We start from the raw sequence: 71,201 nt of genomic DNA, 5'->3' as shown, positions 1-71,201 counted from the left end.
TCTGAACAGTGTCTGGGAGGCTGTGGTTGCTGCTGCACGCAATGTTGATGGTGAACAGATCAAAACACTGACAGGATCCATGGATGGCAGGCTTTTGAGTGTCCTTGCAAAGAAAGGTGGCTATATTGGTCGCTGATTTGTTTTTGTTTTGTTTTTGAATGTCAGAAATGTATATTTGTGAATGTGGAGATGTTATATTGGTTTCACTGGTAAAAATAAATCATTGAAATGGGTATATATTTGTTTTTTGTTAAGTTGCCTAATAATTATGCACAGTAATAGTCACCTGCACACACAGATATCCCCCTAAAATAGATAAAACTAAAAACAAACTAAAAACTACTTCCAACAACATTCAGCTTTGATATTAATGAGTTTTTCTGGGTTCATTGAGAACATGGTTGTTGTTCAATAATAAAATTATTCCTCAAAAATACAACTTGCCTAATAATTCTGCACTCCCTGTATGGCAGTCAAGCCATCCTGACCAGGAGCTTTGTCCATTTTCAGTTTGTTTAAGGCTTGATCTAAGTCATCCAATGATATATCAGAATCACAAATTTCTCTGAATACAGAATCGATTTTTGGAATATAAGGTTCAATCTGATAAAAAAAAGTAAACGAATCAGTAATATTTATAAATAAATATTTAGATGAGTATAAATTTGAATAAAATTTATGTATTTCTTCTGCTATAGTTTTATGATTTGTTCATTCTTCCCCATTTAAAATTAATGTATTAATAGATTTCTTCTCTTGCCTCCATTTCTCCAGATTGTAGAAATATGAAGTACTTTTTTCACCTTCTTCTATCCATTTTGTACGAGCTCTAATGTATGCTCCACGAGCCTTTTTCTTGTATAAATCATCTAATTGAGCCTGTAAAGACAAAAAGGATTTCTTATCAGCCTCTGACATAAACTGTCTATTACAATAGTTATTTATATTGTAAAGTAATTTACTTTCAAATTCCTTTTGTTGTCTACTTTTCATTTTACTAAACGTAATTGAAAATTCTCTAACTTTAAATTTAAAAAATTCCCATCTGTGTGTGTAAGTACCAATTGGGCCATCATTGCAAATGTTATGGAGGAGCTCTTTAACTATCTTACAGTTTTTTTTTAATTGGTTTGGCGCAGTTTTCACAAGTAATTGGTACATTTTCAAAACTCTCAGTACTTATATCACAACATATCATCAAAAGTGCACCTTTTTCTTCACACCTCCTCCACTCACCCTGCTCACTCCTCCCCACCCCCAACAACAGCATCCAATACACACTCAACACAATGCTCCAGTCTGTGTCTCTCAACCACCCAGGTTAGGAGGGAACTGAGGAGGATTAAAGCCAAGAAGCCAGCGGGTCCAGACGCCATCAGCTCAAGGGTCATCAGGTCCTGCGCGGACCAACTGTGTGGGGTGATGGAGCACCTCTTCAACCTGAGCCTGAGGCTGGGAAGAGTCCCACAGCTCTGGAAAACCTCCTGTGTTGTACCAGTGCCAAAGACTTCACGCCCCAAGGACCTCAACAGCTACAGGCCGGTGGCTCTGGCATCCCCCCTGATGAAGACCCTGGAGCAGTTGGTCCTGGCTCAGCTTCGGCGCCTGGTGAGCTCATCATTGGACCCACTTCAGTTTGCCTACCAACCTGGCATTGGAGCGATGATGCCGTCATCCACCTCCTACATCGTTCCCTCTCTGTGAGAATTATGTTCTTTGATTTCTCCAGTGCCTTCAACACCATTCTTCCCATGGTCCTGAAGGACAAGCTGGAGAACTCTGGAGTGGACCATCACCTCACGACCTGGATTCTGGACTACCTCACCGACCGACCACAGTATGCGAGGGCTCAGGGCTGTATGTCGGACAGGGTCGTCTGCAGTACGGGGGCCCCACAGGGAACGGTCTGGCGCCGTTCCTCTTCACCATCAACACTGCAGACTTCTCCCACAACTCCACCCAGTGCTTCCTGCAGAAGTTCTATGATGACTCTGCAATAGTCGGCCTCATCACTGATGGGGACGACAAGGAGTACAGAGGACTGACCCAAGACTTTGTGGACTGGTGCCAGCTGAACTACCTCCAGATCAATGCCAGTAAAACCAAGGAGCTGGTGGTAGACTTCCGCAGGCACAAACATCCTCCACTGCAAACACTGAACATCCAAGGTATGGACATTGAGGCTGTAGACAGCTACAGGTACCTTGGTGTTCATCTGAACAACAAACTGGACTGGACTCATAACTCAGACGCCCTCTACAGGAAAGGGCAGAGCAGGCTGGACCTGCTGCGGAGACTCAGGTCATTTGGAGTGGAGGGCCCACTCCTGAAGACCTTCTATGACTCTGTTGTGGCTTCTGCTATCTTTTACGGTGTGGTCTGCTGGGGCGGCAGCATCTCTGCTGGGGACAGGAAGAGACTGAACAGGCTGATCTGAAGGGCCAGCTCTGTTCTAGGATGCCCTCTGGACCCAGCGGAGGTGGTGAGTGACAGGAGAACGGCGGCTAAGCTGTCATCCCTGATGGACAACATCTCCCACCCCATGCAGCAGACTCTGACAGCACTGAGCAGCTCCTTCAGTGGGACGGAGAGATTTCGCAGGTCTTTCCTCCCCACTGCTGTCAGACTCCACAACAAAGACTTTTGCGGCTGATCAAACCCTCATACGTGCAATAAGACTGCTATATGTGCAATTCTTTCTCTGACAAAGTTGTATTTTTGTATTTTCTTACTCAGTTGTATATAGTATTGGTATTCTATTTTATTCTATTGTATATATTATTCTATTTTTATTCTATTATATATAGTATTTTATTTTTACTTTATTTTATTGCATTCCAGTGTTTTCTAATTTCTGCTGCATAACTTTGCACTTTTGCTGTAACAAAACAAATTTCCCACCTGTGGTACTAATAAAGGTCATCTTTATCTTTTATCTTTTCAAACATTTCAGCATGTTTTCAATTGTGTTAGTACAATTCACATAATGACAAAATATCCTTTTCACTATACAAAATAAGTGTTTCATCTAAATAAATGTTTCGTTCACAGTTATTGCCTTTCATAATGTTATAAATTTTTTGATTTGCATCTCTTATTAGTCAGTTTACAGTTGTCTGTCATTTAATGCAACTGATCTTAATGTTTAATCAATGAATCATTCATTATGTCCATGGATTTTCAACTTGACTGATTGTTGTCTGGTCATTTGTAAGTTACACATTGCTGCAAGAGCTTTCAATCTAGAAATACTAATTGCTAATTGTTTCCCCCTGATCATCACAATTAGTTACCATATAAGTAGAACTGTGTTTGAGACTTTGCACTGTTCAAATATGGAGCAGGATAGACTTGTAGGGAGAGGAAACCTTCATCGAAGAGGTGGTGGTGCTCCTCGACAGAGAGGTGGTCTTCAGAGAAATGTAGGCAGAAGACAACCCACCATCATCTCTAATGAACTCTGGCCCATCATTGTTGACCATGTGGTTAACAGAGGCTTTACCATAGCTGAGGCTGCCAGGTTACAGCCTAATTTACAAAGGTCAACTGTCAGCTCTATCATCAGAACTTTTCGCCAAGAAAACCGGTATGTCTGCTATAGCAACTTCACTTCTAAAATATAGTACTCTATTGTATAGATGAACAACATGTAATTGTCAGTTTACAGTAATGTAATTTGTAATACTTCAATATTGACAGTATATGATTGTCCTCAGAATTAACAGGAAACAACCTGGTGGTGGTCGCCCACGTGTTTTGACTGACCAGCAGGAGTTGGCTGTGGTGGAAATGGTCAGGGCAAGGAAGGACATACGGCTGTCTGAAATCAAACAGGCTATTGAGAACAGCAATGACACCTTTGCCAATGTGCCATCAATTAGCCTTCCAACCATTGCCCGGCTTTTGAAGAAGCCCCTAACCCTCAAGAAACTGACAATTATTAGTTGTAAAAAAAAAAACAAAACTAACTAAACTAGAAAGTGCATTTTCTGAAGAAACTGCAGTGTGAATGCTTGAATCTGACTGTATGCACTGAAATGAATTAATTGCTGAATTTTAAGTTAAAAATGTTTAATGAGATGAAAAATACAGAAATTTGCACTTGAAAACAAAAAAGCTGAAGTGCTAAAAGCTGAAGTTTACACAGAAGAAGTTGGAAAATAGCCGAAAATGTTTTAAATGTAAATTAGAAAACCCTAAGAAATGAGAAAACACAATTTACAGTCAGAAAACATCTGAATGGATATTAAAAGTTCATACTCTTTAAATCACTGAATGACTAAAATGACTCAAATGTGATCCCTCCACTTGGATCCACACAGTGTAAAAGTTTACATTTCTGAGCTTTGAAAGACACTTTGTTGGAAAGAGAACAACGATGGTGACATTTTGAGGGTAAAATGATGGCTGTAGAGCAAACACTGTGGACACAGCAGCAGTTGAAAGAGCAGTGTTTAAATTGTGTTTTATTTTCAGGGTGAAGTTTAAGAGTAATAATACTGTGATCTGTCAACAAAATTTGGTTCTAAGTGTTTTTTAACACTCTGGGTTTAGTAAAAAAAAAAAAAAAAATCACCATCCCTTCAGCTTGTTCGTGGCCAAAAGTGTCCATGTGTTATGTATTTGTTTCTTTACATTTACTGCATAAAGGTTTTTTCATAAATATAAACTAGTCATTACTAGTACAATGCACTTGTTTGAAGACAACCTCAAAACTCACCACCACTACTGGAAATTATTGTACAGTGGTCCCTCACAATGACGCGGTTCACCTTTCGCGGACTGTTTCAATTATTTATTTATTTATTTATTTTTACAGTACATTGTGTTGTGCGTTGATTGCTGTGGACCATTGTCAATCAACCTAGTACAGTGTCTCCTGTACAGCAGCGGTCCCCAACAGGGCCACGGACAGTACCGGTCCGTTGAGTTGGTTTCCCTGGGTCTTTTCCTGTGTTGTGGTCGTGTGTTTTATTTTGAAAGAACTATTTACGCGTTACCATAGCGACCAGAGAGTATCAAGAAGCTGAGAGGAGGATGTTACTCTCAATGTTGTTGGCGCGTTTCAGGAGGACGCTGCTCATACAGTTACACAAGTACACAGCCGAATTCGTGTTTATTATTGTATTTACAAAATACCACCGTTTTTGTTTGTATCATTTTATTTTGTTGTATTTATCTGCAACACCTTAAAGGCCGGTCCGTGAAAATATTGTCTGACATTAAACTGGTCCGTGTTGCAAAAAAGGTTGGGGACCACTGCTGTACACTCAGGGCTGGACTGGGACAAAAAATCGGCCTGGGCATTTCGACTAGAGACCGGCCCACCAGGTATTATAGGAAAAACCATAAAGCCTTTGAATGAAAGCAAACGCTGTTGTCACAGTGATGTACACTGTCTTGTTGGTATATATGTATCAATCTAATAAACTTAAACCTACACCATCCTCCCTATTCTGGTATTCTAAACAGTACCCGAAAGTAGTCTGCTTGAGTCTGCTTGAGTTAACCTCCTGAACTATCTAGAACACATGGTGAAAACCTGAAATTAAGACAGAGAAGACTAGAGGTGAGACATGATAATTACTAACTACTGATGACAGATTTAGATATGTTTTCATAAACCATTCATTTGCCACATCTATAAACAGCATGGCAGGGCAAAATATTTTTTCTAACATGGCAACCTTTAAAAAGTGAAAGGAGACAGAAAGACAGGTGAGAAAGAAAAACTTAATTGACTTTTTGATGGCATTTTACACACAGTACTGGTACAGTATCTAGAAAATGTGGGGAAATGCTGGCATCATAAACAGTACTTAGCTACTTCTGAAGAAATTATGATGGGACCCTAAAAAAATTACTATGTACAATAATGGATTTCTATACATTTTACATCAGGTGAAAACGTTTGTTGTAAGATTCAGAGCGATAAACAAACAAGAGAGAAAAGCCGATCAGCTGATCACTGATCAGTTTCATGATTGAAGTAGAAACAGGAGAGGGAGGGCGAGAGACTGAGAGAAGAAGAGGCAGCTGTGCAGCAAAGACACAGAATAACTCCAGCTTTGTGTCTTTTTCATTGTAGCTGAATTACGGGACAAACTGTTCCTTTTCACCTCAATACTAAACGTGCAATATTTTCTCTGAATACGAAACGATTCCGTTTTTTACGGGACGGTTGGAAACTCTAATAACTAACCTTATAAATAAGATAAAACAAGTTCAACATCAGTAATATCATAGCACCCGCCCAGCAGTATAGAAACTCCGTCGTGCTAGCTAGTACGCAGTACGAGTTATTGTAACTGACTGTAAAAAGTCAGCACAACGAAAATAAACTCCACCTAAACTTGGTTTATATCTGACCCAGACAGACTGCAGGTCGTAACTTCTTACCTGAAGTTCAGTTCACCGCCTTGGGTCTCTGCTCCTCCTGCCTTTCTGTCATCCACCTGCCAGTGTGTTGCATCTGCTGGCCTCCACCACTTGCTAATGTTACTGAATCTGTAGAAACTCCGCAATAGCCACCACCAAACAATTGAGTTATTTTTACACATCTCCCTTCATCTGGCCAATCCACCACCTTTCAGTGTTTATACCGTTACGGAAAAAAACGAAGAAAAAAACCCCATCGGCCCATAAAAACAAAAAATCACCATCGGCCCACCGGGCAAATGCCCGGTATGCCCAATGGCCAGTCCAGCTATGCAGGAGGGTCAGATGAGTGGAGACTATTATTGAGTTTCCTGTTTCTGATGTGTGGGGGAGGTCTTATCATGGCACACATCTGGTTGCATGGGGGAAAACAAAAAACTCATCATCTAATAGAATATTGCTGATGTGTGAGGTGTGTGACTGGTGGATGAAAGTTTTGGAGATTTACTGATGCATTTTCCTTTGGTACCACGTTGAACCTGCGAATTAGTTGTGTTTTGATCTATCATTCTAAGAGAGTATGCTTAGACAACTTCTAAAAAGAGGCCTTCATATTTTTTGATTTTTAACAGTGCACTGAGATTTTTTGTTTGGCAATTTTCTCTTTTTCAAGCAGGCCTGCAAGATCGGAATCGAAAGCGCTACACAACCTGTTGAAGAATCGCAAGTGAGTTTCTCCAAAATTAAAATGGGCTCGGGAGAAAGCCACTTTTTTGGGACAATCAGAAAACAAGTCCCTGTCAAAAAGGATTCAGCGAGGTAATCCAGTCTAAATTTTTTTTAATTTGAAATGGCGTCACTGCTGGCAGTAGAAACTTATTGCGTCACGAGAGGTTCTACTGTCAGCAAAAAAAAAAAAAAAAAAAAAAGGGGACTGACTGGACTGACAAAAGCTTGACTGACTTGACACCAGTATGCAAGATTGCACCTCCACCCAGAGTGACAAAAGGGTGGATGTATGTATGTATGTTTCTTTTTACAGGAGCGGAAAGGTGATAGCAACAGGTTGCATGGGCTTTTGGGCCGTGCTGACTGAAGCTTTTAATTGCCACTTTCTGTGTCTGTGAATTTACCAGCAGTGTGTTATTCATGAACTTGTATTGTTTACAATGCAAATGTCACTGTGAGAAAGTGTGCATACAGATGCGCTGCGCTAACATCTACATCACTTTTTCCACAGCAAAGGGTTAATCGTGGGATCTAATCACATGATCTACAGCAGGACACACCACTGGCTAATGTTTTTTTCTTACGACGGGGCCTGGAGTGAAGCTACCCCAGGGGAGAGGTCCTGGAATTTTTAAGAGACAATGCGCAACTTTATTGTGCATATCTAATTGTGTTAAGTTAACATATGGTAAAAGAGGGTTTTCCGGGGAGCTTTCATTTTTAAATTGCAGAGACTGTGACATGAGGAATATGGAAGAAGAGACTGGGGTGCAAATGCAGACCATGACTGGGAGAGAAGGCTTCAAGAGGACCAGTGAGAAGCAGGGACCATCTCCAGGACAACTGACAAACGACAGTGGGCTGCACCACTGGGCTTCCAAAAGATTGTCACGAGGAGATTTTGAACAGCAAAATCTTAAAATAAAATGAAAGAGTTTCTACATTGACGTTGAGGAAGACTACAGGAGTGTACGACTTGCTCTGCTCCTAATCTACAGCCGCGTTGGAACAGAAATCGAGGGATGGAGAGAGCATGCCAAGCTCCAAAGGTGACAGCACAGAGGGAGATCAGTGTTGGAATTATGACTCTGTAAATGGCACAGACACCAGGAGCCATGACCATGACTGGGAATGACCACCTAATGCTGTCTCACTTTGCCATGCAAAGTACTTTGACACTCTGGAGAAGACCTTTCCTCTGTGTCATTGTTGTTTCCATTTGCATGTGAGAGCTTAGATTGTGGGGATGATTAAAGATGAACAAAGGGTGGTGGGAGAAAAGTGAAGTGAGGATACACAGTGTGAAACTCCTTTAAGTGAACAATAATGTTGATGTGATATACAGAATGTCAGGAAAGAAATTCTGGTATTAATGTGATTCTTTGATTTAAGAATCAAAGGGTGGGATTGTATAGGAATTTATTTTACTTATGTATTAATCACATTATTTTATTGTATGATGCCTTGGTGCCACTGGATTTTAACATGTCTCACACTCATACAGTAAGACAAATGGTGGGGGTCTAGTAAGGAAGTTGGGGGAAGCAGACAACTCCACAGGAAGAATCTTTTGTGTCTTTAAGGACTCTGGTAGGTAGCAAGAGAGCGTGAACCTTAAGGTGTGAAACAGCTGTGTACTGTCTTTTGTTCCTGGAGAAGGTATTTAACTGAGAGCCATGCTAGGCTCAGGGAGACTGCTGACCGTCTGCCCCACGGTCATGCAGGCTCTCCACCAACTTGGTTGTCTGTTTCTTTGTGTTTTGATCAGAGGCGGAGCCAGACATTTGAAACACCCGGGGCTTAGCCCAAAGAGTAGTATGCATGTGGGATTTTTTTTTTTTTTTTTTTTTTGGGGGGGGGGGTGTAGAAATGACTGAAAGATTAATAGGCTCTGTTCAAAAAAGAATGACTTCATATAGGGAAAAATATATATCACATGTGCAGGACACCTTAAACTAGTTTTTTAATTAAGCAGCAAGGCAGAACAAGGTCAGGGCTGTATCAAGACACGAGGACTAAACCCCAATTCAACCAGACCCAGAACTGATCCAGAATTAAAACAGGACTACAACAGTTCAAAATCAGGACTACTGAGGACTTAACCAAGACAGAACCAGAATCAGAACTAGATGATAGCACTAAAAATCATCATAGACCTGCACTACACTTATTTTTTTAATTCTACCAAAGTCCACTATTTAGATTGAGAAAAGTTTATATAATTATTTAGCCTTGTTGTGCAAACAAGCCTGCAGAACTTAATAAATACAGAATTTGAAAAATAACAAACCTAAAAAGAAACACTAGGTACGAGATACATGAGGACCTGTCTGTCCTCGTTCTCCTCTCTCTCCCTCTTTGTGCTGACAATCATCAAATATACAGTTGAAACCAGATATTTACTCTTCAGATAAAAACACTTTTTTAATTGTAACATCAAATCAGACTAAATGTTTATTTCTTTAGATTGATAAATATAAAAACATATTTGTTAACTTTAAGAGTAAAGAGAGAAACTATCTGTATTTCTTAATTGCAAATGGCACCAAATTGTATTCAAACTGAGCCACACTTATGGAGCTCCACAGTTCTTTTCCTGGTGTTTTGGTTGATATCTCTTGATTTTCCCATGTCAAAGAAACAGGCTCTGTGTTTTGCCTTATATGCATCCACAGCTGTGCCACCAATTTACTCACATGGACTCTACTAACCTATCAGAAGCTTCTTCAGCTCAGAATGGAATCGTCTGGAGTTTTCTTATTAATTAACAATAAATTTAGTGTACATGTACTCCTAAATTTGATGAAAGTGATAAAAATAGCTCTGTCTCTCTTTATTCTGAAATTTAACTAATTCAAAATATATTTCAATATTTATCTAAAACAAAAGTTTACTCTAAATTGATGTTGTACAGTAAAAATGTTTTATGTTTTCTCCCTAAAGTGTATGTAAATATCTGGTTACAAATGTGAATATCCTGCTGTGTACTGAAATCCCTCTTGTTTTGCATAGAAATATACTGAACAACATACAAAGCATAATATATAAAATAACATTTACCTGAGTTTTTCTTTGAAAGAACCCTCTAATGTCCATTCTTATGTTTCAGTACATAACTGAAACCGATTTAGTCGGGAGGGTAAGAACTGAGAATATGAAATAAACACACGTAAGCTAAGACTCTAAAAAAAAATAGCATTTGTTCGGCTTTTCATTTCGCCATTTGTTGATTCACTTGAAGAGCGAGTAATGTAATATTGGTCAAGTGATCAGTTTGATATCAATCTTTCGTGATGCACCGTCATATTTACATTATTTGTACGGTACGAATGATTTGCTTTGGTACCTGGTCAAACTTAAGCTCTCCTTAGTATGGCTGGCTCCGTCTCTCCAACAGCGCACTCACGGGCAGCAGCTGCCCCGCCCCCTCGCTCAGTCGCTTAGTGCCTGAGCTTGGATCATACCAATATCAGGGGGGGATTCACGCACAGTCGTAAATTCCCACAGTGTGCACTATGTGCTTCGAATATTGTGTGTACTTTTTGTTTTATACAGTTGTCAGCCAGGCATCTAACTATGAAAAAATTACACTCCAAAATACCCCGGGCTTCTGACAAAACAACCCGGGCTTAAGCCCCGTAAGCCACCCCCCCGCTCCGCCCCTGTTGAAGAGTTAGATAAAGCCTTAAGTGCTTTACCCAAAGATAAAGGCCCAGGTTGTGATGGTTTGACCAGTAACTTTTACAAACATTTTTGGGTTCATATTAGAACCCTTGTGTTTGGAATGCTTACAGAAATATTAGAAAATGGTTCTCTCACACACACTATGAAACAATGTGTAATTACACTCATACCAAAACCTGGGAAAGATCCGACTCTTCTTGATAATTTAAGACCAATTACTCTATTAAATAATGATTATAAACTTCTAACACATATTTTTGCAAACAGGTTAAAATCAGGCATAACTCAAATTATTTCTGACACTCAGTCTGGATTTATAAAAGGCCGCTCAATCCATAATAATATCCGCCTTATTTTGGACTTGATTGACTACAACTACCTAATTGAAACCAAGGTTTTGTCCTATTTTTAGATTTTTACAAAGCCTTCGACATGATAGAGCATGAATTTATGTTTCAAGCCCTTGATTTGTTCGGTTTTGGAAGTAACTTCATTAATGTAATCAAATTGCTGTATAGAGATACTAACAGTTCAGTGTGTCTTCCACGTGGCACCTCACAAAGATTTAGGATCTGCAAAGGAATAAAACAAGCATGTCCAATCTCGCCATTGCTGTTTATTGCAGCAACTGAAATGCTTTCCATACTGATTAAAAATGCTGAGTTTGGTAAGATATCTATCCTGGGTAAAGAGCTCTCCATCAGCCAGTTAGCTGATGATACAACCATTTTTCTAAATAACCTGAATGAAATCCCCAAAATTCTGCAGATTATTGAAACTTTCTCAAAAGCTTCAGGGTTAAATCTGAATTTAAACAAATGTGAGATCTTACCCTTAACACTAGATTTACCATTGTTGTGAGTGCGCGCTAGTGATGTGCGGATCGATCCTGAAATATCGATTCCTCCGATACCAATCATTTATGTTCTAGAATCAATTCTCACATTAAAATATTGATATTTTAGTAATTTACAGTAAATTTGTAGTTTATCATTAACAGGAACACAGTGGAAAGAAACTATAACATTCGGATTGTCTACACTCAAAGGAACTACTTCCTCTTCCGCCTTTCATAGTCATGTGCGAAATACGGCTGTATAAATGTGGAGGAATCGCTATTTCAGGATCGATCCGCACATCACTACTTAAGATCCTGTCGCTACCCGCCGGTCCGTAGCCTCACAGTGTTCACTTTTCTAGCAACCATGGCCGGAGCCGAAGAGATGAATAAGTATCGCTCACCTCTGGTGTCCAGATACGCCAGCAAAGAAATGAGCTACAACTTCAGCGAGAAAAAGAAGTTCATCACCTGGAGGAAGCTGTGGATTTTCCTCGCCAAAGCTGAGAAGGTTTGATATAATGATCTGCTGCTACAAGCTTATGAAAGAAGTCCGCGACCTTTACAGAGCCCTATCAAGTTTCCTGCTCTAAACATAGTTATAAGGAGGTCTTACGAGTCGTGCGCATGCTACCCGGTGCTGACTGAGCAGACTGCTACCGTACAGTAATCAGTGTCTTTGTCTGGAAGTCATAGGTCATATTTTAAATGAACATTTGGCTGTGTCCACACGTACTCGGGTGTTTTTGAAAACGGAGATTTTTCTATGCGTTTGCACCTTTTGTCCACACGAAAACGGCGTTTTCGGTCATTGAAAACTGAGATTTTATTTGCGTGTGGACGAGGAAAACCGACAGAACACAGCGTCAAAGGTGTGCGCCACGTTATTGTTTCGGGAAAATGAATTTCAACAATCCTGTTACTGTTAATTGTACTCTCTGCAGTGTCTAAATGCTTAAATATACACAGTTACTGCCCCTCTACACATAGGACTCGGTTCTGCTTCTATGCCCCATCTTTGTTTACTTCTAGACTTCTGATTGGCCAACATTTCTACACGGTAGGAATATATCGCCAACTGTTGCTTTGGCATGTTCCTAGCAGCGTTTTCCTTCATTTTTGCGTTTACGTGTGGACGGGATTACTTTTTAAAACGGAAAATCTCGTTTTCAAAAATACCCGTCAACATTATTATGAGATTCTAAAATTGAAAATCTGCAGTTCGTATTTTCTATCGCAGAGCCACGTGAGCTTCGACACGCATGCGTACATGTTCTGAATCATTTGAACAGCTGCTGCTCTCTCGACAGCGAATGTTCCTGTGAACGAAAAGCTCTTCAAGTGGGAAAATTGGTAACAGTTACTCTGGCTAAATGCTGTTGTGTTTGTGCTCTCTTTTCTACTGAGGTTTTATTTGACCAGTCTGACCTATGACCCCTTTGACTGGACAGAGGTACTTGATTATCTGGAACCTTTCTGTACTGCTGTAGGAATCACGTGACTACGGTGTCCCAACAGAATACAGTCCAGTCTAATCAGCATATTGAGCGCCTGTGCCTCCTCATGAGGACAGCACATGATGATCAAAACTGGAGAAAAGAGATGCTAATAGACAGACTACTGACTAATGAACAGCAGGCTGTTTGCTATCAGCTTAGCAATGCAAGTCACTGACTTTTACCCAAACATCCTTTCCATCAACAGAAGAGCCAATACTGCAAATATGTGTATTTATAATAAAACATGTATTTACATAAAAACGTATTTGCATTTGTAACTGTTGATAAATATCTTAAAAGTAAAGAACTGTATTATCAAGAGTCAAAAAGCTCCACATAAAAAGTTGTAAGCAGCTTATAAGTAAACTCTGAAAATGAATGAAACCCTGCAGGAAATGGTTCAGAATTCATTCTGTAACTACAAGCACTTTTGTTTTGCCAGCTCTAAACTTTACGAGTTGCTTGTAGGAACTCTTCCTGTTTGTCATGTCTCTGTGTTCAATGTTCTCCTCCTCAGGCTCTGGGTCTGCCCATCACTGATGCTCAGATTGCAGAGATGGAGAGCCATGCAGAGGACATTGACTTTGCCGTGGCGGCTGAAGAAGAGCGAAAGCTGAGGCACGATGTCATGGCGCACGTCCACACCTTTGCACACTGCTGCCCCACAGCTGCTCCCATCATCCACCTCGGAGCTATGTCATGCTATGTGGGAGACAATACTGTAAGTATGACTATTGCATAAATAAACCCAGCAGTGATGAGTTTTGACTCTTTAAAGCTTCTCATGTTTGTCGTTTCTCTTCTTCAGGATCTCATTGCATTGCGTGATGGCTTCAACATCCTCTTGTCTAAGGTGAGACTCACCTGTTTGTCCAGAAATTCTATGAAAACAGTGCAAATGAATATATTAATATCAAACAAGCTTGTCAGCTAGTTTTTTGTTTTTACAGTGAGTCCATTAAAAAAAACAGGACATTTTCATTGAATTGAATTCATGAAAAAATATATTTAAAGATGACAGGATAGGCTATCCAACATGTTGGTTACATTTATTATGCATCTTCACTGCTTCTGGGAGCTAAAAATCAAAGCTGGCTGTTTGTAGTCCACGATGTAAAATAAGTTTGACACCCTGATTTGCATCATTAAAGGCTTGTTTTTCCTGCAGCTGGCCAGAGTCATCGACCGGCTGGCAAACTTTGCAGAGGAATACGCCGACCTCCCCACGCTCGGCTATACACACTTCCAGTGAGTCCGACTGCAGCTGCAGTGTTTTCATAGGCCTTCATCAGACTGATGGAGCTGTCTAACTTTGATGTCAAACACACCCACTGTGCCCCTCTCCTCCTCTCTGTACAGGCCTGCCCAGTTGACCACAGTGGGGAAGCGAGCGTGTCTGTGGCTGCAGGATTTGGTGATGGATGTGAGGAACCTGGAGCGAGCCCGCGATGATCTTTGTTTCCGTGGAGTCAAGGGGACCACAGGCACCCAGGCCAGCTTCCTGCAGCTCTTTCAAGGGGACCATGACAAGGTATAAACAACCATAAGAACCATGTGGGTGATTTGTGAAGTCTCACAGCACCGTATTGTGATGACTTTTAATATCAGTTTTCCTTTTGTGCCACCAGGTGGAAGAGCTTGACAAGATGGTGACAGAGATGGCTGGCTTTAAGAAGTGAGTATCAAACTCCTGTCTCCAATGTTGACTGACATGTTTTTATAACATGGTCCAAGTAGGAACAGTTTGAAACACAGGCTATAACAGAAAAGGATATCCTTTTCTGTTTCATACCTTGAAGAGATTTGGTTTCGGTCCCTTTTTTAGGCAGTGGATTCAGGTGGTATACACAGATCCAATGGCTACAGTTATTACCAATGGGATAATGTCACCCTCATTTTCGTTAAGTCGGGGTACTAGACAAGGTTCACCCTTATCACCTCTCATTTTTGCTCTGTTTTTGGAGCCTTTAGCCATAGCTTTACGTGAATGTAAGAAAATTAGAGGGGTGGATTTGGGTCAAGAAGAACATAAAACTTTTTTGTATGCAGATGATATTTTATTGATTTCAACTAACCCAGAACAGGCCGTTCCTGCAATTTCCTCAATTATTGATTCTTTCTCTGTAATCTCTGGATACACTATAAATTGGTCTAAGTCTGAAGCTATGCCTATTTCTAAATTGTGTCCGCCCGTTATGAGGAGTTCATGGCATTTCAAGTGGAAGCCCGTGGGTCTGACTTATTTGGGGATTAAATTGACCCCTGGTTTAGACAACATAATGAAAGTAAATATTTCCCCAGTGATTCAAAACATCCGTTCGCTGTTGCAGAATTGGGTTAAAATAAATCTGTCCCTTTTGGGCAGAATTAATTTGGTGAAGATGATTATTGCCCCTAAACTTCAGTACTTTCTTCACATGTTACCGATAGCAGTCCCACATAATTTGCTAAAGCTTTATAATACATGTGTAGAGGGTTTTGTGTGGGCAGGTAAAAAGCCATTGTTCAATCGGTCTAAATTATATGCTGCTAAAGAGAGTGGTGGGTTGGCATTGTCTAAGATGGTCTGGTATCATTACGCTTTCTCCCTCTCTCAGTTAGTTAAGATACATAATTCCTCTACTGATAAGCCATCATGGGTTGGGATTGAGGAAAGTCTTGTGGCCCCTTCGTCTTTAGAGGCCTTCCTTACTCAGAAGGGTAGGCCAGTACCGTTTAAAGATCCAGTACTGTCTTTCATGCAAGAGACCTGGCTTAGAGCTCACCAATATACCAACAGCAGCCCTTATCTCACCGCTAGAGCCTCTATTTGGTATAATAAGAAAGTATTAATAGGGAAGAAACCGGTCTGGTGGGAGGCCTGGGCTAGGACAGGTATTAATCAGATGGGGGACCTATTTGGGCAGACTGGCATGAAATCGTTTGCAGAAATCAGACGAGAATTCAATTTGGATCCAAGGGAAATTTGGAGGTTTTTTCAAATAAGACATTGTATTAAAGCCATTTTGAAAAATAATCTAGACCCTCCATCTAGTGTTCAGAAGATGTTTGCAACCCCTGACAATAACAGAATCAGGGCATCTAAATTTTATGGGAGCTTCAGAGAGGCACATGCTCCCAGTTTGGGGGGACTGAGGCGGTGTTGGGAGAAAGATCTGGGTATCCAGATCTCAGAGGACAGTTGGAAGATGCTGATCTCATCATGGTATGTTTGCTCACCTGAAACACAGTCTCAACTTATCCAGTACAAGTTGCTTCACAGAAACTATTGGACACCCAGTAAATTAGTCAGGTTGAAGCTCGTAGATAAGGACATTTGTTGGAAATGTCAGCAGGAAGTCGGGACTCTAGTTCATATGTTGTATACATGTCGGAAAAATGATTATTTGTGGGATGGGATCATCAACTTGGTCAATGATATTTTTAAACTTAATCTTTCTAAATCTCCAGCTATATGCGTCCTGGGCCTACTACCTGACGATAACATTCTCTCAAAAAAACAGAGATTGTGGATGCGTCTGGCTTTTATAACTGGTTGCAGGGTAATTCTTAGGCATTGGAAGTCATCCAGCCCCTGTTCTTTCAAGGAATGGACCGAACAAATGTCTAGGATGGCATCATATGAACGGGTTATGTATAGAATGAAGGGAAGAGAAGATATTTTTGAGCAGGTCTGGGGTCCCTTTTTGCGGTACATTGACAATGTCTCTTAGACATTATGATAAATGGTCTCTTAGAGGGATATTTCATGTGTCATTGGTATTTTGGTTGCCTTTTTTTTTTGCACCAGGGGGTTTTACCCTTATTCGTTTTTGTTTTTGCTGATGTTTTCCAGGAGGCGGTGTATTATTTTGTTTCTCCTGGGTTTTATTTATTTTATTTATTTATTTATTTATGTAATTTTTTTTTTTTTTTTTTGTTTGTTAGTGTGTTGTTTGTTTGCTTGTCTTAGTTTGTTTGTTTGTTTAGAAATGGACAGAGAACTGACAGTATGATTATTGCAGTTGTATATTTATTTATTAATGTTTCTGTCCATCCAAAAATATTAATAAAAAAAAAAAAAAAAAAAAAAAAAAAAAAGAAACACAGGCTATAACTCATTTGTTCCATTCTTATCCAGAGCCTACCTGGTGACTGGACAGACGTACAGTCATGAAGTGGACATAGACTGCCTGTCCAGGCTCGCTAGTTTGGGAGCTTCTGTGCACAAGGTGAGGAAATGTCTACATTTAGTGGTGGTTAAAGAAACTTGGGTCTTGAGCTCAGGATTTTCAAAAAGCTGATGTAACTGAGTCTAAACTTTATACTGTCGTCTGCTATAGATCTGCACAGACATCCGCCTGCTGGCCAACCTAAAAGAGATCGAGGAACCTTTTGAGAAGGAGCAGATTGGTACGTTCGCTCATTCAAAAGCACTTTTTGCCTGTTAAACTGTGCCTCAGCCTAAAGCTTTGCCCGCTCCTCTTCCAGGTTCCAGTGCTATGCCCTACAAGAGGAACCCCATGCGTGCAGAACGCTGCTGTAGCTTGGCCCGACATCTGATTGCGTTGATGGCCGACCCCCTGCAGACTGACTCAGTCCAGTGGCTGGAGAGCACACTGGATGACAGCGCCAACAGGTCAGCCCACACAGACACTTACACTGCTGTGAATTTGGTATGATGCAGTTCTCCTCTGTAAGGTATTACAGTAGTTAGTTATGGCATTGTGATTTATGAAATATGCTGTAAACTTAGCTAACATTACTTGGCAGTAGCAGTAATGTGAGTTACTTCACTCAAGTGAAAGCTTTAAACATTAGCCTGATACTTAACTAGCCATCTTAAGGAAATAATGGTAATAAGAGGCACTGATCCATATGGGCACAAAGAATGGCCACTTTTTTGTGCTACTGAAGTTCCCTGGCTTTCATTTAATCTGTTTATTGTGAACACCTACACATTAAACAACTTAAAAATGATAAATGGCTTCAAGCTCAGACTGAGGTCTGTGGGGCACTATCAGCCACTGAGACAACAGACAAATATGTTTTAATATATGAATATTTCATACTTTATGGCTGCCTGTTTATTAAAGCAGTGGTTCCCAGACTTTTTTTGCTAGGCCCCCCCTTTGTTTTACAAGAAAAATGTGCGTGCCCCTCCCCCGCACGCACTCATCCTCCAACCACACACACCCTTATTTTGCTCCATTGCAGTTTATTTCACACCTCAAACATTTAGTAAACAGTTAAGCAAATAAAAGTAAAAAATTAGAGGTAGTAAGGAAATAAACTACTAACTCTTTTATGCTACGTGCACTCATACAGTTATTTTTGAAAACGCAGCTGTTTCGTCCACAAGTAAACGGCGTTTGGAATCATCGAAAACAGATTTATTTTTTTTAACACCCATTTTTTGGGTTTACGTGTGGACGAGGAATACAGAGTTTGTCACGCAACGTCAAAGGTATGTGCCTTTTGTCACATCACGCGGTGTGCTACGTTATTGTTTTTTGTTTATTTTTTTTTGTGAGGAGACTGTTTTTAAAAGGGAATTTCTCCTTCATTTTTCCCACTGACACTTCAGGAAATCCATGAGAGTTTGAGGCCTTGAACAAAGCCAAACAGCTAAGAGAGGAATTGTGGCCATAAAGGGAAAAAAGAAAAGAAAGCAAGAGTAAAAGACGATGTACATAATTGCGTTAATGGTTAAAGAACTACACATCCTACAATGCATTGCACATTGTTACCCAGGATTCAGTGGTTGAGTAAAAAGCTGTTACTTGTGATTACTGATGGTTTCTTTCCTCTCTTCTCTGCCTTGCTCCTGTGCAGGAGGATCTCCCTGCCCGAGTCCTTCCTGACAGCAGACATCATCCTCAGCACGCTGCAGAACATCACAGAGGGTCTTGTGGTCTACCCCAAAGTCATTGAGAGACACATCTGCCACGAGCTGCCCTTCATGGCCACAGAGAACATTATTATGGCGATAGTGAAGGCAGGAGGCAACAGACAGGTAGGAGAAAATACCCTGTGAGGAATTCTCCTCTGAGTCAGAATGGACACATTAATAGTTTTGAACATAACTGGATGAATGCATTTTTGCTTGATCAGGAGAGATGGTTTACTGGGCAGAAGATGCCAGTGGTAACCAGAAAAACAGATGACTGAAGTGAGCTCATCTTACTGACTAGTAACCAGTGTTTTGACCATTTAAATGAAGAAGCTGATTACCAATAACCAGACCTGACATGGAGACCCAACAACATGGCTGTTAAAGTCAGCTCCACCTTAATGTTTCTGTTTTTTCCTGTGTCTCCTTCAGGAGTGCCACGAGAAAATCCGTGTTCTCTCCCAAGAGGCAGCAGCTGTGGTCAAACAGGAAGGTGGAGACAATGACCTGCTGGCCAGAATCCAGCGAGACCCCTACTTTGCACCCATTCTAGGGCAGCTGGAGGCTTTGCTGGACCCCAAGACCTTTATTGGGCGTGCTCCACAGCAGGTACAGCATGAACAGCCTTATTTTTGTTCAGTCTGACAACAGATGAATGTTTACAGCCAAGCTGCAGCTCCCCTATTACTGCAGCTCCCCTATTACTGCAGCTGTGTCTGTTGACCCCCTTGATGATAGTTTGTTTTCTTGTTCCTGCTCCTCTTCTTCAGGTGAAAACGTTCCTGGCTGAAGAAGTACGCCCCCTACTGGAGCCGTATAAGGCCAATATGGACGTCAAGGTTGAGCTTGTGCTTTAAAACATCAGTGATGTCTTAAGCTGGTTTTATGGTCGAGCAGAGTTTGCTGTCCACTCCACTCTAGGGACTGACCGTCTGTCTGCCTGGAGCGAGCTCTGTTGTCAGATGGAGGCAGTGCACAAAGTGTGTGGTACAACCAGCGTGTGGGCCGCTCTTGCTTGTACTGTTGTTGGTCAACCAGCCGCGGTGGAGAGTGAAGTTATAACAGATGAGATGAAGCGAGAGCATTAAAAACAGTAAAATGTCCACTGCAGCCACTGTGTGTTTTTGTTTTTATCTTTGAAGTTTACACAGACGGGCCATGAGACCAGCATTACTCACACTTAGGGCTGGGTATCGTCACTGATTTCTAGAATCGATTCGGATTCACAAGGTCCTGCTTCAATTCTATTTAAATCTGGGAAATTTTGCCTCAGACAGTCAGAAATGTTATAGTTCAGATCAGTACATTTACATATTTTTGTATCTATAAAAATGATGCTGACACTCGCAAGACTTTATCAAAGGTGTAAGCATCACAGCAGATGCATTTGTGTCAAAGTAGCTGAAGATAAAACACGAAGGTGATTTTTCTGGCCTGGGATTTCATAAAAATATTCTGCAGTACATCAAAAATGAAAGAAAACAATTAATCAACATGAACATTACCTCTGAAGTTACGGCGGTTTTATTAGAGACACGGCTGAGCGTTTTGCATTTTGCATAATTTTAAAAAGTTTACATTTGTTCAGAAGCCTATTGAACAGCACAAATTACTTTTTCTTTTCGGAAGTAAGTAAAAGGGAAAGAAAAGCGCCCGACAGCGCTGTAAACAACGGTAGACTTGTGCGTAACAAGCAAGGGAATAATGCAGAAAACCGATTATTAGACGGGAAACTGTTCAAGTATACTGAGAGAGCTGTGCATGAAGTGTGGTGGAAGGAAAAACAGCAAAAGTAAGAGGGAGTCCATGACGATGTTTATGTGAAGCTTAGTTTGGATCTTCTTTTGCTGCTGGTTCGGTCAATATTGTTTGGAGAGAGATAAAACTAACAGCTTTAGAATCAGCGCAAAAAGGGCGTAAACACAAAGCGCGGACCCGCCGAAACAGCAGAATCGGCGAGCTGTCGGCTTTCAGCCCCGACCGTGTCGTGCCGTCAGGTAAGAAAGGCAGGCATCATCATCAGAATCATCTCACTGATTCTGATGTTTCGGCAGGTCCGCGCTTTGTGTTTACGCCCTTTTTGCCTTTCTGCTCTCATTTACTATTTTAGCTGTTTGGTGGTTCTTGAAATTTTGTGAGGCTTAACCTGAGATTCTGGCGTTTCGGGCAAAATAAATTTATATTTAAAAAATCGATTCAGGATTTTAATGAATCGATATCACATTATCCAAGCCAGAATCTATTTTAATCCATAAATCTATTATCAAAACCCACCCCTACTCACACTGACATGGGGAACACTTTGAGTGGCACATTTTGCAAATATTCTGAAGTAAATTCTGCGACCTTTAAATAGCCCTATCAAGTCTCCTGGTCTTAATAGACTGTTAGCGCACAGTAAAAAGAAATGTATAAGTCATGAAACACTCGGCAGTTCCAGAGTTGCATTTTATTAAAATAATATCAAGAAAAAAATCATAAAGAACCCCGTGTATATACCTATACAGCAATACACTGAAAATCTGAAGAAAAAAAAATGGGTGAAATTTCTTTTTTTCTTTTTTTTTTTTTTTTTTTTTTTTGTGTGAGTGGTAAGAGATGTATTCTTAAACACTTCTTCAGTTGAGAATCAGAGAGGAGAGAAACACAGGTTTTCTTGCTAGCAAGGGCAGCACAGAGCACTCACACTGAGAGTGAGAGCTCTGAGACTCGCAGCTCTGAGACTGCCCTGGTCTTTATTTATACATCAGTAGCACTGTTGCCGCACAGCAAGAAGGTCCTGAGTTCAATTCCACCATCAGGCCGGGGTCTTTCTGTGTGGAGTTTGCATGTTCTCCCCGTGTTTGCGTGGGTTCTCTCCGGGTACTCCGGCTTCCTCCCACCGTCCAAAGACATGCAGCTTGTGGGGATAGGTTAATTGGATAATTCAAATTGCCACTAGGTGTGAATGTGCGAGTGAATCTGAGTGTGAATGGTTGTCTGTCCCTATGTGTTAGCCCTGCGACAGACTGGCGACCTGTCCAGGGTGTACCCCGCCTTTCGCCCTATGACAGCTGGGATAGGCTCCAGCGCCCCCCGCGACCCTGAAGAGGATAAGCGGAAGCGAATGGATGGATGGGTGTTTGTTCCTTACATCGAAGTGTGTGTGTGGGGTCAGAATGTGACCCCACAACGACTTCACTAAACCTGCTTCCCTGAAAGTCCAGTACCGTTTCAGATAAAAAGGTGATAAAGTCCTAATGGTTTCATAAATCTTCCTAATTATTATTATTTTTTTCATATAAGCATCAGGGACAAGGCTGTCTTGCAATTGTTGAGGTCCCTAGTGTGCGCCCTATTTCTTCCAGGATCACTCTTCATTTGTAGGTTTTAGTGGACTCTTAGTCCTGTGAAGTGGTTTTCATGGGCCAAAAGCATTGTATTCCAAGATCTGGGAGATTGTAGAAATGAGCAGTAACCCCCTTCTTGCCATCTTTCCAGAAATATCAGTGATCTGGAAGCTGTTACGCTTACTTACAACAGCAGCAGTACTTTCTGCACCTGCATAAAGTCTAGGACACATTTAGTAACGTGTTGCAGCTTTGAATCTTTTAATATATATTTTGTTAATATTTTGGCTATGGTGTCTTGTTATGAAATATATAGAAGAGTAACAGTGTTAGCATGTGGTCAAAGTTAAGTTTGACTGGGAAAGTCAAAGCTCAATAGTCTGTATCAACAAAAACTCACTGCAGCCTGTGTAATATTTGATACGTCATATTATATTCCAGTCTATCTTGCAAATACATATTTGCATTGCAAATGTCATGCACAAACACACACAACTATTAGATCCTTAAGATCAAACCTGTGTCATTCTTTTGGTCCACTGCAGTGTAGTAGTCAAAAAGAAAGTGAAGTGGCCACAAATGGCCAGGATAGAGCCCAGAGGGTTAATTTGTAAAATGTCTAAAAATATTGATTACAGGATAATACATTAATGTTAATAGCAACTGTAAGCTTTTTATTTTGAAGTTACAAGTATAAACAATGCTGTTACATTTACACTAAAAATATTTTACTATAAGTATGGACATAAAACAAGTGAACAACATCTTATAATAAGCTTAATTTGGAATTCTGTACACTGCAATAAAAAAAACCCACAACAACAAATAAAAAACAAACAAACAGCCAGTGCCTTCATCTGTCCATTAAGTGTCAAACATCGCATTGACCCGTAGTCTCTGCTCGTCAGCACATTTAAAAAGAGCTCCATGTCCTCTGCAAACTGAAAAACAAAGAGGAAAAAGTCCCTCTACACAAAAACACTGCAGATGACAGGCCAGGCAAACATCTATTGACTTGTTTGAATGCCTCCTCATCATGTGAGCCTTGAAGTTTTTTGTAAGAAGACTAAGACCACAGTGAGAGCATTTCATTTTCATGGACTTTCCACAAGCCGCAGTTTCATTTAGCACAGACGGTAGAGCACATGAATGTTCTGCTGGAGAGAAGACATCGAGAGGGAGATGGGGCTCCACAGAGAGTTCAGTGGGGAGCAGTCCTGAATGCTGACATGACAATAATTGCCTTGCCATATCCCCACGCTGTATGACTGTCATGTTACAGACAGGGCAGTGAAAGTGCACCAGCACATCATTTTGTCTGTAAGAGAGAAAAAAGAAAAAAAACAACAACATGTAATTTAAATGTAGTTGTATAGAATGCTGTCAGTTTATCTAACAATCAGATTGTACATATTAACAAAAATATCCAAGCCATTCTCAATAATGAAAGCAAAATGCTATGGATCACAAGAGCTGTCAAGAAAAAAATATTCAATGAAAACACTTTTTTCTCTTGCTGATGAATCCACTGAACTGTACAATGTGAAAAGCAACTTTTAAGTCAACAAAGAGACTGCAAAGGTGCTGAAAAGAAGTGCATATTTATAACTTTAACTATGAGTTATATTTAATACCAACATACCTTTAAAGGCAAAGCATTTTTAATGTGTCCATTTATATGCTCCTCGATCTTTGCCCTGACAGGGCTGAAAGCGGGGCACAGATGGCAGTGAAAGAGTCTTCTGCAACACGTGGTGCATTCCTGCAATTCTGGCTTGGTGGCAGAATTCCAAATTGATATGTGCATCTAAAACAGAGAAAAACAGATGAACACCATATACACATTTAAATTCAGGTTTTAGCAAAAATAACACGTTACAGTTAGCATGTAAGAGATTGAAAATTCTTTACAAAAACATAATTTACAAGACACTTTTATTTGTGACATACGTATCTATTGACATATAACAGACAATTTAACAAAGGCTAACTAAAATCTGGGCAATAAAAAAGCAGAACAGAATGGAATAGAGAATATTAGTATTTATAAATGTATAAATCTCTTTGTGACAAACTTTACAATGTTGATGCAGGTGGAATGAGAGACATGAGTAAAGCGCAATATGCAGTAAATGGAACAATGTGCATTGATGTCAGATAGTGAAAAGCAGTGAAGTGAATTTGTTCAGTAACAAGCAAAAATCAAATACGTTTGAAAGGGACCACTAAATGCTAACCAGAGGTGTCAAAAGTACACGCATTCCTTACTAAAGTTTAGATACCTCGGGGGTATGACGGTTGTTGTAACGCTAACAAAGTGCCAACGTAATCAGTGTAAGCAAAGTAGATGATTCCTAGAATTATATAATTATTAACGGCGAATTTATACATGGAAGACTCTGCACCAACCTTTACGATCGATTTGCAAGGTTAATGATCCTTGCAGTAGTGATGGGTCGTTCGCGAACGAAATGGCTCTTAGAGCCGCCTCTTTGAAGTGAACGACGGGAGCCGGCTCCTTATTGGGAGCCGTGGGGGTTTGTATTCTTTCTCTTGCCCTCTCACTAACCTTTTTCGCTTCACGCCACACGTGAGCCTTGTGTTTGCGCTGAGCAGAGGGGGGAGGGGCGGTAGTTACACTCACAGCAGCAGTAGAACACGAACAGACAGGAGGGAGAGAGAGAAAGAGAGCAACAACAAGAGACAACGTCGTCAATTTGGAAAGGTACAGTAAAGAAAATGAGTGAAGCAACCAAGAAAACAAGCAAAATCTGGAACCACTTCAATTTTATTGACAGTACAAAGGCAGAGTGTAGAGTCTGCAAGAAAATAATTTCATATAGAGCTGGCTCCACAAACAATATGCATAGGCACCTGAGAACTGTCCACCCATCAGTGCAATGGGAAAAAAAACCCACAGTCAGTTGAGGGCGATATAAATGAAGGTGCTAGTGTGTCTACTGCAACTGTTGCTGCTCCTTCTTCTGCTGCAGTAACTGAAGCGTCATGCAGTATACCACCTAAACCAAGCCAGAGTTCAATGAGACAGTTTTTGCAGAAGTCAGAGACCCCAGCAAGACAGAACACAATTGATGAAGAACTGGCAAAAATTATAGCACTTGATTTCCAACCATTTTCTGTTGTGGATGATAAGGGATTCAGGACTTTTATACATGCACTGAATCCGACGTATGTAATTCCAAGCAGGAAGGCTCTCTCCCAAAAAAAAAAAAATAAATCATCCCAGGCATATATGAAAGAGAACGTGCATCACTTCCAGAGAGGGTTAAAAAAGCCACAGCAGTGTGTCTAACAACTGACAGCTGGACATCCCAAACCACCACATCCTTCTTGTTAGTTACATGTCACTTTATTGAAAATTATAAAATGGTATCCTGTCTTCTGGATTGTTTTGAGTTCAGTGACAGACACACTTCTGAGAACTTAGCAGAAGAGCTGCTCAAAGTGGCAAAAGAGTGGGATGTGGAAAAGAAAGTGGTTTGCTGTGTTACTGACAATGCAGCTAACATAACAAAAGCAATTAAAATCCTGAAATGGACCCACCACCCATGTCTTGCGCACACAATTAACCTTGTTGTGAGAGATGCTTTGAAGGTGATGAAGCCAGCTGTGGACAAAGTGAAGGCAATAGTGGAATTTTTCCACAGGAGCACAACAGCCACACACAAGCTCAAATCTACCCAACAACAGATGGGCATGCCTGAGCTAAAGCTCTAACAAGAATGTATCACAAGGTGGAACTCAACCTTTCATATGCTAAAACGGATTCTGGAGTCCAAGGATTCAGTCATCTCTACCCTGGCAGTTATCAATGGACCGGTCGACCCTCTGAGCCATGAGGAATGGGAGGTACTACAGGAGGCATGCAGTGTTTTGGAGCCATTTGAGCAGGTCACCATGGAGATCAGTGCAGACAGGTGAGTGTGCAAATGTTATTGTATTATTATTATTATTATTAGTAGTAGTAGTAGTAGTAGTAGTTAGTTGCATTGCTGGTTGCATTGCTGGTATGAAAAGTAGATTAGACATGATCATAAATAATAATAATATACTGCTGAATTTTAAATACAGCATAATTTTGAAACTTGTTATGTACTCTTTTTTTCAGCCATGTCACAGCCTCCAAAATGTTAATCCTGTGCAAGGGTCTGCAGAGAGTGACAGCTGAACACCAAACCAGAGTAACTACTGGAAAAGTGAAAGAGTTGGTGGATGCTCTCTGTGCATCCATGGACAGAAAATTCCACAGAATGGAATATAATGCTGTTCTCTCTGAAACCACCATTCTTGATCCAAGAAGCTGGTCTTTAATGACAACAGAGCGGTGGATGAAGCTCTTCAGAGAATAACTGCAGCAGCAAGATCCAGCCAACCAACTCCACTGCCAGGGAACCAAGAGGGAGAAGAGGATGAACAAGCTGTTTGGAGGTTCTTTGAAGAATGAGCAAGTAGAGACACTACCAGAAGGAATCCCTCAGCAGATGTAATACTGGAAGTGAGATCCTACATTGATGAGCCCCTTTGCCAGAGAAGTGCAGATCCACTGAGCTGGTGGGAGACAAAGGCTTATACTTATCCACGTCTTACCCAGGTGATGACACAGAGACTTTGCATTGTAGCAACATCAGTCCCCTCAGAGAGAATCTTCTCCAAAACAGGACAGATAATGAATGACAGAAGAAACCGGATCAGCTCCTCAAAGCTAAGGCACTTGATATTCCTGAATGCCAACCTTTCCGTCAATTAAAGATCTGGTTGTTCATTTTTTCTTTTTGTTTTGCATATTTTAATTGATATTTTATTGTGTTGTGTAGTGTTTTGAATTGGTTTAAAAGGGAAAAAGCTGAAAATTTAAAAGGAAAAAAGTTGAATTGTAAATAGTTGGTTTTTGTACTTATAATTTATTTATTTTTTTACATTTTGTGTGCTGTGAATAAATACAAGAATACTTATATGATAAACATTTATAAATAAAAAAGACATTTTTTATATTAGTAGTTCATTGTGTGCATGATTTTATATTGTTGTTAATACCGTATTTTCACGACCATAAGGCGCACTGTGCTAAAAGGCGCAGTCTCAGTTATGTGTGCCATTACTGTATTTAACACACACATAAGGCGCACTGGACCATAGGGCGCATACAAGTACCGTATGCGTATTTAAAAATAAAGCGGGAGCAAACCTGAATTCGGTACCTTACTCACATTTCTATTGCCGGTAATCGTCATCATCAACAACACACAAGCATACAAGTGTGCATATTTAAAAATAAAGCAGGAGCAAAACTGAGTTTGGTACTCACATTTTTATTACCAATAATCGTCATCATCAACAACACACAAGCATACAAGTGTGCGTATTTAAAAATAAAGCAGGAGCAAAACAAAGTTTGGTACTCACATTTTTATCATCAATCAAACCCATCGAAGTCCTCATCCTCTGTGTCTGAATTGAACAGCTGCGCTAAATCTCCATCAAACATGCCAGGTTCACTGTCTTCACTGTCAGAGTCACTTTCCGTGCCGTGCGGCTCCTCGGAAACGATGCCGGCTTTTGCGAAAGCTCGAACAACAGTGCCAGCAGACATGTTAGCCCAAGCATCTACAATCCATTGGCAAATTGTGGCGTAACTCGCCCGGCGCTGCCTTCCACTCTTAGTGAAACTGCGTGGAAAAAACCACCTGGTCTCCTTACATACACCTCCCTCAGCCAGTCTTTCATCATTTCCTCATCCATCCAGTCCTTTTCATTTGCCTTAATGATGATTTCTGCTGGAAACTTCTCTTTAGGCAAAGTCTTTCGCTTAAAAATCACCATAGGCGGCAGTTTCTGTCCATTAGCATGGCAGCCAAGCACAACAGTAAAAGAAGACTTTTCATACCCCGTTGTGCGTATCGCTACCGTGCTGGTCCCCTTCTTCTCCACAGTGTGACTCACCGGGATGTCAAAAGTGAGCGGGACCTCATCCATGTTTGTGATGTGGCTGGGCTGGATGTTTTTGTCGCCGATGTGTTTGCTGCAGTAGGAGCGGAAGATGGCCAGCTTTTCCTTATAATCCGCTGGAAGTTGCTGCGCTACCGTAGTCCTGGTCCGGATGGAAAAATGGCACCGTTTCATAAAACGAAAGCACCAAGACGGACCTCCTTGGAAATGTTCAATGTTCATCTCTTCAGCTAGTGAAACTGCTTTTAGCCGAATGGTGACCGTCGAAACGCTTCTCCCGCTCGCTCTTTGCTCGATGATTCACCGCTCGAGTCTTTCCTCCAACTCGGGCCACCTCGCCTTATGTCCGCGGAAACTCAGCTGCGTTTTCTTGACCTGCCGGAGCTTGTTTTCCAGCTTCCTCCATTTGCGAACCATCGATTCGTTAATCTTAAATTCTCTCGCCGCTGCTCGATTTCCATGTTCCTCCGCGTAGCTGATGGCCTTCAGTTTAAACTGTGCTTCGTAAGCGTGTCTCTTTGCCATTTTCAGGGTTGTTAAAACAACGATGTCCTGCATAATACACATACCTGTTCTTTTATACAGGTATGTGCGATTGTCCCGGTATATACGATCAACGCCCACACTTCACCCTTTAACGTTCTCATGGTGTTCTCTACTACGTCCTCCTTACAACACATAGGGCGCACCGCGCTATAGGGCGCGCCGCACTTTTTGAAGAAAATCTAAGACTTTTAAGTGCGCCTTATGGTCGTGAAAATACGGTAATAAATTACTTAAAGCAACAAAACAACCTGAATCAGAATCAGAATCAGAATCGTGTTTATTGACCAAGTATATGTGCAGACACATACAGGGAATTTGGTTCCGGTAAATGGTGGCTCTCAAGCACAGTAATGTAAATCACACACACACACACACACACACACTCCTGAAGAGCCGGTTCTCTAAAAAGAGCCGGAAATCCCATCACTAGTCGCTACCCGGCCTGTAGCCGCACAGTGTTCACTTTTCTAGCAACCATGGCTGGAGCCGAAGAGATGAATAGGTATCGCTCACCTCTGGTGTCCAGATACGCCAGCAAAGAAATGAGCTACAACTTCAGCGAGAAAAAGTTCACCACCTGGAGGAAGCTGGATTTTTCTCGCAAAAGCTGAGAAAGTTTGATATAATGATCTGCTGATACAAGCTTATAAAAGAAGTCCGCGACCTTTATCAAGTTTCCTGCTCTAAACATAGTTATAAGGAGGTCTTACGAGTCGTGTGGATGCTACCCGGTGCTGACTGAGCAGACTGCTACCGTACAGTAATCAGTGTCTTTGTCTGGAAGTCATAGGTCATATTTTAAATGAACATTTGGCTACGTCCACACTGTTACGTTCCCCTGAGGGGTCTAGGCAGTGAGGGGGAAGTAACAAAATGTAAGTCAAAAAGAGAGCAGCTCACTAGCTGCAAACAGCACACACGCACACAGTTCACTAGCTGCAAACACCACGCACACAGCTCACTAGCTGTAACCACTCACATGGCACTCTGGGCAGAGCTCACCTTTCCCTGGGCTTAAATCTCTTTAATTACTGACGAGAGTCAGCTGCACAAAAGGGAAAAGGTGGCACCTCAGGCAGAAGAGGTAGTGGGACACGCCCACACAGGTATTTTTGAAAACGGAGATTTTTCTATGCGTTTGCACCTTTTGTCCACACGTAAACAGCGTTTTCAGTCACTGAAAACGGAGATTTTTAAAAACGCCTGCCAGGGTGGATATTTTCGAAAACTCAGTTTTTGTATTTATGTGTGGATGAGGAAAACTGAGAAAAAGGTGTGCGCCATTTTTGACGTCACACTGTGCGCCACGTTATTTTCGGTGAAATGAATTTCTACAATACTGTTAATTGTACTCTCTGCAGTGTTTAAATGCTTACATATATACACACACAGTTACTGTCCCTCCACACACAGGACTCGGTTCTGCTTCTATGCCCCATCTTTGTTTACTATTTCCCGCCGAGGCTTCTAGACTTCTGATTGGCCAACATTTCTATCGCCAACTGTTGCTTTGGCATGTTCCTAGCAGCGTTTCCCTTCATTTTTGGGTTTACGTGTGGACGGGATTATTTTTTAAAACGGAAAATCTCGTTTTCAAAAATACCCGTCAACATTATTACGAGATTCTAAAATTGAAACTCTGCAGTTTGTATTTTCCATCGCAGAGCCACGTGAGCTTCGACACGCATGCGTACATGTTCTGAATCATTTGAACAGCTGCTGCTCTCTCGACAGCGAATGTTACTGTGAACGAAAAGCTCTTCAAGTGGGAAAATTATTAACAGTAACTGTGGCTAAATGCTGTTGTGTTTGTGCTCTCTTCTCTACTGAGGTTTTATTTGACCAGTCTGACCTATGACTCCTTTGACTGGAGAGAGGTACTTGATTATCTGGAACCTTTCTGTACTGCTGTAGGAATCACGTGCCTCCTCACGAGGACAGCACATGATGATCAAAACTGGAGAAAAGACACGCTGACAGGCTGACTAATGACTAATAAACAGCAGGCTGTTTTTTATCAGCTTAGCAATGCAAGTCACTGTGACTTTTACCCAAACATCCTTTCCATCAACAGAAGAGCCAATACTGCAAATACATGTATTTATAATAAAACATGTATTTACATAAAAACGTATTTGCATTTGTAACTGTTGATAAATATCTTAAAAGTAAAGAACTGTATTATCAAGAGTCAAAAAGCTCCACATAAAAAGCTTATAAGTAAACTCTGAAAATGAATGAAACCCTGCAGGAAATGGTTCAGAATTCATTCTGTAACTACAAGCACTTTTGTTTTGCCAGCTCTAAACTTTACGAGTTGCTTGTAGGAACTCTTCCTGTTTGTCATCATGTCTCTGTGTTCAATGTTCTCCTCCTCAGGCTCTGGGTCTGCCCATCACTGATGCTCAGATTGCAGAGATGGAGAGCCATGCAGAGGACATTGACTTTGCCGTGGCGGCTGAAGAAGAGCGAAAGCTGAGGCACGATGTCATGGCGCACGTCCACACCTTTGCACACTGCTGCCCCACAGCTGCTCCCATCATCCACCTCGGAGCTACGTCATGCTATGTGGGAGACAATACTGTAAGTATGACTATTGCATAAATAAACCCAGCAGTGATGAGTTTTGACTCTTTAAAGCTTCTCATGTTTGTCGTTTCTGTTCTTCAGGATCTCATTGCATTGCGTGATGGCTTCAACATCCTCTTGCCTAAGGTGAGACTCACCTGTTTGTCCAGAAATTCTATGAAAACAGTGCAAATGAATATATTAATATCAAACAAGCTTGTCAGCTAGTTTTTTGGTTTTTACAGTGAGTCCATTTAAAAAAAACTAACAGGACATTTTCATTGAATTCATGAAAAAATATATTGAAAGATTACAGGACAGGCTATCCAACATGTTGGTTACATTTATTATGCATCTTCACTGCTTCTGGGAGCTAAAAATCAAAGCTGGCTGTTTGTAGTCCACGATGTAAAATGAGTTTGACACCCTGATTTGATCATTAAAGGCTTGTTTTTCCTGCAGCTGGCCAGAGTCATCGACCGGCTGGCAAACTTTGCAGAGGAATACGCCGACCTCCCCACGCTCGGCTTTACACACTTCCAGTGAGTCCGACTGCAGCTGCAGTGTTTTCATAGGCCTTCATCAGACTGATGGAGCGGTCTAACTTTGATGTCAAACACACCCACTGTGCCCCTCTCCTCCTCTCTGTACAGGCCTGCCCAGTTGACCACAGTGGGGAAGCGAGCGTGTCTGTGGCTGCAGGATTTGGTGATGGATGTGAGGAACCTGGAGCGAGCCCGCGATGATCTTCGTTCCCGTGGAGTCAAGGGGACCACAGGCACCCAGGCCAGCTTCCTGCAGCTCTTTAAAGGGGACCATGACAAGGTATAAACAACCATAAGAACCATGTGGGTGCTTTCTGAAGTCCCACAGCACTGTATTGTGATGACTTTTTAATGTCAGTTTTCCTTTTGTGCCACCAGGTGGTAGAGCTTGACAAGATGGTGACAGAGATGGCTGGCTTTAAGAAGTGAGTATCAAACTCCTGTCTCCAATGTTGACTGACATGTTTTTATAACATGGTCCAAGCAGGAACAGTTTGAAACACTGGCTATAACTAATTTGTTCCATTCTTATCCAGGGCCTACCTGGTGACTGGGCACGCTCGCTGGTTTGGGAGTTTCTGTGCACAAGGTGAGGAAATATCTCTATGTAGTGGTGGTTAAAGAAACCTGGGTCTTGAGCTTCAAAAAGCTGATCTAACAGAGTGTACACTTTATGCTGTTATCTGCTGTAGATCTGCACAGACATCCGCCTGCTGGCCAACCTAAAAGAGATCGAGGAACCTTTTGAGAAGGAGCAGATTGGTACGTTCGCTCATTCAAAAGCACTTTTTACCTGTTAAACTGTGCCTCAGCCTAAAGCTTTGCCCGCTCCTCGTCCAGGTTCCAGTGCTATGCCCTACAAGAGGAACCCCATGCATGCAGAACGCTGCTGTAGCTTGGCCCGACATCTGATTGCGTTGATGGCCGACCCCCTGCAGACTGCCTCAGTCCAGTGGCTGGAGAGGACACTGGATGACAGCGCCAACAGGTCAGCCAACACAGACACACTTACACTGCTGTGAATTTGGTATGATGCAGTTCTCCTCTGTGAAGTAGATATCACATCAGTGTGGAAGCGTACAATAAATAGTAGTGAACAATGATTCCCAATTACAGGGTTTGTACGGGTGCTTGAAATCCTTAAAAATGCTTGAATTTTAATATTGTCTTTTCAAGGTTTGAAAAGTGCTTGAACTTCAGATGTGGAGCTTAAACGTTCTTGAAACTGTATTTCACTCACCACAAATAACTCTGAATAGTTTTCTTATCAGATAGAGAAATTAAATGAGTTGCAAAGTGTAAAAGCAACATTTCTCCGCCCGGGCTGCCGTGCACCTCTGCATGTCAGTCCGTTTCTAATGTCTGACTCCGCCCCGCACAGTCAGGGATGAGTGCACTAACATGTTGGTGTTTTAATGATCGTTTGATGGAAAACGACAATGGCGGAGTTTGCGCTCTTGAGACACATGACAGGAGAGTCCTAGTAAATAATTTTCGAGAATGTATACATGACGCATGCTAATTTTTAAAACTATTATTATTTTGCTGGCTATCAAATTTTCTGGAGAAATAATTGAAATGCACTGAGTGTAATGCAGTATGGCAGCGCTATTACAGTAGGTAGTTATGGCACTATCAGCCACTGAGACAACAAACAAATATGTGTTAATATATGAATATTTCATACTTTAAGGCTGCCTGTTTATTAAAGCAGTGGTTCCCAGACTTTTTTTTTTGCTAGGCCCCCCTTTGTTTTACAAGAAAAATGTTCGTGCCCCTCCCCCGCACGCACTCATCCTCCAACCACACACACCCATATTTTGCTCCAGTGCAGTTTATTTCACACCTCAAACATTTAGTAAACAGTTAAGCAAATACAAGTAATCTGCAATAAATTACAGGTAGTAAGGAAATAAACTACTAACTCTTTTGCGCTACGTGCACACATACACGGGTATTTTTGAAAACGCAGCTGTTTTGTCCACAAGTAAACGGCGTTTGGAATCACCGAGAACGGAGATTTTTTTAAAACTTCTTTTTTGCGTTTAAGTGTGGACGAGGAATACAGAGTTCGTCACGCAATGTCAATGGTATGTGCCTTTTTTCACGTCACACGGTGCGCCACGTTATTGTTTACATGAGATGAATAGCAGAATGGCAGATAGATTTACAGTATTTTGTCTCTGACTATCTTCAGGTTTTACACGCTTACATATACACACACAGTTACTGTCGATCCATTTAGAAAGGCAGAGGCGTCACGGTGTGATTATTTTACGTGTAGCTGGTTTGTTTTTTTGTTTGTTTGTTTTTCCTGTGTAATAATATTACACAGTGTAATAATATTACACAGGAAATATTATTTTCTTGTGTAATAATATTCAACATTTCACAAGCGCATGGCACAACACAGAAGAGCCACCTCCACAGGACAAGACTCAGCTGTCCATCTGCATCTTAAGGATAAAGGACACTCTTTCGAGGATGCCAATGTTCACATTTTGGACAGAGAGGACAGATGATTTGAAAGAGGAGTGAAAGAAGCCCTCTATGTCCACTGTGAGTGACCATCTTTGAACAGAGGTGGTGGTTTACGACACCAACTCTCTGCCATCTATAATCCAGTTTTGAGATCCCTTCCCAGACACCTTAACGCCCACTCACATCCTGGGCCATCTGATCTCAGGAATTCGCATGAGAAGGTGGAGCCAGGTTTCACCCGAACTCACCCGAAACTCTGGCTGATTGGGACCCACACCCAGTTTCACACCTTGGCTCAGGCGATTAGAGGATCATCAGGGGGTCCTTTTGTCCCTCTGTGGGGGGTTACTCCCACTAGGTTTATATCTGGGACTCTCCACCATTTGACCCTAGAACTGAAGAAGCTTCTCGGATGAGAGGTGAAACGTCTTCAAGTAACTTAAAGAAGTCCAGACGCTTTTCTTTGCAAGCTCCTTTGACTACGATGACCTGGATGACTGAGAATCTTCACAGAAATATTCAACATTGCTATCAATACATTTTTCAAAAAATGCCTCTCTGTGCAAAATGGGTTTAAACACATAAACAGCTGTGGGATCCTGTTTGTCTGTGATTTGAACCGGGGGAACAAATTGTGGCAGGATCAGCCTGATATTATTTGTATCCCACACTAACTTTACTGTATAAAGAGATAACATCTCCAAAATATCAGGAGTAGTTAGTCATTACAACAAGTGTTTGTGAATTAAAAATCAAGAATGTGGGATACTGTTTGTCCGTGATTTGAACAGCCCAGCGCTGCTCCCGACAAAGGGAAAGCCAATTCTGCAGGGGAGACCTACCTCGGCACTTGTGCAGGTGAAGCCAAAGGGAAGATATGCTTCACCATATTTTCTAGTCTTTGGCTTAGAATGAAGTTGGTTTGGAAACATATTCAGCTATGCTTCATCTCCTGCTTTGTATTTCTGTAGGCGCCCCGTGCTAGCAGTGTCCTAGCGGTTTTTTTTTTTTTGTTTGTTTGGTTCCCCCCCCTTTTCATACCGCGCCCCACACTTTAGGATGGTCTGTATTAAAGGGAGATGAACAATTCATTATGTTCAAAGCGTCTCCCAGTCAGTGCTGTTCTCCATGACTGTCTTACTGTGCATGATGTTATTAGCACAAACACTTTAAAGATAATCATTTAGGACTTTAACAATTATACAGACAACAATGTAGTTAAACAATTTACAGTTAGTTTTATTGGGAATTCACTTTAACCTGTTAGGCCTCCAGGGGTTTTCTGAGCTTTCTGCTTGAAAATTTAATGACTAAAATAAATGGAGTATTTCTCTACAGTTACAAACTGTGTATGCAATCTTGCTATCAAAATAAAGCTAACACTTGTGAGATGTCATCAGAGGTGTAAATATTACTGCAGATGATACTATGTTATAAGTTACTGTGACTCAAACATAGAAAAAAAATGATTTTTTTTTTTTATATCTCACACCTAATTAAAGTATTTTAAAGCATTTAACACCTTTGAAAATATGCTTTGGTTCACATCAACTCCAGAAAATCATATATCAATATATGGATATTACCTGTCCACAGATTCATGGTGAGGTAACTGCTCTTTTAACTGTTTGGTGTCTTCACTTTGTTTGGTGGTTTTAGAAAATGGTCTGAAATTCAGGTTTCTGTGGACACTACTCATGTCAGCATTTATATTGTCTTATCCCTCCTCGTGTTAACCGATTAAACGCGATCTCCTCCCTTTTGCCCTCGTTTTTGGGGGCGTGAGTGCTTAACTAGTTAAAATAGGAGACAGATGTTGTTTTTTTTTTTTGTGTAGCGTAGGACAAATGTCAATATCTGATGAGAAGACTTATTAATTTGGCCTTGCTGTGTATTATTGTGATGTTTGGTGCAGTTTTTTTGTTTGGTGGGGTTGTTGTTGTTGTTGTTGTTGTTTTTTTTTCTTCTTAAAGTGGAAATGAATATCTCTAACAAGTTGATTTGTTCACATTTGCACATCTTAATTTCTAAGAGAAATGTGTTTTTGTTTTTTTTGAGTTTGTACACTGTATGCATTTAAGACGACCATTTCCTTTTTCAGTATTTTTGTGTGGTGCATTTTTCTGTTTTTAACAAAAGGGGAACAAAAGACATTTAAGTTGACCTAAGATGATTTGTTTTCATTTTTACATGATCTTCCTAAGGTGATGTTAAGTGAAACATGCGTCATTGAATTTTATTTTGGTAATGTACTGGAAATGCTTGAAAATGGACCTAGAAAGTGCTTAAAAAATGCTTGAATTTGACCCTGAAAAATGCATATGAACCCTGCAATTAGGAGTGAGTAGCCCAAGTGGAGTGCCACAGTGACTGCCCACTTTTTTTTAAGTGGATTTCTCCTTCATTTTTCCCACTGACACTTCAGGAAATCCATGAGAGTTTGAGGCCTTGAACAAAGCCAAACAGCTAAGAGAGGAATTGTGGCCATAAAGGGAAAATGGAAGAAAACCTAAAGGGGGGAAAAAAGAAAAGAAAGCAAGAGTAAAAGGCGATGTACATAATTGCGTTAATGGTTAAAGAACTACACATCCTACAATGCATTGCACATTGTTACCCAGGATTCAGTGGTTGAGTAAAAAGCTGTTACTTGTGATTACTGATGGTTTCTTTCCTCTCTTCTCTGCCTTGCTCCTGTGCAGGAGGATCTCCCTGCCCGAGTCCTTCCTGACAGCAGACATCATCCTCAGCACACTGCAGAACATCACAGAGGGTCTTGTGGTCTACCCCAAAGTCATCAAGAGACACATCCACCACGAGCTGCTCTTCATGGCCACAGAGAACATTATTATGGCGATAGTGAAGGCAGGAGGCAACAGACAGGTAGGAGAAAATGCCCTGTGAGGAATTCTCCTCTGTGAGTCAGAATGGACACATTAATAATAGTTTTGAACATAACTGGATGAATGCATTTTTGCTTAATCAGGAGAGATGGTTTACTGGGCAGAAAATGCCAGTGGTAACCAGAAAAACAGATGACTGAAGTGAGCTCATCTTACTGACTAGTAACCAGTGTTTTGACCATTTAAATGAAGAAGCTGATTACCAATAACCAGACCTGACATGGAGACCCAACAACATGGCTGTTAAAGTCAGCTCCACCTTAATGTTTCTGTTTTTTCCTGTGTCTCCTTCAGGAGTGTCACGAGAAAATCCGTGTTCTCTCCCAAGAGGCAGCAGCTGTGGTTAAACTGGAAGGTGGAGACAATGACCTGCTGGCCAGAATCCAGCGAGACCCCTACTTTGCACCCATTCTAGGGCAGCTGGATGCTTTGCTGGACCCCAAGACCTTTACTGGGCGTGCTCCACAGCAGGTACAGCATGAACAGCCTTATTTTTGTTCAGTCTGACAACAGATGAATGTTTTCATCTAAGCCACAGCTCCCCTATTACTGCAGCTGTGTCTGCTGCTGCCCCCCTTGATGATAGGTTTTTTTCCTTGTTCCTGCTCCTCTTCTTCAGGTGTCAAAGTTCCTGGCTGAAGAAGTACGCCCCCTACTGGAGCCATACAAGTCTAATATGAACGTCAAGGTTGACCTTGTGGTTTCAACAGTGACGGGCAAATGAAGCTATCTGAAGTATTGAAGGTTATATTGAAAAACTGTTCATTACTCAAAGCTTTTCACACACTGTTGTTTGGTGACATCTGGTGGCCAAAAATATGAAGAGCGGCTTGAATCTACAACTTATAATGAACTGATTCATTATGATTGGCCACTTTACAGCGCTGAATTGACAGCCTCTGTGTAACATGAGGCTGATATGGTGCTTTGAACATATATAATGCTTTTGGCTGGGTGAAAATAAAATGCTATGCTAACCTTGATGCAACTTGAACACGGAAGTCAAGAAGTGGCATATACTTCTCCTGCTTCTGGGTGAGATGACGGCGATAGAGGAGCCAGCCATTGACCAATGATAGGTCAATCAAGTAGTACAAGATGCGCAGGTACCAACAACTTGGGCGGATGTCAATGTGATAGAGAGCTGCAAACATGTCTGCTAAGCCTACTCCTCCCATATTGTGGTTGTACACCTTGACAATGTGGGGTCTGTCCACTTCCACATATTCCTTCTTCTCTTTCGACCACCTTCTGCATCTCTCAACAGGTTCAGGGCCAATGAAGGATGATGCCAGTAAAACTGCCTTGTTATCATACCACTTCACGATGGACTTCCCACTTGTCTTTTCATATTTCACTTCATACGCACCACACCCATCCTTTGAGAGTTCCTTGTCACTTTTGAGGGTACATCCACGGAGACGGTTACGATTGATGGTAGAAGCTGTTAGAATTCCCATTTTCTTCAGTTCCACAACGAGTTCAGGGGAAGTGAACCAGTTGTCGAAGAAGCACTTGTAGTTTAGACCTTTTGGAACTTCTGACACGAGACGAAGCACAACTTCTCCGGCAACACCAAGTCCACGCTCATTGGTCACAGTCCCTTTTCCAGTGTATACTTCAAAGTCATAGACTAGTCCAGTGACACCTGCACAAGTAAAGACCTTGATTCCCCATTTTTGCGGCTTTTTCTTGATATACTGTTTCATTCCAATCTTTCCTTTGAAGGGGATCATCAGCTCATCAATGGAGTGGTTCTCTTCTCTTCAGTTCTGGGCCATTCTTCATAGCTGCATACAGGTTAGATTGGTGAGAAATATGTTCAAACACGGATTTGTCCATGAACTGATCACTTTGGACTTGGTATTTCGTCTGGTGGAGGTGAGAATGCAGGTCCTCGGAATGAAGAGTCTATGTCAGCTGCTGCGGGTTTCCTCTGCCTGGTTCCGCTCCTTGTTGACAGGAGCTGGGCCTTGCTGAGGTGCATTGTCATCTGGGACCTCAGTGTCACTGTCTGCATGTATGAATTTCAACATCAAGGTGGTTGGGATTAGCTTTTGCTATTGCTGCCAGTGGCTCATCATCATCAAGGCTGGAGTCAGACTCGTATGCTTCAGGAGTATCCTCAAAATCTGGATCAGCAATTTTATCATCTGAAATGGATTCTGTGTCAGATAAAGCCCCATCAGGAAGGCAAATCAACTCAATGGCTTCCCTCACTGAGTAAAATTTTCGTCTGCCTGCCATAACACACTGCAAATCCTGCAAATAGAGTATTCTGTAAGATAGTTTGCCAAAAAATGCCTTAACACATTGATCTGTAGTAATATATGTGCCATGGAATTAGGCTACATCAGTTTTCATTACTGCACAGTAAAATGAACATCGTATTGTGCCATTGTTTTTGATCAAATCTGCCTCAGATTGTTTGTAACTTCACTCTAAATTATTTAATTTTCCAAAGGATATACCCTCAGTGACACCTCAAAGTAATATGTAAACATTGGTGATATGAAAATAACCCTAGTATGAACTGTTGCTCAAAATATAGGCAAACTATTAGATAAAGCATGTGGCATCCAGTGGTACCTATCTGGCCACACATTGCAAATCTGCTACGTTGAAATAAAGCTGCCCCAGGGGAAAAATCCAGAAGAGATAAAATCCACTAATTGGCATTTACTGTATCTATATACACTCATGATTCTTCTGATGCAGTTTTGGTTTCAAATTAATGGAGGTTGATAGTGATACTTACATGAAATTGACGCCAAGAAAATCAGTGTCAGTGAACCCAAGGAAGCAGACGTGTTGGAAGTGGGATAACACTACCATCTGGTGAGCAAGTGGGAAACTTTTTGTTGCTAATGCACAACCAAGTCCTGCAGTGGTACTTCTGAGTAAAAAAATCTCATAAAATATGTATGTGGGGTAATCAGGTTGTTAGTTTTTAACTGTTGCAAATCGGCAACGCCTGCCTCGAGAGGGTTAATCTTTTTCTCTTCCACAGCATGTCTTCATCCTGTCTTCCTTCTCTCACCCCAACCGGTCGCAGAGGATGGCCGCCCCTCCCTGAGCCTGGTTCTGCTGCACGTTTCTTCCTGTTAAAAGGGAGTTTTTCCTTCCCACTGTCGCCAAAGTGCTTGCTCATAGGGGGGTCATATGATTGTTGGGTTTTTCTCTGTATGTATTATTGTAGGCTCTACCTTACATTATAAAGCACCTTGAGGTGACTGCTGTTGTGATTTGGCCGTATATAAATAAAATTGAATTGAATTGAAAATTGAATATAAATAGTTTTTCAAACAACAAACAACAAATTTTATTTTCCAAAATAACAACAACAGAAGGTAGTTGTTTCAAATTTTTCTTGAATATTATACGTATTAAAAAAAGCTCAAGACACTACAATAGGCCAGCAGGAAGAAATTCACACATTGAAGGAAGCTGTAGATCCACATATGATAAAGCTGAAATTTTTGTTGAAATAGTCCTGATTTATCTGTTTCTTTTGGGGACACTCGGCAGTTCCAGAGTTGCATTTTATTAAAATAATAATAAGAAAAAAAAATAAGGAACCCCGTGTATACCCTATACAACAATACACTGAAAATTTGACAAATAAAATAGATGAAATTGCATTTTTTGTGAGTTATTTAATATTAGATAAATGCAACTGATAAGCACAGATTTTTCATCATTCTTATATGCTTGGGTCAGCGGTAATGGTAGCAAAGCTGTCTTTGCCTGCAGGGGTGCGGAAAGGATTTTCCAGGGTGCGGAGCTGGGTCTCCAATTTAGTGAGCCTGACCTCCAGAGCTGCAAATATGCAATATGCCTTAAAAGTATCATTATTACCTAACGAGGCAGAGAAGTAGCGAAAGATCTGACACACTGAGCATTGAGGAAAATACAGGAGCAACAAGTGAAGGAGCCACTGGCTCAACTACAATCTATAATAAGCTAGAAAATTCAAAAGGACAAAGTGAATAAATAATGTGAATATAATTGCCAAGTGATTCAACGAGTTTGACTTTTTGCTGGCAATGTGGACCAAGCTCTCATAATGTGCCAGAATATCTTTCTGGAGCTGTGGCATCACCCTCAGATGCCACAGCATCTTGTGGCATCATTTCATGGACTCACCATAAACAGCTGTGAGAGTGCCACTAGGGATGCCACAGCTTGGTGCTGAGGGCACAAAGAAGAAGCAGAGCCGTTTCACATAGAAAAGTCTACGAGATCAAAGGCTGACTTCTTGGCACAAAATGCATTCAAATTACACGAAATAAGGTAGGTGTTACTTTCGCAGTCCACTAGGGGCCAGTAATGCAACTGTAAGTTTGTTCAACTGCTATAAAGACCCCAGAGGAAGAAGAAAAAGAGCGGGGCGGGGGAAAGAAGCTGAAGACCCTGTCGCTACCCTGCAGTGTTCACTTTTCTAGCAACCATGGCTGGAGCAGAAGAGATGAATAAGTATCGCTCACCTCTGGTGTCCAGATACGCCAGCAAAGAAATGAGCTACAACTTCAGCGACAAAAAGAAGTTCACCACCTGGAGGAAGCTGTGGATTTTCCTCGCCAAAGCTGAGAAGGTTTGATATAGTCCGCGACCTTTACAGAGCCCTATCAAGTTTCCTGCTCTAAACATAGTTATAAGGAGGTCTTAAGAGTCGTGCGCATGCTACCCGGTGCTGACTGAGCAGACTGCTACCATACAGTAATCAGTGTCTTTGTCTGGAAGTCATAGGTCATATTTTAAATGAACATCTGTCAACATTATTATGAGATTCTATAATTGAAAATCTGCAGTTTGTATTTTCCCATCGCAGAGCCATCGTGAGCTTCGACACGCATGCGTACATGTTCTGAATTATTTGAACAGCTGCTGCTCTCTCGACAGCGAATGTTCCTGTGAACGAAAAGCTCTTCAAGTGGGAAAATTAGTAACAGTTACTCTGGCTAAATGCTGTTGTGTTTGTGGTGTCTTCTCTACTGAGGTTTTTTTTTTGACCTGTCTGACCTATGACCTATGATATTTGCAACTTTTCATATTTAAAACACAATGTTAAATCTAAATGTTAAATATTAAATCTAAATGTGTAGGCTAACATGCAAATTTATTGTATGGATCAACGGAAATACCAAAATAAAAGCTTTCCGAAAACCTCCGGTGCAAAAGTGTGCCGGTAGTGGTCAGACACGTTCTCACTCCCTAAGCCTAATATTTTACGCTAGGTGACAAATCGTCAACATTATATGCTTTCTGGTACCCAACACATTCCTACATGACGGCATCGGAAAAAGGAGAGCACATGAGAACCGTTTGGACTCAATCTACACATGTTCGTTCATTTTCTGAAAATCGCTTTGGAAAACACTATTTTACATCATTTAACAGCTAGTTATGGTTAGGGATAAGTTTGGTTTAGGGCTGGAACACATAGCTGGAACGTCTATTACGACGGGACCGTCATTCCACTGGAATTCAGCCATAACCCGGCGGGAAAATTAGTAACAGTTACTCTGGCTAAATGCTGTTGTGTTTGTGCTCTCTTCTCTACTGAGGTTTTATTTGACCAGTCTGACCTATGACCCCTTTGACTGGAGCGAGGTACTCTATTATCTGGAACCAATCTGTAGTGCTGTAGGAATCACGTGACTACGGTGTCCCAACAGAATACAGTCCAGTCTAATCAGCATATTGAGCGCCTGTGCCTCCTCACGAGGACAGCACATGATGATCAAAACTGGAGAAAAGACATGCTGACAGACTAATGACTAATGAACAGCAGGCTGTTTGCTATCAGCTTAGCAATGCAAGTCACAGTGTGACTTTTACCCAAACGTCCTTTTCATCAACAGAAGAGCCAATACTGCAAATATGTGTATTTATAATAAAACTTGTATTTATATAAAAACATATATTTCCATTTGTAACTGTTAATAAATGAATATCTTAAAAGTAAAAAACTGTATTATCAAGAGTCAAAAAGCTCCACCTCCATTCCTGTTTGTCATCATGTCTCTGTGTTCAATGTTCTCCTCCTCAGGCTCTGGGTCTGCCCATCACTGATGCTCAGATTGCAGAGATGGAGAGCCATGCAGAGGACATTGACTTTGCCATGGCAGCTGAAGAAGAGCGAAAGCTGAGGCACGATGTCATGGCGCACGTCCACACCTTTGCACACTGCTGCCCCACAGCTGCTCCCATCATCCACCTCGGAGCTACGTCATGCTATGTGGGAGACAATACTGTAAGTATGACTATTGCATAAATAAACCCAGCAGTGATGAGTTTTGACTCTTTAAAGCTTCTCATGTTTGTCATTTCTGTTCTTCAGGATCTCATTGCATTGCGTGATGGCTTCAACATCCTCTTGCCTAAGGTGAGACTCACCTGTTTGTCCAGAAATTCTATGAAAACAGTGCAAATGAATATATTAATATCAAACAAGCTTGTCAGCTAGTTTTTTGTTTTTACAGTGAGTCCATTTAAAAAAAACTAACAGGACATTTTCATTGAATTCATGAAAAAATATATTTAAAGATGACAGGACAGGCTATCCAACATGTTGGTTACATTTATTACGCATCTTCACTGCTTCTGGGAGCTAAAGATCAAAGCTGGCTGTTTGTAGCCCACGATGTAAAATAAGTTTGACACCCTGATTTGCATCATTAAAGGCTTGTTTTTCCTGCAGCTGGCCAGAGTCATCGACCGGCTGGCAAACTTTGCAGAGGAATACGCCGACCTCCCCACGCTCGGCTTTACACACTTCCAGTGAGTCCGACTGCAGCTGCAGTGTTTTCATAGGCCTTCATCAGACTGATGGAGCTGTCCAACTTTGATGTCAAACACACCCACTGTGCCCCTCTCCTGCTCTCTGTACAGGCCTGCTCAGTTGACCACAGTGGGGAAGCGAGCATGTCTGTGGCTGCAGGATTTGGTGATGGATGTGAGGAACCTGGAGCGAGCCCGCGATGATCTTCGTTTCCGTGGAGTCAAGGGGACCACAGGCACCCAGGCCAGCTTCCTGCAGCTCTTTCAAGGGGACCATGACAAGGTATAAACAACCATAAGAACCACGTGGGTGCTTTCTGAAGTCCCACAGCACCGTATTGTGATGACTTTTTAATGTCAGTTTTCCTTTTGTGCCACCAGGTGGAAGAGCTTGACAAGATGGTGACAGAGATGGCTGGCTTTAAGAAGTGAGTATCAAACTCCTGTCTCCAATGTTGACTGACATGTTTTTATAACATGGTCCAAGTAGGAACAGTTTGAAACACAGGCTATAACTCATTTGTTCCATTCTTATCCAGAGCCTACCTGGTGACTGGACAGACGTACAGTCGCAAAGTGGACGTAGACTGCCTGTCCAGGCTCGCTAGTTTGGGAGCTTCTGTGCACAAGGTGAGGAAATGTCTACATTTAGTGGTGGTTAAAGAAACTTGGGTCTTGAGCTCAGGATTTTCAAAAAGCTGATGTAACTGAGTCTAAACTTTTGCTGTCATCTGCTGTAGATCTGCACAGACATCCGCCTGCTGGCCAACCTAAAAGAGATCGAGGAACCTTTTGAGAAGGAGCAGATTGGTACGTTCGCTCATTCAAAAGCACTTTTTACCTGTTAAACTGTGCCTCAGCCTAAAGCTTTGCCTGCTCCTCTTCCAGGTTCCAGTGCTATGCCCTACAAGAGGAACCCCATGCGTGCAGAACGCTGCTGTAGCTTGGCCCGACATCTGATTGCGTTGATGGCCGACCCCCTGCAGACTGCCTCAGTCCAGTGGCTGGAGAGGACACTGGATGACAGCGCCAACAGGTCAGCCCACAAAGACACACTTACACTGCTGTGAATTTGGTATGATGCAGTTCTCCTCTGTGAAGTAGATATTACATCAGTGTGGAAGCGTACAATAAATAGTAGTGAACAATGATTCCCAATTACAGGATTTGTACGGGTGCTTGAAATCCTTAAAAATGCTTGAATTTTAAAATTTTTCCAGGTCAAGTTATATAAGAATCAGTCCATTCACTGTCTGAACAGAGTTTCGTCATGTTACTTTTGCACTTTTTTGCATGTTCTGGCACATGTTGTTATTACATGGCTTGATTAAGGTACACATTAGGCTGATATCTGGGGCCAGAGCTGAAACTGTTCTTGGCCAGCAGTGTGTCTACAACTGGCCCGTGGCTGCACACCACCTATGGATGGCCCACACACCACAAAGAATGACTGCCTTTTTGGTGGCCCAGCTCAGGTTTGCCAGAGGTAATCCACACATGGGCCAGCACAGGACCACCAGTGTGTATGCAACTGGCCTTGTGCTGGCCCATGTGTGGGCCACCTCTGGCAAACCAGGTCTGGTCCACCAAAGGGCCGTCATTCTTTGTGGTATTCGGGCCATGTGTAAGTACATTGTGTGGGCCTGATCCGGGCCATACCAATTTTGCTATGTGGGATTATGTTCAAAGCCTGTTCCAGTCAGTGCTGTTCTCCATGACTGTCTTACTGTGCATGATGTTATTAGCACAAACACTTTAAAGATAATCATTTAGGACTTTAACAATAATACAGACAACAATGTAGTTAAACAACTTACAGTTAGTTTTATTGAGAATTAACTTTAACCTGTTAGGCCTCCAGGGGTTTTCTGAGCTTTTTTTTTTTTTTTTTGTTTCTTCAAGTGGAGATGAATATCTTTACAAGTTGATTTGTTCACATTTGCACATCTTAATTATTAAGAGAAATGTTTTTTTTTTTTTTTTGTTTTTTTTTTGAGTTTGTACACTATATGCATATAACACAACCATTTCCTTTCTCAGTATTTTTATGCAGTGTGTTTTTCTCTATTTTAAAGGGGGGGAAAAAAGGACATTTAAGTTGACCTAAGACAGATCTTCCCAAAGTGTGGGGCCCGCAGAGCCATTGCAGGGGGGGCGCGGTATGAAAAGCAAAAAAAAAACAAAAAAAAAACCCAACGCTTGGACACTGCTAGCAGGGGGCGCCCACACTAACGCAAAGCAGGAGATGAAGCATCGCTGAATATGTTTTCCCACGCTGGGCTCTCCAAATCACAGACAAACAGTATCCCACAGCTGTTTATGTGTTTAAACCCATTTTGCTTTTTTGAGGCTTTTTTGAAAAATGTATTGATAGCAATGTTGAATATTATTACACAGGAAAAAAACAAACCAGCGACACGTAAAATAATCACACCGTGACGCCTCTGCCTTTCTAAATGGATCGACAGTAACTGTGTGTGTATATGTAAGCCTGTAAAACCTGAAGATAGTCAGAGACAAAATACTGTAAATCTATCTGCCATTCTGCTATTCATCTCATGTAAACAATAACGTGGCGCACCGTGTGACGTGAAAAAAGGCACATACCATTGACATTGCGTGACGAACTCTGTATTCCTCGTCCACACGTAAACGCAAAAAAGGAGTTTTAAAAAAATCTCCGTTCTCGGTGATTCCAAACGCCGTTTACTTGTGGACAAAACAGCTGCGTTTTCAAAAATACCCGTGTATGTGTGCACGTAGCGCAAAAGAGTTAGTAGTTTATTTCCTTACTACCTGTAATTTATTGCAGATTACTTGTATTTGCTTAACTGTTTACTAAATGTTTGAGGTGTGAAAGAAAAACGCAATGGAGCAAAATAAGGGTGTGTGTGGTTGGAGGATGTGTTTATGCGTGTGCGCGAGAAGGGGGGGGGGGGGGGGGGTCGCGAACATTTTTCTTGTCAAACAAAGGGGACCTAGCAAAAAAAGTTTGGGAACCACTGACCTAAGATGATTTGTTTTCATTTTTACATGGTCTTACTAAGGTGATGCTAAGTGAAACATGCATTATTTTATTTAATTTTTTTTGGTAATCTACTGGAAAAGCTTGAAAATGGACCTTGAAAGTGCTTGAATTGGACCCTGAAAAATGCATATGAACCCTGCACTTAGGAGTGGGTGTCCCAAGTGGAGGGCCACAGTGACTGTCCACTTTTTTTAAGGAGACTGTTTTTAAAAGTGGATTTCTCCTTCATTTTTTCCACTGACTCTTCAGGAAATCCATGAGAGTTTGAGGCCTTGAACAAAGCCAAACAGCTAAGAGAGGAATTGTGGCCATGAAGGGAAAATGGAAGAAAACCTAAAGGGGGGAAAAAGAAAAGAAAGCAAGAGTAAAAGACGATGTACATAATTGCGTTAATGGTTAAAGAACTACACATCCTACAATGCATTGCACATTGTTACCCAGGATTCAGTGGTTGAGTAAAAAGCTGTTACTTGTGATTACTGATGGTTTCTTTCCTCTCTTCTCTGCCTTGCTCCTGTGCAGGAGGATCTCCCTGCCCGAGTCCTTCCTGACAGCAGACATCATCCTCAGCACGCTGCAGAACATCACAGAGGGTCTTGTGGTCTACCCCAAAGTCATCGAGAGACACATCCGCCACGAGCTGCCCTTCATGGCCACAGAGAACATTATTATGGCGATAGTGAAGGCAGGAGGCAACAGACAGGTAGGAGAAAATACCCTGTGAGGAGTTCTCCTCTGTGAGTAAGAATGGACACAATAACAATTTGAACATAACTGGATGAATGCATTTTTGCTTGATCAGGAGAGATGGTTTACTGGGCAGAAAATGCCAGCGGTAACCAGAAAAACAGATGACTGAAGTGAGCTCATCTTACTGACTAGTAACCAGTGTTTTGACCATTTAAATGAAGAAGCTGATTACCAATAACCAGACCTGACATGGAGACCCAACAACATGGCTGTTAAAGTCAGCTCCACCTTAATGTTTCTGTTTTTTCCTGTGTCTCCTTCAGGAGTGCCACGAGAAAATCCGTGTTCTCTCCCAAGAGGCAGCAGCTGTGGTCAAACAGGAAGGTGGAGACAATGACCTGCTGGCCAGAATCCAGCGAGACCCCTACTTTGCACCCATTCTAGGGCAGCTGGAGGCTTTGCTGGACCCCAAGACCTTTATTGGGCGTGCTCCACAGCAGGTACAGCATGAACAGCCTTATTTTTGTTCAGTCTGACAACAGATGAATGTTTACAGCCAAGCTGCAGCTCCCCTATTACTGCAGCTGTGTCTGTTGACCCCCTTTGATGATAGTTTGTTTTCTTGTTCCTGCTCCTCTTCTTCAGGTGAAAACGTTCCTGGCTGAAGAAGTACGCCCCCTACTGGAGCCGTATAAGGCCAATATGGACGTCAAGGTTGAGCTTGTGCTTTAAAACATCAGTGATGTCTTGAGCTGGTTTTATGGTCGAGCAGAGTTTGCTGTCCACTCCACTCTAGGGACTGACCGTCTGTCTGCCTGGAGCGAGCTCTGTTGTCAGATGGAGGCAGCGCACAAAGTGTGTGGTACAACCAGCGTGTGGGCCGCTCTTGCTTGTACTGTTGTTGGTCAACCAGCCGCAGTGGAGAGTGAAGTTATAACAGATGAGATGAAGCGAGACTGATAAAAACAGTAAAATGGGGGGGGGGGCGGCTATCCATAACGTGAAATTTCAAGTTGTGTATTTCAAACTAATTTCAAGCTAAAATTTAGTCATGGCTCTGCCAATCAGGAAGGTCTGTTGAAGGTATGTTGTGCTTTTCTATTTTTTTATTTTTTTTATTTTTTTTTGGTTACCGGGAAGAAGAAGGTGGAAAGCATCAGCTGCACAATACTCCAGCTGCTGGTCATTAATGAGTTAACCACTGTGTATTTTCACACTGGATTTACAACTGATGAAATCTTGTGTTGCTAAAAGAATCACATGACATTATCAGCACAACAGTAATTTGTTCTTGTTGACTATACATTGATAGGCAACTGGTGCTATTGCAACCTGCCTGGTTGTTTCATTTGTCATTGACGCAGTATTATTGTTTGCTTGAAATAAATAAAACATAAATGCTAAAACTGTTTGGGGTGAATTTATTAAAGCTATGCCCTCTTTATAGATGGGAAGCAAACGTTCTGAGTGCATGATGGGGTTTAACAACATTCGTCATCAGCTGTATCCTTTTGTGTCCAAATCTATCATAACACTGACTCGAAGTCCTTTAAACAGATGAAGTCAAGTTGCTTTATCTCACACTCCACTACATAATTTGCCAGTAATCCATTTTTTGTGTCTATTATGCATTTTTTGACTTGTTCATCACCATAATAATGTTCTCTGTGGCCATGAAGGGCAGCTCGTGGCGGATGTGTCTCTCGGTGACTTTGGGGTAGACCACAAGACCCTCTGTGATGTTCTGCAGTGTGGTGAGGATGATGTCTGCTGTCAGAAAGGACTTGGGCAGGGAGATCCTCCTGCACAGGAGCAAGGCAGAGAAGAGAGGAAAGAAACCATCAGTAACGACAAGTAACAGCTTTTTACTCAACCACTGAATCCTGGGTAACATTGGGCGACCTTGGCTCAGGAATCGCATCTGTAACCGGAAGGTCGCCGGTTCGATCCCTGGGCTCTCTGTCCTGGTCGTTGTGTCCTTGGGCAAGACACTTTACCCTACTTGCCTACTGGTGTTGGCCAGAGGGGCCGATGGCACGATATGGCAGCCTCGCTTCTGTCAGTCTGCCCCAGGGCAGCTGTGGCTACAACTGTAGCTGCCTCCACCAGTGTATGAATGTGAGAGTGAATGAATAGTGGTATTGTAAAGCGCTTTGGGTGCCTAGAAAAGCGCTATATAAATCCAATCCATTATTATTATTATTATTATTATTATTATTATTATTATTGTGCAATAAACACTGTATCACAATCATGAGTCTTAATTGTAGAGATTTACACCAACTCTGTGTTGATGAATATGGAGTCCAATCTATCATGACGTCATTTGAAGCTCAGCCAAGCATGTCTCACTTATAGCTGGTTAAATGTTTTAGTTATAATCTCACCACTTCAACCAGTAATCTACTACTTCCAGCTGGTAAACCATTTAACAGCTTTGAGTGACCAAATTCACCTTTCATGATGTTTACTTAATAAATAAAACAGTGTTTGCACTTTTATCTTGCTTTTAGTTAATGTTAACCCATATTGCCACTCATAGCTATACTTTTAGCAAATCATACTTTTTTCTTTTTTTTTTAACCACCCAGTCATGGTTTATTTAACCAATACCATTTTCAAATTTGTTGACTTTCACTCAGGTGTTCAAACATTTTTTACAGTAGAGAAAATTTCTTCATGTAAAACCTGGCTAACGCAGAAGCTAAACTTGAGCTACCTAATCCTAATTAAGAATCATTGTTCCCTACTTATTGTATGTGTCTACATTAATGCAACATCTTTTTCAAAGTTCAGAGTTATAGCATCACATCAAATTCACAGCTGTGTAAATGTGTCCGTAGTATCTGTACAGTCAGGACCTGGTAGCATGCACATGATTATTAAGACCACCTTTATTCTCTGCAGACCCAAGAAAAAAGACATGTGGACTGCATCATATTTTCCTACACTCTCATCTGGTTGGGGCTTCCTTTTCTTGATTTCTGGAGAGAACGTATTTATCAGTTCCTCGGTCAAAAGGAGTTTGAACTCCAGGTACTGGGAGGAGTTCTTTTTAGAATTTCAAAGTTCTCTCTGAAGCCACGAGTTGGAGTAAAAGCTTCGCATGTTTGTTGTTTGTTTTCTTCTGAATCTCATTGCACTGCATGATGGTTTCAGCATTCTCTTGTCTTAAGGTAAGACTCACCTGTTTGCCCAGAAGTCACACAGGTGAGTTTGACATCCAGTTATGCATCCCTTAGATTTTGGAGTAGCAACAGCAGTATTCTTTCTTCTTCTTTTTTCTCCTGACAAAAACAAGACGATAGTTAAATACTAATGTACGAGGACAAAACCTGTGATGAAACTATCGCTGATTTAAAAAAGAGATGAGAATGTTCTACAGGGATGAGATCCAATCAGAATTGAAAGTGTGTAGAGAAGCGGGGTGATTTTAGAAGTTAGCCATGCACAATTTGATCTGTTGCCAACAAACAGGGTGGTGGAAACTCCTATGCTCCCAGTTTCTCATGAAAAGTTGCCTACCATAGCAGTATAGTTTTGCAACATGGCATTTGGGTCTTCTAACTAAAATAGGAACATAAATAGCACCATCATTGCCAGACCTGGCTCACATCTGGTTGACATACACCCTGCCATGACACCAGTCAGTCAGAAGTGCCAGCTTGATGCCGGATCTGGGCCAGACCTGTTTTCTATGAGCCTGGGCCACATAAACCAAACCAAAATCGGCCAGATGTGGCATGCCATTACACAAACAGTGCTATCTACGCCAGGCCTGGCCCATATCTGGATGACATACCACTTACCATGCCAGAAGTCAGCCAGCAGTGCCAGGTTGACTCCAGCTCCGGGCCAGACCTGTCTGCTATGTGGGTTCAGGAGTGCCATGAGATGATCATGTTCAAGAGGCAGCAGCTGTGGTTAAACAGGAAGGTGGAGACAATGACCTGCTGGCCAGAATCCAGCGAGACCCCTACTTTGCACCCATTCTAGGGCAGCTGGATGCTTTGCTGGACCCCAAGACCTTTATTGGGCGTGCTCCACAGCAGGTACAGCACAAAAAGCCTTATTTTTATTCAGATTCTGGCAACAGATGAATGTTTTCAGCCAAGCTGCAGCTCTCCTATTACTGCAGCTGTGTCTGCTGCCCCCTTGGTGACTGTGAGGACTGTTAACAAACTAATGGTATAAAAATGTTTTTTTTTCTCCCTGCTCTTCATCTTCAGGTGGCAAAGTTCCTGGCTGAAGAAGTACGCCCCCTACTGGAGCCATATGAAGCTAATTTGCACGTCAAGGTTGAGCTTGTGGTTTAAATCCTCTGCAGTCAGGGGATGTGCCAGCGTGTCTCATGACTGATTAAAGATTTTTATTATTTTATTATGTTATTTTATTTATTACTTATTTATTTTGTCCATTTCAACTGTTTTTTTTTTAAATGACAAAAACCAACAAAACAAACAAACAAAAAATACATATATCAATCACCTGGATCACCTGTTGAGAAAGGAAAAAAAGAGAAAACAAGCAACAACAAAAAAAGAGAGCAATATAATAAACAACATCACGATGATCTATGTGAATATAACAGTAAATACTAAATATTGAATATTATTGTAAGATCGACAGCACACAGTTTGCTTTGAGGTAGGAGCCAAAAAGGGTGTAGTTTGTGTGAGCACCCGTGTGTACACCTGTGAGCATGAGCGCACTTGTATGTAACAGGTTCCTTCATGTAATGATCTGCTAGAGGGTGTGTGTGTGTGTGGGGGGGGGGGGGGGGGGCACAGCCCCGTCCTCCAGGGCGTGAAGCAGGTATGGAGGAGATCAAGACTCCAGACATCCAGAGGCCCCCAGAACACAAGAGACCAAGGAAGACCAACAGAGGGGCAGCTGCGCCACTGTCCCAGTAAGAGCTGAGGAGAGTCCCAGATGAGGGGTCACTCAGCAGCTGTGGAGCAGAAGCCAGGGGGGGTTGCAGTGACGCGCCCATGAGCTCCGCCGGCAGCCAGCTGCGCCAGAGTGACCGAGCCCCAGGCCGAAAAGCCAAGGGCACCCCGAAGGGGCCCTAGCGAGCCCCAGGCTCCAGGCCCCTACAAGCAGCGACCAGGAGTGAGCCGGTGCGTACCTGGACGCCCATCCCTGGACACAAAGAACCACCGATGTCTGAGGGCATCTGGAGACATACATAAATAGACACTGTACACACAATCACACTCCCCAAGCGTAGTCTATAACCCAGGTCTAGGTACCCTTGCCCCTGGAGGGGGAAACTACACCCAGACCCAGGTAGTGTTACCCTCTTCCCTGGGGTGGAGAGAAGCAGACCACCCCGACTTCCGCAGCAGCAGGGAGGCCCCACAATCAGACGGCCAACTCCTCCTCCTAGCCCCCCCACCCCAACAGGCAACAGAGAATGGGGTTGTGTGAAGACTCCAAACCTCCCTCAGCCCGCTCATATGTAGTGTTGATGCATGTGTGTTCTAAGGTGCATTTAAAACCCAGGAGGGCATGGAGCTACCTGCCCGAGAGCAGCAGGTAAGCGCATAGCCCCTCCTGATAGCCCTCAATGTCTACGTGTATTTAAAATTGAGTAATACACATCACATATTCTCCATAACCAGTGTGATCGTATTTGCTGAATGTTGTTGGAGAAAGTTGAGTCATGATTTTGATTGTGCAATGTCATGGAATAGCGTCCAATATGTCATGTCCTAGGGTCATTATGGGAGTGGTGAAGTTACTGAGTTACTATTTAAAAGCTAACAGAGAGCTACCATTCAACCTGCAATCAGTCATCCCTCATCACAGAGTGAGTATAAATGCCTCCTCTTTCACTCATTGTTACTCTAACTTAATGTTTTGGTGTTGTAAAACTGTTACTTTTAGCCACGCCTTCTGCTGTAGTCGATATGTTCTTTAATAGGTTTCTTTTTTACAGTTCAAACTTTGTTTTGTAGAGAAGGTTGCTTTGATTTTGTTGTATCTATCTCCACATGCTCTATAGCAGCATGCAGCTGTGGGCATTGCTCCCCGTCTGCCTGGCTTTCTTTGGCACTGCAGGCATTTGGACTGTGTGAGTGTTTCATTTCCTTTCTTAACTCACTTCTCATAAAATGTTTTACCTTATTTCTCAAACCCAAACACATTGGCAGTGGTCTTTATTCAGACCTCTTGTCTGTGTAAATCAGTACAGCAAATGTGGACGTATTCACAACCCATGTGTTGTGCTGGTGTCAATAAATGCAACTATTCATGCCTTGAGGTTGAGCTCAGTCATGCCTCTGTGAAAAGCTGTGGGCAAGCAAACTGATAAAGACATAAAACATGCAGTATAGGTTATCTATAAGGTTTGTCTTCAGTTTAAAGTACATATTTAGCTTAGGATAGGTGCCTAAAGGTACTTTATATTAAACATCTTGCTTCCACGCCTGCAGGATTTGCACTACATCTCTCTGTGAACTTTCATTTTTATGTTAGCTATACAATTGTTGATTAAAATATATTTTATAAGATGTGTTCCAATCTAACCAAGACCACATTAAAACTAAAAATAAGAAATATTACATGTTTTTTCTTGTAGTATATGCATGTGTTAGGTATCCCTCAGTTAGTTATTTAGTTGATTACCACCATGTTGGACCAACTTTTACTCTCAGAACTGCCTAGGGTCTTCATGGTATAGATGCATTACACATTAGCTTTAGCACTAACACACTAACTGCAACAGTTTAGCTAATATAAATTATATTGCTAAAAGTATTTACACGTTTAGCTTCACATTCATGTGAACTTGACTGATATCCCATTTTTAATCCATAGGTTTTAAAATGATGTTGGCCCACCCTTTGCAGCTATAACAGCTTCAACACTCCAGGAAGTCTCTCCATGTTTATGTGAATTTTTGAGCATTTTTCTTTTTTTTTGTGTCCCGTTTGGATCTATAGCCATCAGAATTGTTGTCTTAAGGCCATGAAAGATGCCAAGCGGATTTATTTTACCAAGTGGATCATCATGGCCTTGCCATATTGGTCCATTTGATTGACCTTTATTATAATTATGAATTTATTTTATTTTCAGTTGCTACAAACGGGACAGACATGACTGGGGGATAGGACAGGGAGAAAGAATGAAAGAAAGAGAGGGAGAGAAAGAAAACCAAAGGGGAGAAGAGACGGTGAGAAAGGGGGGAAGAAAGAAAAAAAAAAAAAAAAACACCTGGGTCACCTGTATGGAGAAAAAAAAACAGAAGAGAAAGCAAACAACAAAGAGCAACATAATAAGAAAAAACAGCACCATCACAATAAACTAGCTAGCAGTAGATACTAAATAATAAACGATATTGTGCAGCACGCAAGATAGACAGCGCACAATGTGCTTTGAGGCAGCAGCCAAGAAAGGTGTAGTCCGCGTCTGTGAATACCCGTGTGTACACCTGTGTGCATACCTGTGTGGATCAGCATGCTTGTATTCCAAAGGTTTCTCCATATAATGATCTGCTAGGGAGTGTGGGGAGCCACAGCCCCGCTTCCAGGGTATGAAGCAGGTATGGAGGAGATCAAAACTCCAGACATCCAGAGGCCCCCAGAACACAAGAGACCAAGGAAGACCAACAGACGGGCAGCCGCGCCACTGTCCCAGTAAGAGCTGAGGAGAGTCCCAGATGAGGGCTCACTCAGCAGCCGCGGGAGCAGAAGCCAGGGGTAGTTGCAGTGACGCGCCTGTAAGCTCCGCCGGCAGCCAGCTGTGCCTGAGTGACCGAGCCCCAGGCCGAGAGGCCGGGGGCACCCCACCTCCGAAGTGGCCCGAGCGAGCCCCAGGCTCCAGGCCCCGATAAGCGGCCACCAAGGAGTGAGCCGGTGTGTACCCGGACGCCCACCCCCAGACACCATTTTTCTAGAAGCACATTTGCGAGGTCAGACACTGATGTTGGACGAGAAGCCCTGGCTTGCAGTCCCTGATCGAATTCATCCCAAAGGTGTTCTGTTGGGTTGAGGTCAGGACTCCTGTCAGGCCAGATATGTTCTTCCACAGCAAACTCGCTCACCCATGTCTTTATGGACTGTGCTTCGTAAACTGGTGTGCAGTCAAGTTGGAACAGGAACCATCCCCAAACTGTTTACAGTTAAGTTGGGACCATGAAACTGTCCAAAATGTCCTGGTATGCTGATGCATTATGAGTTTCCTTCAACGGAACTAAGGGCCTGAGACCAACTCCTGAATAACTATGCCATAATCAAAACCACCAAACTTTGCACCTGGCACATTGCAGTCACAGTCGTTCTGCTGGCATCTGCCAAACCCAGACTTGTCCATCAGATTGCCAGACGGAGAAGTGTGATTCGTGTCTCTAGAGAACATGTCCTCATGTCCTTATGTTATATTAAATTCTCTCACAAATGTTTGTAGAAGCAGTCTGCCTGCCCAGGTGCTTGATTTTTTTCTACTCGGTCCTGGTGGTTTTCAGGTGTTTACACATCTGTCTGTGTGTGCACTGAGTTTAACATGAGAGCATGACAACTATAAGGGAAAATGACTAAACTTATCAGATTTGGGGATGACATTAAAATGAAGACTGTGCAAGAGCTTGGCATGGTCACAAGCAGTTTTACTCAAGTTTGGGAATCTGCAATAATAAGTATGCTTGGCTTCTCAAACAGTTATATATGTATATAAAAAATGTTTAATCATACCCTTGCAAAGGCACAAACATTCAGCAGTCACCAACAGCCTTATTTCTTTCCATCAGATTTGCAGTAGCTGTAACAAATGGATCAGTCAACCTAACAGAGGGAATCCCGTACATCAGGTCGGTGTAAATCCTTTCTGTTCCAAGAGCCGAGTACAGAATAAAGGACTTAAACTGAAATAACGGTGAACTGGCAGGCTGCTGTCGTCATGTTCACAGCCTTAAAGGAACCTCGTGATTCACTAATTTGTCTTTCTGCTGCTAGCCAGTGTGACACTTCCAACCCACAGAGCTGTCTCTTCTCCCAGGTCTGCAACATCTGCTGCTTTTTAGGTAAAAATTATTCAAATAAATATCCCAATATAGAGGAAGAGTGCTTGCTATCTGATTTCATTTAAATTCAACAGCAGCTGCCATTTGTCAGAGCTGTAGTTTCACTTTGATTCTCTGCAGCTTTGGTCATTTTTCGTTCGTTTCGTAACCACCTTATGTCCGTGTTTCTCAGCCCTGTGGGTCGTGGCGATCCGTTTCCAGCAGGTCAGAGACTATGGTGATCACGGAAAAGGCAACATTGCCAGCATTGTTTTAGGATTCACCTCCTCCATATCGATCTCCGTCACCGGGAACTTCCAGGTAGCACTTTTATCTTGTGAACTTGTTTTACTCTGTTAAAGATTAAAACTTTATCCGTGAAAAATAACATGAAGATGACTGTATGCTAATCAAACTCTCCACTCCCCTCTGCTTGTCCTGTGTAGCAATCAGTTTTAATGATTATTCACACTGTGGGAGCAGTCCTGGCTTTCTTCCTTGGCCTGGCCTACTTCTGGGTACAGCTGTATCTAACTTATCGGGCTCAACCATCGCAGGACCGATGGTGGGTGGGGCCTGTCAGGGCGACCTTCTGCATCATCTGTACCGTCACGGTTATTGTTAGTATCCTTCCTGTCTTCAAACTCCTTCATGCAATCCAAGATAATGCTTTTGCCCATAGTAAGAATATTCAGTTGTGGAGAATTTTTAAATTTGTATTTATTTATTTATTTTAATTTTTTTTACATTTTAAGAACATTTTCAGTTATTTTAATTTTAAAGAATATGTCCAGAATGAGCTACCTATTTCTATATCACCTAACTTCAAAATATATCTATTAAATTAAGATTTTTCTTTAGTTTTTTTTAAAACTTATTGTTAATGCAACTATCCAGTTGTCCAACCACATGGTTGCCACTTAATGTATTTAGAAGACACGGTAAAGACAACCTGTAAAGTTCAAACTGAGCATCAGAAAGGGGAAAAATGGCGATTTAAATGTCTTTGAACATTGAATTGTTGTTGTCGCCAAACATGCTTGTTTGAGTATTTCGGAACCGCTGATCTGCTAAGAATAGGAAACTGAGGGTATGATTCACGTGGCTCACCAAAGATAGACAACAGAAGACTGAAAAAAACGTTGTCTGGTCTCAATTTCTGTTTCTATTCAAATGGTAGGGTCAGAAATTGGCACAAATAACGTCAAAGTGTGGCCCAATTCTTCTTTGTATCAAAGGTTCAGGCTGCTGGTGATGTAATGGTTTCTGTTGCTACACTTTGGGCCCATTAGTATCAAATGACCATCATTTGAATCCTACAGTCTACCCTTTTTCACCACAGCGTACTAATTTTCACTTTATCCTACCAGTGCCATGTCACGAAGCTCAAATCATCAAAAATTGGTTTGTTCAACCAATTCTCTCAAAACACATGAACAATCACCAGATCTCAATAAAATAAAGCACCACTGCATGTTGAGGAAAGGGACATTTACATCATGGATGTGCAAACGACAAATCTGCAGCCACTGTGTGATGCTGTCACGTCAATATGGAAATCTGTACTATGAATACAATTTAAGCGGATAAAATGGGTCCAACCCAGTACTTGCAAGGTGTACCTAATAGAGTGGCCAGTGAGTGTTGATACGTTTGTTTTAACACTGTATTTCTAGTGCATTGCAATAAGTGTTGAGGACCGCTGTAGATTCATGAAAAAATACTGATACATGCAGTATTTGCTGTGACTGTGGTTTCCCATTTCTTCGAACTTTTTTAAATGACTGAATTCTCATTGAGCTCATATTGAACCGTACTGTGTGAAGAGCTATTTCTCACATGCATTTTAAATGAGCCCTCTCACTGCTGTGACTATACATCCCTATACACAGACAGTGTTTGGGCTGAGAATAAACACTATAGTGTCTGAAAGCATCAATGAAGCAGCAACTAGTGTTAGGCTTACTATTGAATTTACTCTGATGTGCGGTTGTTCAGCATCGTGCTCCTTAACTGCTCTTCTCTCCTTCAGTGTCCATTTTCCACATCACAGGCTTTTCCTCTGGAGCTGCTGCGTGTGAATGGATTCTGGTGATGTCGTTCTTCTGCCTCTTTGGCCTTTTTGCAGCCGAGTTCAGACACATCGACTGCCACAGCCTCACCGTACAGAAGCAAATGTTTACGAATGACCGCAGCCACGCATCAATAGAAATGAATGGTTATGTTATAAATACAATTAGCTAAAAACACTGTACTGGATCTGTGTGCTAGTACACATGGTTCAGAATGCATTATGTTCGGTCATTATATATAGAACTGCTTTTTAATTTATTTGCATGTTTTCCATTTTGAAGACTCAGTACGGCAGATCTGTTTCATGATCTATGACAGCATCTTTTGATGTGATTCATCATGTTTATGTCATTACTATCATTAGTAAATTATTTTACTATTACACAGTCAACTACCATACGGGCAGCATTTTCTATTTATAAATTTTTAGAAGAATTTCAAATAAATAACTTGGGTACAGAGACGCGTGTCTATCCTTTTATTATTTTGAAAATTTTGTGAATGCTAGTTTTAGGTTTTGTTCTCGTGTTAAATACAGAAAATAGACAAAAATCAGGTACTTCTTCGTCCCATACAGCAATAACCACAGACTAACACATGATGGCGCTGTTTAACAATCTTAATCTGCTACAACAGCCTCTACATGATCCCTCTCTTATTATTTAAGCCACTTCTTAAAATCATTCATATACCCTCTTTTCCTCTCTTGCGTTTTCTTATTTTCATCTTCATGATGTGAAATCAACTGGTGATTGCACGCAGTGAAAACCAGTGAACATCAGCTCTTTTTCTGCAGCATTGTCCACCTGTCAGCTGGAGGAAGCTTTAAAAGGAGGATGGCGGTATGGAGGAAATGTTGAGTTATTGAGAAAACGAGAGAAACAAAGGCCTTCATATGGCGTAACACACGAAAGAGTACTGTAAGATACATTTAAAATGGTTCATTCTTGAGTTTTACCTGCACTTTAAACTTCCTTTTTTATAATTGTCAGAAACACCACCGGCCAGCGGGGGTGCTGTTGAGCATTTCTGGCTGCTGATCATTGGGCTGCTGGGAAAATGCACCTCTGGTGGCATGCCAACATGTTTTTTTGTAAGATACCTCCAATTTAGAAGGAGGTTTCGCATTCACTGCAATTTGTCAAGGCTATTTGCAGCGGGCAAAACAATGAAGCTCTCATAGCTGATGCTGATAGTGGGAGAGGTCCTACTCTTGGCTCCAGCATGCAAACTCTTTCTCTCATCCAAGTTCTTTATTTATTTTAGAATATTATCTCAGGGTCTGTTGGTAACATCTTGGTCGTGCTTTGTGAACATCAACATATCTAATTTTGTTTGTATCTTTATTTATGTCAACAAAAAATCACTAGGGGTATGGTCGAGATGGGAATAGTGGGCCCCCGGTGTCCTGCTATGTTTCGGGAGCATTCTTTCACATACTCCACACTGTGTGATGTAACCAGAGGGGGGCTTTGATGAGCGGGCACAGGGAGCAGACGGACAAGCCCGGAATTCTATGGGAATTTTTCAAAGTGCTGTTCATTACCAGTGTTCCTGCTGCAGGCAGCATGCAGGGTTTGAACATTACAGTCTCATGATCAGGGCAGATTAGAAAGAAGATTTAACTTCCTGACGTTACTCCAAAGTGCATGATTTAAAATAAGTTCACCCCTTATGCCGGTCTTTTTCTGCTTATGCTGAAATAACAAAAATGCTCTTGAGTTCTTGCTGCTTATAATAAGGAATTCAGAAGGAGGCCTTTTGGTGCCAAAACACCCTTAACCCTGCTGTTTTCATTAGTGAGTATAAAAGGCTCCTGATAAAGTAATAAAAACTCATAAAACCACCAGTAGCGACATGCAAAGACTGGGAGGCCCTTGATGTAAATGTCAGAAAAAAAGGTCTGGATCCTCTATTGTAATATGGGAGAACATGGTTTATGTGGTGCCTGCCTTGTTGCTTTTGACTTTGAGTCAAGAAGAAGGTAAGAGCACACTTGCTCTCAAGGCCCGCGCTGTAATCTCTCCCAACACCTGCTTATGCCCTAGTCTGTCTTATCCTGGCAACAGCAGAAACAAAAGCACTGCTTTCCTATTGCGGAGCGGAGTAACTGCCTCCAAGTTCACTATCAGACGCAACCGGCAACCCTCGGACGCTCCGGTCTCTCTTTAACGCTGGTCTTATCATCGACGAGCCAAATCCTGTGCACTTCACATCGAAAGGCCTGCTCTATCAGCGAGACAGCAGAATCTGCCAGATGAAGGCTCAGGGAAAGGACTGGGAGTAAACTGTTTGAGGAGAACGGTTGGTGAGTCCAATACATAGGAGACGGACACAGAAGAGAGATGGGATTGTCCAGAATTGAGAGATCCACAAGCAGATACAGAGACCTAGTGACAAGGAAGAGAGTCCCAGAAAGATGGAGTGTGAGTGATAAAGATGGAAAAATAAGAGTGGGCACCAGCAGCCATGATCTCACCCTCTGCTCCGCTCTTTGGCACCGTCTTCCAGAAAACTGCCCTTTCGCTGAAAAATGCCAAGTGCACCACATTCCAGCAGCCACACAAAGGCCCTCCCTCGTCTCAGCTGCACGGGCACAATCAGACAAGGGATAATTATATAATTAGGCTGGCTGGTGGCAGACAGGGACTCTCAGATGGTGTGTTGGTGTGTCATATTTACGTTATCAGACAATGAGGAGAGTTTGGCCTTATCAGAGGAGGCAGCGGCAGAATGTGTGTGTGTGGGGTGTGTGTGCTCCAGCTGTGGCACTTAGGACCAGATTGTCACGATAGAGAATAATAGTGGGTCGATAGAATGACCTTCACTCCATGGCAGGGCAGGGATCAGAGAATGTGATATGTGACGACGAGGTGGGGACTTTTTTGGGGGTCCAACAAGCTCCATTCTCCAGGACTGAAAAATTAGGACAAAGTGGAAAGGCTAAAAATTGCAGTTCTTCGAATGTCTACTTGAAGCTGAGTACAAAAATCAAACCTTTGCTGCTTTTTTACAACCTGGTCTTAGATTTTTTTAAAGGCCTTTTCTATGACTGAGGAATGCTGACCAGTGCTGGGTGTAACGAGTAATCACATTACATATCTCTGTAACACTATAATATGAAGTTGCAGCTACTAAAAATAGAATTATGTTGTTACTTGAGAGGCACAAGTTTATCCATAGGGCTGTTCGATATAACGATATTTATCGGATGACAATATAAAAACATCTATCGTTTCATTTTACGTGGTGTCGCAAAATAAACTGTTTACGGCAATATTTTTTCATCGTTTTGATCGTCACTGTAGTGACTATATTAATTTGTTAAAGTTCTCTCTTTCTCTTATATTTAATATAACCACACTACGGACGGACAAGCGCCTGTTTTTTTGCGTTGTCGTTAGCAACATAATCTTTTCACAATAAAGTTCAAGATCCTGTTGAGACTTTTCAAAATAAACGGAATCACGTGAAACAGTATGCAGAGTCTTTACGGATGAGAAGCAAAAAAGAGTCGTCAGGTGCTAAAAAATAGGTTAAAACAGTCGACTCCAGATACATGACGTCCAGCTGGAAACACTTCATGCAAGTCAAGCTGCCCGAGATTCACAGAATTTACAGAAAATGTGAAATTTTTGTGATTTATATCGTTATCGGGACGATAGATGTCTTATATCGGGATATGAGATTTTGGTCATATCGCACAGCCCTATTTATCCATAATCTGTTTGATGGGTAGACAAGTTAAAACTCCTCTGCAGGACAAAGATAGCAGAGGAGTAGAGATGTATACATGAGTTTGAATTTGTTTTGCAAAACAACAAGAATGTGACAGTAATATGCAAAGTGTGTGCAGAGCAAAAACAGCTATCCACCTCTATGCTAACAAGACACCAGCTAGCACCGAGCATTTGCAAAAGCAAATGTTACTATCCATCATGCTAACCCCAACATGGAGAGCAATGCTAAAGCTAAATGCACGTCAAACTTCATCAAGCAGTCACAGGTTTATTTTCAGCAGGTAGTAAAAGAAAAAGTTTCCTTCTAATATTGTCGGTCTTTACCTTACAATGTGAAGCTCCTTGATATGACTGCTGTTGTGAATTGGCACTATATAAATAAAAACTGTTGAAGTGTCACTTCCTAACTCAAGTTAAATGTTGCTCTTGTTTTTGTTTTTAGAGCAAATAATAGTTGAATAAACACAGACACCGCTGTCTTTGCAGTTAACAAGCAAACCATCCACCAAACCTCTGCTCCAATTTGGGTCAATGAAACTTTTTGTGTTATTTTTATGTCACTGATTGCATGATGCACCTGTACAAGAATACGCTGTGCAAACTAAGGCTCAAGTCAAACAAGTCTAGAGATTGGTCAGTGATCATCTGGGAGCCACCGACTGCAAGTGGAAAATCTGTACTCCTCATGGAGTATCCTGACATTTGCTATGTGTAGCTGGTTGCTGGTATACACAATACACTGAAAACCTCTTGAAGATTTCTTTGATTGCTAGCAGATTGACACGGTCACCTGCAGTTTGCAAGAAATTGTTTACCTTCAAAGTTAAGTTACGTTGTACTTTTTAAAAAGTGTGTGTTGTAGCCAAAAGGTCCAACTTTTACTTTGAAGGTAAACAGTGTCCATTTCTAGTTTGCATCACGCTTTTTCATGTTTCACTAAATAGGCCTGTGGCCAGCAAATGTTTGCAGACGAATAGGCCTTTTCTATGCAAACGGTAGGTAATCATGGCAATTTGTTAGTGACCAAGGCAGAAAGATAGAAAGTTTTTGGTGCAGCAACCTTTTTGCAATCAATTTCATCTGGTGCCAGCCAATAATATCCAGCAACCACTCACGAAATATATTTTTCCCTAGTGGAGCTCACCAGGGTGTTGCCAACCAGACTTGAAGCCTGTGGCCAAGGCCTATGATTTGTAGTATTTGCTGATAACTCCAAGCTGTTACCCAATTATGGTCACTTATGGCAACAAGAATGCACGAAACAATGGCTTTCACCTAGTCTTTCCACTTGGAAGTTATCTTGAAATGCTGGGCATGTATTTGGGCAGTTATTTCAAGTTATAGATAGTTATAGATACTGATGGGAAATTTTTGAACATGTGGACTTAAACCACCAATCCTCTGATTAGCAAATGGGTGACACTTCCTATAACCCAGAGCTGTTCTTCTATAACAGCTCTGCTCACATCATGGTGGACATGATGACTATCTTTTATATCCAGTCTGTGGGGTCCACCAACCACACATAATATAAGAAAATTAAAATTAAACATTTCACCTCTGAGAACCAAAACGGTATCAGGGGTTCGTAACCATGTTTCAAATATTCTTCCCTAAATTGTATTAAACATGTTTAAACATGTGAATATTCGGGTGTTACATTTGGCTAAATGTAGAAACGTATATAGTATTTTAATGCAACATTTATTATTATTTTTTAATTATTATGAAAATGTAGCTGGCTGTGACTTGTCCTAGCTGGGGAATCACAGCACCAAATGACAGCGACAATTCACAGCTAAACAGACACGACCACCTCTGCCCTCTAGTTGAGGAAGAATCTTCTCTCCCAGACGAGAATTAAGCCAGTGTCTCTCTCTGCTGGCCACCGGCCAACAATCTCCCCTTGCGCCATGGCCTTGGCTTTGGGTGTGTCTCCAGTTGCACGGGACAGCACAAAATAGACTATTGTTGATCGCACAAGACAGAGAGCCAGGGGAAGGAGGAGGGGCAGTGGCAGTGGTGGTGGTGGGGACTGGAGGTGGTGGGAGGAGAAATTCACTTTTAAGAAAGGACCACATGGACAATGAAGAGCAACTTACGTGGATACGCACTGATGAAGAGCTGCTGGCCACACTCCTTTGCCATCATTCAATTTCTTTACAGGTGCACTTTGTTTAGAGGAAAGTCTGAACCTTGTTTCTGTATTCTTATGCAAAACTCGTACAACAACAAAAGATTATTTTTGTCTTACCTGGATGATTTAGCCGAGAGTATTTCTTGGCAGGGAGCAGTAACTTCCTGGATTCCTTGACTTCCTGGTTGCCTGCATCTCTGAGACAAGAAGACATCTGCATCCAGCCTGAAATATAATTATATTTAGGCTTTGCAACCTTTGGAGTGTAGCCCAACTGTTACTGAATTTTTGATGTCAATATTGACATTTGAGCTTTTTGAAAAAAGAAAGTATTTAAAATAAAGCACCAGTCTTGGCTGATGTTTCGGCCTGGCTAAATTATTGGTGAACCTCAGTAAGTGGCTCAAAACATCCTTGAGTAGCTATGAGTGTGCCGAGTGCACGTAGAAAGGCCACAGCCAGCCAACAGGTTTGAACCCAGAAGCTTCTCAGAGCACGCTAATGGCACTGTCCACTGCAGCACTCTGCTTGCTCATAGGGTGGCTCCTGGAAGATATGTTTCTACCATCTTTGCTGTCACAGAAACATTATATAGATTTCAACTCAGGATTCTTTGTATATATGTATATATATTTTTTATTTAATTGTTTTCTACTACAGGACACATTCACCCATTCGCACACACATAGGTGACTGTAGCTCAGCAGGCAGAGCAGGTCATCTGCTAATCAGAAGGTTGTCATTTCAATCAATCAAATGGAGCACGAATGTGTGAACGTTAGATAGAAAGCCCTTAAGCATAAAAAGGTGCTTGTGTGAAATGATTAATGAGGTACATTGTCTTGAGTGCTTCAGTAGAGTTGAAAAGTACACACGCATGCTTTTAAATATTTTGTAAAAGTCACACTTGTGTGCTGTGTGATGCATCAAAGGCAATTTAGGTTTCATCATCTTGCCCAAGGAAACTTTGACATGTGGTCTTAAGGAGGAATTGAATCATCAACCATCTGATTAGTAAATGACCGGCTCTAACTGTCTCCTCATATTTCTCTCTCCTGTCATCATGGTGCCTATGTCCATCTTTTATATACACTCTACGCACAGTCCTGAAGCCCTCAGCAATTATGTGCTTGAATGATTATCAGCCTGTTGCACTAACACTGGTAATCATGAAATGCTTTGAGAGACTGGTGATGACATCTATTGAGTCTCCATCCCCGTTGACCTGGACTGGCATCAGTTTGCTTATAAAACCAGCAGATGGACTGAGGATGACATCTTAGGCAGGACACCCTGAAAACCCTAAGACCTATGTGAGAATGCTGATTGTTGACCTCAGGCAACCTGGTTAGCAAGCTGCTGTCACTGGCTCCGGCTTCGTAGTTGGATTTAAAACTTCCTCTCCAACAGACCACAGCACATGAGACTTGGAGGCCTCATCTCATCCAACATCATCCTCAGCACTGGCACTCCCCAGGGCTGTGTTCTCAGTCCACTCTTATTCAGTTTCCACACATCTCTACACTCCTATTTATAACAAAAATTTCACATACAAGTTTGGAGACGACATAGCCGTGGTGGGGATGATAACCAATAACAATGAGGTGACCTACAGAAAGGAGGTCCAAGCCCTCACATCCTGGTGTCAGAACAATGACTTGCTCCTCAATACCAGAATCAGAATCAGAAACTTTATTGTCATTGTCATGAGAACAACGAAATTAAGAATGGTCCCCGATCATTGCATCATCCCTAGCAATATCAAAATATAAATAAAACAATAAAATTCAATAAATAAAATAGATAGAATACTTAAAATACTAATAAGATATAACAGTAAAACATTCACATACATTCCCACACACATGCTTCAGACCGTGCATAGATTAACACAAGAGTGGCGTGATGGACATTTTTTTGTAGTATACCAGCAAGACAAAGAAGCTTGTCATTGACTTCAGGAAACATAAAAAGGATACATCCTATGCCAGTCCGGCGATTGATAGATAAGAGGTGGAACAGGTGGAGACACACATACATTCACATACATTCCACCTTTTTTCTACAGTCCCTAAGAAAAACTGGACACAGAAACTCCTCACCAACTTCTACCAGTGCACCACAGAAAGAAATGTGTGGTGAAGTTCTCCAGCTGCACCTCAGAGGAGAGAAAAAACCTGAAGCGGATCACCAAGACTCCAGAAAAGGTCATCGGTGCCCCTCTCCCACCTCTGGATCATATCTACTCTGTCTGAGTGAAAAAACAGAGCTGAAAAGATCAAGTCTGGCTGCACACACCCTGCACAGTGTCTTTTTCGATTCTCATCTTTTCCCGCCTCTCTGGCAGGTTCAGGGTCATAAGAGCAGGAACAGAAAGACTCAAAAACAGCTTCTTTCTGAGGGCCTCAATTTTACACTTTCACATGTTGTGCACCTTAGTTTTGCACTCTCATAATTTGTACATTATTTATTCACAATTTCACAATCCAATTCAAACAACTTAGCAATAGACAGGTAAGTACCTCCCATGTCCTTATTTTTCTCATTTTATTTTTTTCTATATGCTGTTGGGCTCCTGCAACCCTGAATTGGATCAGTTCTGATGCACCATGATTTTGCAACAAGGTTTCTATCAGACACTGAGACTGCAGAATTTAAGAGCAAGCATCATATTATCGAGTTTAAATTTTAGAGTTGCAGCAGCCTAGTAACAAATGGCAGCATCCTATTAAAGAAATTGCTTTAACTATGACTCACGTTTTATAAATTTAAATCCTGCATATTTACCCAAAACACTTCAGATATTCTTTATAATTCTCAATCTGAACACCCTTTCCTTTTTGTGAAACATCAGCCTGGAATATAGAGCGTGAAGCTTAAGCGCGTGTGTGGTCCTTTACATTGTGTTTGCATTTAGTTTTGCTGTCACTCTGTTCACTCACGAGCACATATGCGGGGTTGCATTCTCCCTGGCAAAACACATATTTAAGAAAAAAACATCCCGATGTGAAAAAAAGACCAAAAACTCCAAAGAATTTCTTTGTCTCGAGTAAATACAGGGTTTGCCTAAAACATTAGCAAACAGTCATTAGCACAGAGAGGGCTCCGAGTGTCTGTCTCTTTGGTGAGATTACTGCTTTTGAAAAGATGGGGAAAAAGATTCTGAACTTCAGGTAGAAAGCACAGCCTTTTCCACTTACAGACTCTCATCCAGGCTGGAGATCATATGCACATGAAGAGACCCGCCCCCCTTGCTGCTGAGCTATATTTGACTAGGACTTTTTGAACATGGTGAGAACAGCTAGAAGAAGAAATAACTGCTGCCACTGAGATTCTCTGTTTTTAATCATGCTGTTTTTAGATGTTGGCAACAATATCTTAATTTTTGTTTGTCTCCAGAGATTGGTATTTTGCTTTGGAGCAAACATTTTTCCAGTAGAAAGAAAAATAATTGGGCAGAGGTCATGTTTATTGGCATGGAACGGGAAAAGAAAAAAAAAACTATTCTGACACTGAAAATTAATTCACACAATCAGTGACTTATGTTTCCAGTTACCATTACCGATGAATGATGCACTAGAAGTTGACTTGACTGGAAACTTAGTCACTTTGTATGACAGATGAGCCACCAGCTTAGGTCACAGGCTGCTGCTCCAAGTGGCCTATCGGTCACCGTGCACCAAAGCCTGACTCAGATGTTATAGGTCGCTTGTACATTGTGACATAATCTATAAATCAGCATTAGAAGCTAGAAAGGAAAAGCTAAATTCCCAATCTCCGTGCTAACCTTTTGCATAAAGCAAGCCGAGCTTGCCAGGATCATTCTCTGCTCTCTAACGTCTTTGACCTTTTTTGTCTTGTTGGAAGATTTCTGAGAAGAGAGAGGGTATAGCTGGTGTGTCACGACAGAATATGCATGCAGGAATTATGTAAGGGCCCTGACATTTTGGGCTGTGACCTGCTTTGGTTCTTCACTAGTTTGAGGATCAGTCAGACATTCGCTCAGACAGACCCAAGAGGTTGGCGCCGCTCTTGGGCTGAAATGATGTCTTAATGCAAAGCCTGTTGTGGGCTCTTTCTCTGTGATGTGAGACAATATGGGCTTTATCAGCAGCACACAATATGAAATGTGACAAATTGGCATTACCTCATTACTCAGTCCTGGTAGTTCAAGTTCAAGTGAAAAGAAATGTGCGCTCATTATTTCTTCTCTCTAATGTTTGCTGCTGAATGATGTTTGTGCACAGTCTTTATGTCTCGTTGTCTGCACGTTTGTCTGCTAAAGGAGGAAGAGGCCATGTGACTGCTTTAAATTGGATCTATTATGCTTTTCCTTATTTCATCTTATTTGTGCTGTTACAGTTGACTTACACCAAACATAGCCAAAGTTTGGAAGAACGAGGTGGGCTTATGTGCCAGAAATCCCAGTGAGACAAAAGCTCAGACTACCCTAAACACAGCTTTTTTTCTATTCTTGGCTCTGTGTAATGTCAGAAAGTGGGAATATAAGATCATCTAAGGCACACGGCTCCTCTATCAGCTTAATGGTTGGGTGACTTTTAAGCTTATGGTAATGGGATGAGCTAACATGTCTTGTTTCAGGCAAGGGAGACGTTGCACTAAGATTTAAAAAAAAAAAGAAATTTTTTGAAATTTGAAAAATGCAAACCTACTCTGGTGTAATGATTAAAAATATTGCAGTCTAGAATCACGTGTATAAGATGAGGGTTACTTGACAACCTGACTAGAACAAATTGGTACCCATTGCACAAAATCTAGACTTTTCTGTGTAGTGGGTTCAGTTTTTAAAATTTGTAAGGAAATGGACCGGCTTCTCTCAGACTGTGAATTTAATGAAGCTAAGATGATTTTTATTCAATATGACCTAAAATGAGTGAATGACCCAATAAACTGAGCAGAAAAGCTGCTTTCTGATAGACTCCTATGAGACTGGAGGTCTTTCTTTCACCACCGCTATCACTATCTGGTGGTTTTCAGATAGCATGCAGGTATAAGACTCTTCTGCTTTTGCTTCTTCTTTTTTGACTCAGAGGATGCGTTTTCCATTTGGTATGCTTTCATTTATAATGTCTTATACTGTTTTATACTCAAAATATTTTGTCTACTAGCACACTCACTATGATGGTAGGAGTGGTCACATGTAGACACAAGCAGGTGTGCACTAAACTGGCACCTCACCAGTGATCTGCGATGAACCTGGAGTCCAATCCAAGGCTGGACTAGACCATGGGAAACTTGACGTCAAAGAAGTTCAGCCTCCAAAATAAGTAACCTTTCCTTCCCCCCTCTCTGCTCTCCGGTCTGGCCTGCATTTTCATATTCCACTGGTATTTCCGGATGGCTCCCACATTTGCAAAATAAAGGCCATCAGAGTAATCATTATAATGTTGAACAATAATAACTGGGGGACTGAATGAAAGCCTGGAGAGGCTTGTTGACCTTTGAGAGCTAAACTGGTCCTGGCTTCTGTCTGTGCACTGCTGAGCCCATTGTGTTCCCAGACCTTATCATTGTGTTGCAGTTTCCTCTCCATGCTGCGTGTGTGCGAGTGTGTACGTTTGTGTCTGTGCTTCTGCCCAGTCCTGGTGTACGCGCATGTGTGTATCTGTGTTAGTGAACTGAGCAGGCAAACTGGAAAGGTACAAAGGTTTGAGGGTTGATGCCTGCTGTTTCACGCTTACTGGAATCTTGAACACACACACACACACACACACACACACACACACACACACACACACACACACACACACACACACACACACACACACACACACACACACACACACACACACAAATGCATATCTTTGCACATTTCCCACATTTGGATCAAAAGACAACCTGCTGAAAGGTTGGCTCAGGACTCTCTTCTCTGGATGAGAATTAGTTGACAACGATATTAAATGGTTAAAAAGTCTTATAATACAATATTCATCATTATTTTCAGCTCAAGACCACAAACTAACTTTTTAAAAATGAATTCAAAAATATTTTTAGCGTATTACAGAGACTTATGGAAATATGTTCCAGAAACAATGACAGGTTTCCATAAATGTCACAGCAACATATCTGCTTATCGTTTCTACCCTTATCTAAACCTGACATTAAATAAACTCCTCACCTCACGATTTAATGATTTATATAATCTTTGCCTGAGACCGATGCGGAGTTTACAGGGTCTGACTCTGTATATAGAGTTATGTTTCCTCAGTGTGACTAATACAAGAATGCACTCGTGCATGCACGCACGCCTCTCAGAGAGGTGAAAATCAGCAATTTTCTGTGTGTGGCATCACATCTCAGTCAGGACTTTTAGTAAATGCCAAAGATTAAAAGAGACTTTCAACAGTGGGGCCCATTCATAAAAGTTCATAGCTGAAGATAGCTTCAAAGTA

At 41.6% G+C, this 71,201-nt stretch overlaps 4 protein-coding genes and 1 long non-coding RNA gene across 5 annotated transcripts; 4 read left to right on the top strand and 1 right to left on the bottom strand.

The window, feature by feature from the left end:
* The first annotated feature begins 11,884 nt into the window (after positions 1-11,884).
* LOC146671222 (adenylosuccinate lyase-like) lies at positions 11,885-20,103 on the top strand. The gene is made up of 12 exons (XM_085403407.1): positions 11,885-12,140; positions 13,646-13,849; positions 13,937-13,981; positions 14,297-14,376; positions 14,488-14,659; positions 14,757-14,803; positions 17,249-17,339; positions 17,451-17,520; positions 17,599-17,746; positions 18,943-19,123; positions 19,433-19,609; positions 19,771-20,103. Exons 1-12 carry the CDS (start codon positions 11,997-11,999, stop codon positions 19,855-19,857), a joined length of 1,446 nt encoding a protein of 481 aa, XP_085259533.1. The 5' UTR covers positions 11,885-11,996; the 3' UTR covers positions 19,858-20,103.
* A 3,387-nt stretch (positions 20,104-23,490) lies between these two features.
* LOC146671221 (uncharacterized) lies at positions 23,491-24,851 on the bottom strand. Its single transcript, XR_014911588.1, has 3 exons — positions 24,739-24,851; positions 23,972-24,136; positions 23,491-23,647 (listed from the first exon to the last, which is right to left on the bottom strand). It is a non-coding gene; the product is annotated as an uncharacterized LOC146671221 (long non-coding RNA).
* Positions 24,852-29,318: 4,467 nt separating this feature from the next.
* On the top strand, positions 29,319-38,060 carry LOC146671220 (adenylosuccinate lyase-like). The gene is made up of 12 exons (XM_085405048.1): positions 29,319-29,448; positions 31,160-31,425; positions 31,513-31,557; positions 31,873-31,952; positions 32,064-32,235; positions 32,334-32,380; positions 32,492-32,501; positions 32,648-32,717; positions 32,796-32,943; positions 37,136-37,316; positions 37,631-37,807; positions 37,956-38,060. The coding sequence occupies exons 1-12, from the start codon at positions 29,319-29,321 to the stop codon at positions 38,058-38,060; spliced, it is 1,431 nt and encodes a 476-aa protein (XP_085261174.1).
* A 3,673-nt stretch (positions 38,061-41,733) lies between these two features.
* Positions 41,734-48,803, top strand: adsl (adenylosuccinate lyase). Its single transcript, XM_085403406.1, has 12 exons — positions 41,734-41,930; positions 43,389-43,592; positions 43,680-43,724; positions 44,040-44,119; positions 44,231-44,402; positions 44,501-44,547; positions 44,659-44,749; positions 44,860-44,929; positions 45,008-45,155; positions 47,670-47,850; positions 48,161-48,337; positions 48,483-48,803. The coding sequence occupies exons 1-12, from the start codon at positions 41,787-41,789 to the stop codon at positions 48,567-48,569; spliced, it is 1,446 nt and encodes a 481-aa protein (XP_085259532.1). The 5' UTR covers positions 41,734-41,786; the 3' UTR covers positions 48,570-48,803.
* A 5,030-nt stretch (positions 48,804-53,833) lies between these two features.
* tmem150b (transmembrane protein 150B) lies at positions 53,834-59,263 on the top strand. The gene is made up of 6 exons (XM_085405143.1): positions 53,834-53,913; positions 56,587-56,646; positions 56,792-56,859; positions 57,032-57,159; positions 57,285-57,462; positions 58,871-59,263. Exons 1-6 carry the CDS (start codon positions 53,834-53,836, stop codon positions 59,080-59,082), a joined length of 726 nt encoding a protein of 241 aa, XP_085261269.1. The 3' UTR covers positions 59,083-59,263.
* Positions 59,264-71,201: the final 11,938 nt, after the last annotated feature.

The sequence above is a fragment of the Rhamphochromis longiceps genome, linkage group LG4 (genome assembly GCF_057381845.1).
Source record: "Rhamphochromis longiceps isolate RC_006_pf linkage group LG4, R_longiceps_female_GT1.1, whole genome shotgun sequence".
Classification (NCBI taxonomy): domain Eukaryota; kingdom Metazoa; phylum Chordata; class Actinopteri; order Cichliformes; family Cichlidae; genus Rhamphochromis; species Rhamphochromis longiceps.
This window is presented reverse-complemented; position numbering and strand designations above follow the sequence as displayed.

Coding starts and splice junctions, on each gene's coding strand:
- LOC146671222 (XM_085403407.1), top strand. CDS start 11,997: ATGGCCGGAGCCGAAGAGATGAATAAGTATCGCTCACCTCTGGTGTCC. Junction 12,141..13,645: donor TCCTCGCCAAAGCTGAGAAG/GTTTGATATAAT, acceptor TCTCCTCCTCAG/GCTCTGGGTCTGCCCATCAC. Junction 13,982..14,296: donor TCAACATCCTCTTGTCTAAG/GTGAGACTCACC, acceptor TTTTTCCTGCAG/CTGGCCAGAGTCATCGACCG.
- LOC146671220 (XM_085405048.1), top strand. CDS start 29,319: ATGGCTGGAGCCGAAGAGATGAATAGGTATCGCTCACCTCTGGTGTCC. Junction 29,449..31,159: donor GCTGGATTTTTCTCGCAAAA/GCTGAGAAAGTT, acceptor AAACTTTACGAG/TTGCTTGTAGGAACTCTTCC. Junction 31,558..31,872: donor TCAACATCCTCTTGCCTAAG/GTGAGACTCACC, acceptor TTTTTCCTGCAG/CTGGCCAGAGTCATCGACCG.
- adsl (XM_085403406.1), top strand. CDS start 41,787: ATGGCTGGAGCAGAAGAGATGAATAAGTATCGCTCACCTCTGGTGTCC. Junction 44,403..44,500: donor TTCAAGGGGACCATGACAAG/GTATAAACAACC, acceptor TTGTGCCACCAG/GTGGAAGAGCTTGACAAGAT. Junction 48,338..48,482: donor TTGGGCGTGCTCCACAGCAG/GTACAGCATGAA, acceptor CCTCTTCTTCAG/GTGAAAACGTTCCTGGCTGA.
- tmem150b (XM_085405143.1), top strand. CDS start 53,834: ATGCTCTATAGCAGCATGCAGCTGTGGGCATTGCTCCCCGTCTGCCTG. Junction 56,647..56,791: donor GAGGGAATCCCGTACATCAG/GTCGGTGTAAAT, acceptor TTCTGCTGCTAG/CCAGTGTGACACTTCCAACC. Junction 56,860..57,031: donor CAACATCTGCTGCTTTTTAG/GTAAAAATTATT, acceptor CGTGTTTCTCAG/CCCTGTGGGTCGTGGCGATC.